This window comes from Zea mays, chromosome 2, assembly GCF_902167145.1.
Source record: "Zea mays cultivar B73 chromosome 2, Zm-B73-REFERENCE-NAM-5.0, whole genome shotgun sequence".
Classification (NCBI taxonomy): domain Eukaryota; kingdom Viridiplantae; phylum Streptophyta; class Magnoliopsida; order Poales; family Poaceae; genus Zea; species Zea mays.
This window is the reverse complement of record NC_050097.1, coordinates 232971759-233032706: the sequence shown is the minus strand read 5'-3', so window position 1 is coordinate 233032706 and position 60948 is coordinate 232971759. Positions and strand designations below refer to the sequence as shown.

At 50.7% G+C, this 60948-nt stretch overlaps 1 non-coding gene and 2 pseudogenes across 1 annotated transcript; 2 read left to right on the top strand and 1 right to left on the bottom strand.

Annotated features, from left to right (window-relative positions):
* Positions 1-8956: 8956 nt before the first annotated feature.
* On the top strand, positions 8957-12753 carry LOC109944435 (bZIP transcription factor 12-like; annotated as a pseudogene).
* Positions 12754-14782: 2029 nt separating this feature from the next.
* LOC103649401 (laccase-15-like) lies at positions 14783-26598 on the bottom strand (annotated as a pseudogene).
* Positions 25704-25779, top strand: TRNAK-UUU (transfer RNA lysine (anticodon UUU)). The gene has a single exon. It is a non-coding gene; the product is annotated as a tRNA-Lys (tRNA).
* Positions 26599-60948: the final 34350 nt, after the last annotated feature.

The following is a 60948-nucleotide window of genomic DNA, read 5'->3' as shown; positions in this document are numbered from 1 at the left end:
TATCCACCGTTGAGGCCGAGTATGTTGCCGCAGGACAGTGTTGCGCGCAACTACTTTGGATGAGGCAAACCCTCCGGGACTTTGGCTACAATCTAAGCAATGTCCCACTCCTATGTGACAATGAGATTGCAATCCGCATAGTGGATAATCCTGTTGAACACAGTCGCACTAAGCACATAGACATCCGGCATCACTTTTTGAGAGATCACCAGCAAAAGGGAGATATCGAAGTGTTTTATGTTAGCACCGAGAACTAGCTAGCCGATATCTTTACCAAGTCTTTAGATGAGAAGACCTTTTGCAGGCTGCGTAGTGAGCTAAATGTCTTAGATTCACGTAACTTGGATTGATCTATAGAATACATGTGTTTTATGCCTTTGATCATGTTACCTTATGCATTTATGAGATTTATATGGTGCTCAAGTTGTGCAAGGGATCCTCGGACCTCACAAGTCCATATGTGAATGATGCACATATTTAGGGGAGAAGTGCTACAACTTGACCCTTTGAGACTAACAATTGTGCTTGAGTTTACTTGATGTAGTCTCAAAGGTGAATTGAAAGGGAAAGGTGAACTTGGACCATGCAAAGACTTCCACTGCACTCCGGTATTAACTCCAAGTTCATATCTATGCTCTTATTGCCTTTTTGCTCTTAATTGACAATTTTGGTGAGGCAATGGGGTTATAGGGCCAATAATGATCCCGTTTTGGTGCTTAATGCCAAAGGGGGAGAAATTAAGGCCAAAGCAAATGGATCAGCTACCACTTGAAAGATTTTGAAAATAGTAGAGTTAGAACTTTTGATTTGTCAAAATATCTCTAATTGTCAAAATTTGGTCTCTTGTGGGGAGAATGTTTGATTATGGGAAAAAAGGGGAGTTTTTGGCTCTTAATCATTTTTACTCTTGGATTATCTCTCCTTGTGCCTAAACATGTGTGTTTGACTTAGAGATAAGAAAATGAATTTGATTTACAAAAACAAACCAAGTGGTGGCAAAGAACGATCCAAATATGTCAAATCTTGTCAAAGACTATTTTTGTTCTCAATTGCATTGATGTTGCACTTCTATTTGTTGCTTTCTGATGTGTTGGCATAAATCACCAAAAAGGGGGAGATTGAAAGGGAAATGTGCCCTTGGGCCATTTCTAGTATATTTTGGTGATTAAGTGTCCAACACATATTAAGTGGATTATTATATGCCAAATGATGAATGAAGTGCAAATCAACAAGAAGGTATGATTCTAGACTTAGTACATTGGTTTTTGTACTAATATATTTGTCTAAGTGCTAGAATCAGAGAAAAGAAAAGAAGAGAAGAACTTGGCTCGAAGCAGCCAAGACTCTTCTCAGTCTGGCACACCGGACTGTCCGGTGCGCCAGGGTGGACTCCGACGAACTGGCCACTATCGGGAAACTGTGGCGGCGTACGACTATAATTCACCGGACAGTCCGGTGGTGCACCGGACTGTCCGGTGAGCCTACGGCCGCCAGCGCAACGGTCGGCCGCCAAATCCGCGGGCGACGCGTGGCCCGCTCCAACGGTCGGCAGGGGGCACCGGACAGTGTCCGGTGCGCCAACCAGCCCGAAGATCCAACGGTCGGCTACGCCAGGAATGGAAGGAGATCCGCACCGGACATGCTACAGTGGTTGTCCGGTGCGCCACCCGACAGAAGACAAGAATTGCCTTCCTTGTTGGGTTCCAACGACTCCTAGCTGCCTTGGGGCTATAAAAGGGACCTCCTATGCGCATGGAGGAGTCACCCAAGCATTCCTTGATCATTCCTAAGCACCAAGACTCCATTCTCGCGCATTCGATTATTTGATATAGTGACTTGAGCCCCATTTGAGTAGAGAACTCCTCGAGTTGTGTTGTGAGCTCAAGTTGTGGCTTTGTGTGCGTGATTGTGCTCTTGTTTTGAGTCTTGTGTGTGTTGCTCTCCCCTCCCTTACTTCCGTGCTTCTTTGTGATCATCAATTGTAAGGGCGAGAGGCTCCAAGTTGTGGAGATTCCTCGCAAACGGGAGAAAGTATAAGAAAGGAAAACACCGTGGTATTCAAGTTGATCATTGGATCACTTGAAAGGGGTTGAGTGCAACCCTCATCCATTGGGACGCCACAACATGGAGTAGGCAAGTGTTATACTTGGCCGAACCACGGGATAAATCATCGTGTCTTTTGTGTTGTCTTTCCTTGTGATCATTGTGTTTCACAAAAGCTTGGTCCTTAGCCACTTAGTCCTATTGCACTAACTCTTAACCAAGTTTTTGTGGCTACAAGTATTTGATTCTTACATGATCACCTATTCACCCCCCCCTCTAGGTGCTCTCAGTTCACCGCCCAACAAGTTGTGGGGAATAATGTGCATGAACTCACCATAGGTGGGAGCTCATGTGAAGTGTAAGGCTTACCAAAGGAGATGGTTAAAGCTGAGCATTGCTTTTAGAGTTGGTCAAAATTTTATTAGAAGTTACTAAGTATAAGTAGATACCAACCCAATTAAAATAGGAAATCACAACTGATAATAACACACGCGATGCAATGCATATGACAGATTAAGTTTAGTTCCATAAATTAATCATGCGAGATTCTCGAGTCGCTCTTGACTGTTAGCACGACTGATATATTTTAGACTTACACTCTGCAGAGGTTGTGCATCTTTACCCACAAGGCGTGTTACCCATTTGCCACGGGGTTGATCGGACCTCATACACCTCTACCGAGGAAGCGAGGCAGGGTAGCACTACAAGGCCTTTCCAAAGTTTCACTAGTTCGAGAATACCCACTACGGTTTCAGGACGAAGGAAGCATAGGAATCCCTCGTCCGAACTGCCATCGCAACAGTTCGACCCGAAAACCTCCCTATACTCTGCAGCGATGCCTCTCCGCTTGCCCCTTTCGGGTAAGATAATCTCTCCCTAGATTTCCTAATTACTTGGCCAAGGGCGTCCCATTTCACCTTTGTGGTAGCACTGTTATCTCAAGTTAAGCTCCATGTTCCAATTAACACAATGATCTTGTCATAAACAATAATTAAACAACAATATAATTGGAACACGATCATAATTTAAATATAACATTAATCCCAAAACCAGGTAGAGCAATAGCAGTACTACCCAAAAGTTCATTTGTTTGCAAGGTGTGGGGTAAACAAAACTAGGGAAACCTATTGGGTCCCATCAAATTAACCTGAGCATGTCACAATGATTACCAAAGAACATTATTAGGTACAGAGAAAAGTGATCAAGGGCACAACTTGCCTTAGACTTGAGATTCCCAGGTACCAACTTGGTCTTCAAGTGACTCGTAACCTCGCTGCTACTCGTAGCAATATAAACAAACATAGTACAGACAAAGTTAACATCACAACAATCAACAAGCAGCATCCTAGCACAGACATGTAGCAGTTGCAGTTCTTCGTTGGATGCCTTCCACGTTCGCTCGCACTCGCTGTTGGATTGGATAAGAAGATATGACCCTATATCTATCTACTTTGGCTATATAAATAGGTCTCCTTATATCCTGTATAATCCACCCTATAATAGATCTGATTTTCTGTGATTTTTCCTCCACATTAAGGGAGTTTTTCCACGTTAAACTTTGTGTCTCATTTTTCCCATATGTGATCCTAATACATTCTTTGGTAGACACTTTCCAGTTCTAGCTCATGTCACATCTTCCTCTCCCGATCCCCTTCTCTTAATTGCAAATATGCAAGAGTTGAAGATCACACCAATTCCAAAATGTAAGTGAATTGTGGATCATTTCTCCTATAGAACAGATGAAGGCATACAATTTGTGCTTTTTATTTCACTTTCAGAATTAGAGATCATAGTAACGTTATACAACACATGTTTGCACTTACAATAGACTTATATTTGTATTGTTATTTTAGAGAGGATATGATTCTGAATTTGGCACCTCATGTTGGGATGAGATTTAGAGATGAAATTGAGGCGTGGAAATTTTGGGTAGAGTATGGAGGTCACAAAGGTTTTTCAGTGAGACAAATATATAAAAATAAAATAAAGGGTGATGACAGAATCACATCATGATGGTATGTTTGCCCCAACGAAGGTCATCGAGCACAAGACAAAAGAGATCGCCTGGTAAAATGTCCTAGAGCTAAACCTAGAACTGATTGTGAAGTTCGCATGTGTCTTAAAATGGATGGGGAGGGTTATATAGTGCATGAGTGAGTTTTAGAACATAATCATAGCCTTCACTCACCAGAGACCTCACACATAATGGTTTCACAAAGAAAAATTTCAGAAGTACAAGCTTTTGAAATGGAGACAACCGATGATTTAGGAAATGGACCAAGGCTCACACATGAGTTAGCTAGTCGTCAAGTTGGTGGACCATTTAATCTGAGCTATACTCGTCTTGACCATAAAAATTATTTGCACACAAAGCGTAAATGTGATATGGAATATGGAGAAGCAGGGAGTATGTTGAAGTATTTTCAAGATAAAATATGCGAGAACCAATGATAAGTTGTTCAAATTTATTATGCGTTATTTTCACTAGTGAAGTCTATTTGAATCTTTTTATTTTCTTCTCTTCATATATCCAAGAGGAAGGAAATGATGGTGCACAAACAGAAGGAACTGATGCTTTTTGGACAACAAGAAGGATTTAGAAGAATATCATGTTATTAGTTCCTTCACACAACTATTGGCGGTAATTAGTTTTGTATATTGCATTTATAAATCCACCACTGATACTAATATCAGGATTGCTAACTCCTTATTTTTCTCTTGCATAGTTCAAGTGTTTATCTTAATGCTGAAAATCATGTGTTTTAGAGTAGCTCATTATGGAACATAGGTGAATTGTGTTAACTGAATGCTTAATGTTAAATATTGTTGTTGTGTTAAATTGTTAACATCATGAACATGTGTGGGGGAAATGATCTTGGTCCCTAGGACCCACCGGTCAGTAAGCGCACTGAGGAAAGAACCGTCATCGCTAGGGCCCAATAGTAAGTCGAAAGAGGCAGGTGCATCAACCCTGTAAGGACTTGCCCCTGGTCGAACCCTGCGGCACCGAACCCGGGGTCGAGCGTGGCGGAGCCTGAGAAGGGAGGTCTGGCGTGCCGAAAGAGAACCACTCAAGTAGATCTCGCGCTCGACCCCGAACTGACTCGCCATAAATGAATGGCCGCATTAACCACGTCTGGCACCGAGCCACGACGTGGGCGCCGTTCCCACTCATGACCTATGGACCCCTCGAGCCACATAACACTTATGACCTACGAGCCCCTCGGGCTGCGGTGCATTAATGGCCCACGCGCCCCTCGGCCTGTGGCACACTTATGGCCTATTGGACTAGGCCCGAGTGTGTAGACCTCGCACAGGTCACTACACAATGGGACGCGTCAAGCTCCAGCTACGGAAGCCAGGGTCGGCGTAGCTAGAATGATGATGCTTGGGACCATCGTCGCGCCCACGTCATCCGCCACAATAAATATGAGACAGTCCCCGAACCCCATGAGTACGTGTGGCCTCACCCGGGTAAAACGTTGGTTTTACCCCTTGGTTACGGCTCCTTCCCAGGGAAGCTACCGCTGGCTGATCCCTCTCCTAGCTTATAAAAGGGAGAGGCTCGCCGCAGGGCAGAGGCAAAGGAGAAAACGCTCTTGGACACAACTAGAAGCTTTCAGACGGAGACGAACTCACAAGGACGAACAGGAGGAGGAGCGTCGACGAGGACTAGAAGGCCAGAGCCCCACCAAGCCAAGACTTAGCTAGGACTCCACCTTGCCTATGCTCCACTTCACTACAGGAAAACACTTAATTTCCGTCGGCCAAGAATCGACGGGAATAAGCATTAAACCGACAGGAATTAGTAATTCCCGTCGGTTTAATGCTTATTCCAGTCAGTTGTCAGCCGACATGCGTCAGGTGTCGGGGATAAGGTTATTCCCGTCGGCCGCTGACGGGAATAATTAATCCCTGTCGGCCACTAACTAGCCGATGGGAGTTATGGCTAATTCCCGTCGACCAGGACAACCGACGAAAGTTATTAATTAATCCCCGTCGACCCTACCAGCCGACGAGAATTAACTATTAACTCCCGTCGGCCAGGTCAGCCGACGGGGATTAACTGGGCCGACAGGAGTTAATAGTTAATCCCCGTCGGCTATGGTCAAACCGACGGGGATTAACTGGGCCGACGGGAGTTAACCTATAATTCTGCAACAACAACACTAAATTAGATATTTCTCCACAATTGCACACATAACATACACAAAACATACACATCACAAATATATGACAAAACATATATATCATCACATGAACATACACATCACAAACGCATTGATATGATTCACACATCACAAACGCATTCATATGATTCACACATCACAAACTTAAGATCTATTGTTTACACAAACATTTCAGATACGAGTTAAGATTAAGTGTTTACACAAACATAACATCCACGAGTTAAAAAACATAACGAGCACGAGTTCAAGTGTTTAGAGATAACCACCACTTGGGTGGTTAGAGTTATGACCGCTGCCGCCACCAGGAGGAGGGAACGCGAAGAGCGAGTCAACAAATCCAGTCCCTGCTGCGGGATCAGACCCACTACCACCGGCTTCGGGCATAACCTATGCAAGTTAGCAAATATCAACATTTTTAATACAAATATCAAAAAATATACAAGTGTATAAATTAACATCAACTTCATCGTATCAACATCATCTTCACCATCATCAACTTCTACTTCTGTTGCTCGTTCAACATCTTCACCGTGGAGATACCAGACCTTATAGCCTCGCACGAAACCATGTGAGCACAAGTGTAGTGTGACCTGCCTCTTGGTGTGGCTCGTCATATTTCTACATTTCATGGACACCTAATATTATCTATTTGTGACAAAGCAGCTGCATGGTCCAGAAACATTTGCGTCTTGGCAAATCATTCACTTGTGTGACACCCACCCTTCTTGAAACCTTCATACATCCAATCACGTCTATCACCCATTATTGCGGCTGTGTGTACGAGTAAAGAGTGTGTGTGAGACAATCACGTTTCTACACGTCACACATACATCTATAGGTAAGTAGTAAAACTATATATATACATAAATAATTATATATACACATAAATAACATCAAATCTATCAATATCGAAACCTTCATACATCGTAATATTATAAGTTAAATCTAATCAATAAATAACATTAAATTTAACAATTCAATAATATAAGTTAAATCTACTATAATAATAGAATTAATACTTACCTAACATGAAGCCACACATGTGATATTAAATTAACTCTAATCACACTCTAATCCCATGTGTTATTAAATTAATACTAATCACATGAAAGTTAACTCCCGTCGGCCATAAAAAACCGACAAAAATAAACATGTACACACATAATTAACATTCACAATCCCATGCATTAACATCTTTAACTCACGTGGGTATCGTAGTCGCTTCGGAGATGCGGTCGGGGGCGGAGGCGGCGCTTGGGCGCGGCGACGACACTCGAGGAGGCAGCGACGACGCTCCGGGAGACGTTTGGGGGCGGCGTCGGCCCTTGTGGCGGCGACGGCGTTTGTGGGCGCGATGGGAGGCCCGGCGGCGGTGTGGGCGGTGTGGAGCACGGCGGGGACGAGCGAGGGCGGGCACGACGACGATGGACGGGCGGGCGCGGCGGCGGGACGGGCGGAACGGGCGCGACGCGCGGCGGGGACGGGCGGCGGGGCGCGGCGCGTGGCAGGGACGGGCGGCTGGGCGCGCGGCGGCGAGGACAGGCGGCGGGGGGGGACGGGCGCGGCGGGGACAGCACGGCGGCGGGGACTGGCGGCAGCACGGCGGCGGCGGCGGTTTTGAGAGAGAGGGGAAGAAATAGAGAGATGAGCCCGCGCGGGGTGCTCCCCGCGGGTTCATAAACATTTAATCCCCGTCGGCCAGAGCGTAGGCCGATGGGAATAACCTAATCCCCATCGACTTTTGTCAGAGCCGACGAGAGTTACCTTATTCTCGTCGGCCTGTGTCTGGGCCGACGAGAGTTAAGTTAAGGCCCGTCGGCTGGCCTGTAGCCGACGGGAGTTAACTAACTCCCGTCGGCTTTTCGTCTGGCCAATGGGAGTTAATCCGGTCGACGGGAATCTTCAGGATTCCTGTAGTGCTTGCACTGGGAGCCCCTCCTCACTCTCTCGACTGCTTGTAACCCTACTATGAGTTTGATCATCAATGCTGCCTGTAGCGCAAGGCACTGATAACTGGAAGTAGAGACATTCTGCCCGAACCAGTATAAATCTTACGCCCTCTGCGCAAACTTTCTGGAGTCCAGAACACGTAAAATAAATTTACTTATCGGAGCTGAGGTATAAAACATCGACAACATGTATAACAACAACTTGAGCAAGAGTGTTTGTTTATTCTGCTAACTGTAATTTCGTTTGATTTTATTGTGCTTTTCTCCCGGCTAGGCATGAGTGTTCTGTTTATTTTGTTCAGAGTAGAATCAGCGTACTATGTGACTCTGAGTGACTGTTGTGCTTCTGCTTCGGTACCAGTCAACCATCGCGTGTGGCCATCAGAGTTATTAAAATTCCACCCCTTTTGGGTGCCCCTCCGCGTTCGGCGGGCTCGACGTACCTCAGTGGCGTGAAACGATGGATTTCTGGCTGCAAAAATTTGCATGTCGCTCACGCTCGTCCACTATGCGCTGCAAGAAGGCATGGGCGCGGTCGTGCCGAGTGATGATGCGGGTTCTCCCCTCTGCTCCGTTTTCCAATTAGTGAATCTGATAGGAGTCTTCTTCCTCCCCGACCACACCGCTCCTCTCCTTCCAAGCCCTCGTCACCACCAGCCTGCTCTCATTCCTGTGCCACCTGGATCTCGCCCTGCTTGCGCTCAACATGCTCCCCACACACTCTCGCTGCGGCGTGTGCCCGCCCAACCCGCGCATCGCTCTCTGTCGCCTCTGCCTCATCACAGGTGATGGCGTCGTCGTCCCCGCAGCAGCACACCGAGGTCGGCTCGTCCTCGAACCTCGCTCAATTTAGGAATAGCGGCATCATATCCATGAACATGGGCGACATCATCTGTAACATCTACGACCACGAGACCGTCAACGCTGCCGCCGCCAGCGTCAGCCCCGGCCCGGTGGATCCTTCCCAGGTAGACTTGGAGGTTGCGGTCCAGCGAATGTCGGGGGTGTGGAAGGAGATATCCACAGCTGGAGGGCTCTCCACGCCCATCCTCCCTCCCCATACCCGCTGCTAGCTCTGATGCTGACGGTGCCACAGAGATGACGCTAGAGGATTTCCTTGCCAGGGATTCCTGCGCTAGGGCGGTGGTGATGGAGGGGAACATGGCGTTGGGGTTCCCTGATGGTGATGGAGATGTGGCAGGGAGTGTGGTGGGGGAGTGGGGGACATGAGGAGCGGCAGGAAGCGAGCCCTTCTAGATCCCACGGACCGCGCCGTCATGCAATGGTAGAAGCTCATGATCAAGAACCGAGAGTTCGATGTCCAGGGATAGGAAACAGGTAAGGGGGTAAATGCTGAAATGTCTCGGTGATGCTCAGAATCTGGTTCATTCTTTAAGGATTTTGAGCTATCCTATGCGCAGACTTGGTTTTGATTACTTCAGCATTTGATTTTGATGCTTTTGTTTGCCCCGATATGTAGGCATGCATCGTAGAGACGGATTCGCAGGTTATGCAGGTCGAGGAGGAGCATATAGAACCATTAAGGGAGCAGGTATGGTTCTTGTTTCTTCACTCATGAAATTATGTTATAATGTGTTGGGTGGACTTTTTGATCCCCCGAACCTTGTATTACATCTTGTTATTATAAAAGGGGAGCTAACTACAGCATGCAGTGTGTGAAGCTTTAACCCATTGCAATTTCTGGCCCTGTAGAGCGGAACTCAGCAGCCACCGAGTTTTGGACAATGTGGCAAAAATGGTGAACCATTGGAGCATATGGTAACAACAAGCATCTTGCAAGGGGCATGTCTGCCTGACCTAGATCCAGGTCGTGGTGAAAGAATTAGACGACTTGCTGAAATTCTTCCAGCCCATCAGGACATAGAAAAAAACTTGCACACATGTGCTCATCCATGCATGCCAATTTAAAGGTGTCATATACAGTGCAGTGCATGGGTGTTTATGGCCATGGTTGTGGTTGTGGTTGCAAGGCATGAGCGAGCAAGAAGCCAACCATCCATTTAAACTGTTTGGTTGTACTGCTTCTACTATGTGTTGTTACTACTAATGAATACTCATGCAGATTTGAAGGGCTATCTTCCCATTGTTGTTGTAGTAGTAGTATTGTATTAGTTTGTTTATCTTTTGTTTTGATCTGGGTCTTAATTTGCCTTGATATGTGCAAGGCCTACAGTTGAATGCAATGCGAGCAACAGCTCAGTTATGTGTGTGTGATGTTGAAGGGATCTATCCTATGCTCAAGCATAAGAAGCATAATTTTGTTAGACATTGAATGGAGAACTGGCTACTCTATCCGTTCCAAATTATATATACTTCAAGTTGTACATGATAATCAGGTGGCAAAAGAATGTTAACTCAATTTTTTCTATGTTTTCTTTTTTCAGGTGGCAGCAAATTTTGATAGACAACCTTGTTGGATATGATACTATACCTACAAACAGCTTGGTGATTTCTCCTGGTCATGGTACACATTTGATCCTATTCTGCATATACCAACCTTTAATCATTTTACAGATGGTCACATACTTGGTTCATATCAACAAAGTAACAGCTAACGACACATCTACCTTGCTTGGAAGCATGTCAAACAACCATTTTTTGCACTTTGTATAACTGCTTGCACTATGATTCATTTATGAACTAAAGTTTTGGCTTTTGGTATGCTTTGTAGGTTATTTATACAACTTTGAGATGAAGGAGCTTTATGGTCTTAGTTATAGGCATGAAACACCAGAAGGTCCTACAAGATTTGGAGGTTGGTATAGTTAACTTTGTTTTCTCAATATGTTGGGTCAACTCTTGAGTGTTTTCTGCATGACATCACTGTAATTGCTAAATTACAATGAACTTTGTGATTGGAAAATACGAGCAGAAGGCATGTTAACCCCGCTGGACCCCAACCCTCTATTCACGCCAAACCTCAGCCATTTGGAACATCTTCTCTTCCTCCGGTTCATCTCTAATCTTCATCGCTTCAAGTGTTAGAGCATCCACCTCAACTTTGTCATAGACTTCTTCCACGAGCACACGTGCCTTCCTCCTTCTCACAATCTTACAAATAACGCTTGGCAGCAGACTTTATCTCAGATAGATCATTGAGCAGTTTGGAATTCATTATCTCTGCACTCTGTTACTGTTTCCTCTCCTGATTCAATTCTTCCTTTGAGCCAATAAAAATAGTGGCAACATCAACATTCTTATAACTACCCTCCCTTGAACACTATTGGCTGATAAGTATGGACTGGGCCAAGGAAAACGTCATTAGCTGCAGCTGCAATCCCTGCATTCAATCTAGCTCAGCGTAGCGTTAGTGAGACAACTGACCTAATTATCATTGCAAAAGAAGGGCACTAGAATTATAGATAACCAGTATCATAGAGACCTTGCATCTGAATTTTGAGTGCTATCTAAAAAGAGATCGAGAGAATGTGGATATGCTAAACTCAGAACAAGATCGCAGCAACCTGAATAGGGTACAAATCCAGAGAATGTGGATGTGCTGAACCCTGAGCAGGACCACCGTTTTTGCTGTTCCAGCTTTCCAAGACACAACATCCAAATACTAATCATTTAATTGAGTTCTCACTCGAACCACGTCCAAGGAATGGTTGGACTGTGTCATTGTCTGTAAAATATGCTATTTGTATGCTTTTAAGCCTTTTCTTGATGCCAGTCTTTCTTATAGTATCAAAGTTCTTCAGATTCTTAGTCTTGGTTTCTCAAGTTTGTTGCACTCTGCAATTTTTTGTGGCTACCAAGAGAATATTCTCAGCTAGCATGTTCTTATGCCTACTACTTCTTATACATTGTTTCATCAGTGTGTCATGTCTAAAGCATTTGCCCCTCTTATAGTGTACTTCTGGGACTATATGTATAGAACTATAGACCACAATATACATGGGGGTGGTTTATTTATAAGATGCTCCGTTTAATGGTGGTTGTTACAATCATCTACGTTATGTTTCTTGCTTTGGTTAAGTGATAGGATCGATATGGTTCAAAACATTTCAGTCTTTTTTCCTTTTACTAATTTGTATTGTGGCTATTTGGAGAAAAATGCAATTTTTTTGTTCAAATCAACCGCCACGTGTGTTCTAATGAACCCATGCTATAGAATCTCGGTCTTTTTCCCTATAACAAGGAGTCCTACATTTATAATATGGATATACGTCTATTGCCTAACAAAACGTGCTCAATATTTTGTATATCTTTTGATCAGTATATGTTTTCATAATGTTATTTGAATGTATCTCAGACTAGCTTGGATCATGGTGCTACGTTTTCAAGAGCTGCTAGCCAACGCCAATGCATCTCGTTTAAGATCGTGCATGTGACATTTCCTCTCCTCTCCTGATGTTAGGCCTTCACAACTTGTGTTATGTGCGGGCAAAAAAATCCACTCTTTTATATAGCAACCACCTGCTGTTAAGACCTTTTGACTCTAGATCCTAAGGTTGTAAACTGTGTTCTCTAAGTATCTGTGCAGCCAACATCTTTTATTGGCCCAAAAATATATTTGATTCCATGCCTCACTTATGGTTGTTTACTTTTATTTGGAGTTATTTCTGTACCTTAAGTCTAGCTGGAGGTGCTTTTATATACTTGTGCTAACTGAAGGTTAGTATTATACCTTAAGTCTAACTGGAATTGTTATTTCTATACTTGCACTAACTAAATGTTCCCACACGAATGCTATAGCGCCTGATAGGGCGCTCCTTTTCCTAGTGTGCAGTAAAGCCGATCCTGATCCGTTTAGGCTGTTTATAACAACAGACTTTAAATTTCATTCTCTAAACGAATATTATGTATCTTTTACAACACACTTTAAAAGATTATATCCTTTATATTTTCTTTATCTCCAGCAATATTTTCTAAATTCGGTCTTTTATATAAACAGTGTCATCGAACTTCGTATTCTATATTTTTTTATATCGGACGCCCAGGAAAAAGGTCTCGTCCCAGTACTAAAATACGGTCTATATTAACTTTAGAATACGACTTTTTTATATCGGACACACAGGAAAAGGTTTTGTTCACATGTCTCAAAAAATAAAATACTATACATATTATGTTCTTCGTTATTTAGCCAACATCACTCATTTTATACACAACCCATACCAGACCATGTATTTTACAAATGTTTCGAATCGGAAATATGTAAAATGAGTAAATGATCAACCATATTTGCCAACAATAAAAGTGGTATGTACTGTTCGGCTTGTCCAAGTGTCTATGTACTCTGTTCTGGTGCGGGAGGGAGCAAATAGCGAACGCCTTCAAAACCTTTAGGTTTAGAGTCTCTGGCCACGCACGCAATGTTTATCGGACCTTTGTCGTATGTTGCTGGAGAAGTAATAAGGTATTTGGTTTGAGGAATGAACTAGTTTATTATCTTCCCACTTCTTATTTTTTTTGTTTGGTTTGTGGAATGAAATGAGTTGATATATCACCTCATTCATCATAGTTAGTTGTAATACCCAGATTTATGAGTATATATATAAATATGTATATAATAAAGTATTGGAAATTATGGAGCTCTATGTGATTATTTGTTTCTTTTCTCTTTTTGCATATCTAAATAATAGGAGCAATTTAAACAACTAACAATTATATAAAAAATTAAATGTACATTCCATGCTGGATTTTTGTGCGGTTGCATTCATATTTAAATTGATGATACAAACTGTGATGCAAAAATTTGAAATATGAAAGGAATAGAAATAAGAAAAGGAAAGGAAAGGAAAAAAAATGAGAGAAACCATCGCGCTGGGCCGAAATCACTAATGTGGCGCAACACTACCGACCCGTGCGCCATGCGACGCCGACATGCGGGTCCCGCACGTTAGTGATGCGGGTGGCTGTTCGGTTTCGCTGATGGGTGGGCCACCCCGGTCGGCGTTTTATTCTCCGCGCATGGGGCTCTCTACCGAGCGCTGGCAAGCGGACCCGCCTTGTTAGGGCTTGTTCGGTTAGCTCTCAATCCATGTGGATTGAGTGGGATTGGATGAGTTTGAATTCCAAACAAGTCAAACTTCTTCTCAATTTTTTCCAATCTCATCCAATCCATGTGTATTGGGAATAACCGAACAAGCCCTTAGGGGGATCTTCTCCCACGCGACGAATCTCAACAGAATGCTATTGAGAACCTTGGGGAATCTGGAAACCTGTTTACTAAGTGCCTGTATGTTGGTCATTTGTTCTCAAATACTGTGAATTAAGAACAAGACAACACAATTGTTAAGTATTAAGGATCTTCGTCTTCCGAAGCATCATATCCTCACGGACATAATGATCATCAGACGAAAATCATGAAGGACATGCCTTTATCACTTTGTAGATAAGCATGAATGCAAAGAGACGAAAACAACAAGTATATCCCATTAATTCATTCGTATTTGCATCTCACAGAATCATGCATGAATATTAACAAGATTTATATTACAATGATACCTTCGGCTTGCTCAAAGGTGTTGATGCGAGTAAGATTACAAATCTGCGTGAACAGTACAGTACTATTGTTCATCTATTTATAGGCACGGGACACAATCCGGGTAAAATTACATTTATGTCCCTAATATTCACTTATGATCGTAATATAAGTCATTAAGGACTAAGTAGTCTTTTTCCCCTTCGGTCAGTATCATCATCATACTTCATCTTCATCACGAGCCGAAGCTATCAATCTAGCGATAGCTTCGACGTTTATTCTTATCGTCCTTAGATCATATCTTCATCTCGTATGCCTTTATCATGAGGAAAAGACTAGCATCCTGAAGACGAAGCTCCCTGTAATAGCTTATGCTGAAAACATCTGGTTAATTATGTTTTTGAGGACCTTCGGAAGAGGAAGACCCCCCATAGTAGCTCCTCGCAGTATTAATTAGTTTTTATGTAAGAAATTCAGACTACGACGTGAACGAAGGCCGTTAGCCGAAGATCCGAAAAAATATCTTCCCTTCACTAGAATAGCGAATCATTCCGAACCGTGGGACCCACATAGTTGTGGGGCTCTGAGTATATATATAGAAGGTTGTGTCGCGAATATTTTTTGTGCCATCTAGCTTCCGTGCTACAATTGTCATTTTAGTCTTCCTGTTCTATGAGTGCAATCGTTTGTGAGCTTCGACTTTCTGTCGTGACCATCACCGAAATGGCTGAGGATAAGAAAAGCATTGATCCTGCACTCGCTGGCTTCTACGAAGCCATGGAAAGGACCAACGTAGAGAAGATTACCAACGGAATGTTAGAAGGGCTATCTGGTGATTCAAGCGATAGTGAAATCTTCGATGTTGAGAGTGAGAATGAAAATGTCGAAGACCAGCCGTGGAGACCAAGACATGTTTTTGGGAAATCCACAATCAGACATGGTCAAATTAAAGCAATGAAAGACAAATACTTTCATGATGTGTTTATAGTGAGGGCTGGAGGAGCAAGAAGACACTATTCCCCTGCCACAAGGTGATGAAGTGGTAGTCTTTAGGTGCTTCATGAAAGCTGGGCTTCGCTTTCCGAGACTCACACTCACGGTCGCACGCATCTGGGCTGGCAAGTGGGTTAATTGTGTTACTGTGTACTATTTGTGGACCGACTCTTAACAATACAAGAGTAGGGCTCAGGCCCTAGTGGCCATAGGCCTGAATGTGCCCTCGGTGCAAAACTATGTTTTGCATATATTATTTATAAAGTGGAGTTTAGAATAGAATGTAAGATAGCCTAACGATCATAGAAAGGTGACTAGTACTTCCTCTGTTCTAAAAGAGTATTCATTTTAAGGTATTAATGATTTTATACAATATTTAATGTATGTATTTTTTAAGTTGTTATCCATTTGAATATGAGCATAAAAATAAAGAGCTGAAACGAACAATATATTGGAACTGAGGGACCTTCAATCAGTTATGAATTACAAAAGTTTTCGCCGATCACTATTTAGAATTAAAAAATCGATTAGGCTTTGTTTATTGCCAACTGCCGTCCGTCGTTGACCCTTCACCTCGGGCCAGTTATCAGTGATTGCAGACCAGGTAGGTACCGACAAAATAGCCGTAACTATTGCACTGTCATTGTCGACCAATTTTCATGTGACCACGTGATTGCGTTTTGGCACAATTTAAAATTTTAAAACCAGATCAGAGGTACACGGTCATGAATGACAGATGACAACTACGAATAGATTTTGATTAAAACAATTTATAATTTAGAACGGAGAAAGCAACGACGAATAACAATATATTACCGTCACTGTACTATGTTCAGTAAGAGACATCATAGTTTTCTGGCAGCGGGTACTGGTACAGGTCGTTTTCCATCATGCTATTCTCCCGACCACACCTGGGGAGATCTGCCGGCGGTGGAGGAAGAGTTGAGTTGGCCGTCGGCCCGTCCTCCCTCCTCCGTAACGAACACCGTCGCCATGCCCACCGCCACATGGAACTCGTAATGGCAATGCACGTACCACACTCCTGCATACCGACCAACAAAAAAAGAAAGAAAGGAAATTTAAATCTAATGTCGATTAAAACTTGCAGGCAGACAGCTAGCTAGGAACACGACGTGCATGCTAATTAACCTGGATTATCCGCGACGAATCGGACGACGGCCCAGCCGAGGCTGGGCACGAGCACCGTGTTCCGCACCGGCGGGTCGACCAGGTTGAAGCGCGCCGCGTCCCTGGCCGCGTCGAAGTTGCCGCGGCCCTGCGCGAGCACGAACATGTCGTGGCCGTGCAGGTGCATGGGGTTGTAGTCGCTCTGCATCACCGCAGTGTTCTGGAACACCACCTCCACAGCGTCGCCGTAGCGGAACCGCCGCCCCGTCGTGGCCTTCCGCGTCGGCTCCAGCGGCGCCTCCACGGGGCCGATGGGGATGAAGGCGCGGTCGGTGAAGTTGAACGGCCACGGCGGGCGCTCCGGCAGCGGCGTGTACAGCTCCCCCGCCGCCGTGTGGTTGTGGGTGTGGTCGTAGTGCGCCTCCAGGATAGTCTTTGCGGCCGCCGCGGGGAGCTGGAAGGATGCGTTGTTCATGGTGGCCACGATGATGGACTCGAGGCTCCCGCCGCGCTCGCAGGACTCGGCGCTGCCGTTGCGGCAGATGGAGCCCATGGAGAGCGTGACGGCGGGTTGGCGACCGACGGCTGGTTGGCCAGCGCGACCACGTAGTAGCTCCGCCCGGGCGCCGCGTCCGCGACCAGCAGCGCGTCCACCGTCTCGCCCGGCGCGATCGCGATCACGTCCGTGGCGTACGGCTTCACGTAGTTCGCGTCGGCGGCGACCACCGTGAACCTGTGCCCGGCGATCTTCAGGTAGTACTCTGAGATCAGCGCGGCGTTGATAAGGCGTAGCAGGTAGGTCTTGCCGGCCTCCACCTCCAAGACGTACCCCTCTTCGGTAACGCCACCTTCAGATTTCGAGTTGAAAAAAAAAATTAAGCCAAGCATGGTAGTTGTAAGATGCATGAACTGAGAGAATCAGATGAGATGATTACCGGAGGAGCAGTTGTTAAGATCTCCAAGCTTGCCGTTAAGTGTGGCTGAGCTGGGGTTGAAGCCAAAGAAACCGACCGCCAAACTCTTGTCAATCTGTCCAAGGTCCGTCTGCCACCACTCCCCTGCAATTATTACCAACGCCACAATAACAAATGCTAATTCAGACACATTACGTGTCTCGAGAAAATCGACGATTAATTTTAAGGACACGTACAACCCCAATCGATCCATAGGTCTAGGGTTGTATATGCCCTAAGAGGTGGTTTGGCAAATGACCCACCTTGGAGATATTCATGTATTTACTTAAAAAATGACGGTAAATCTGGTGATATACTTAAGAAAGCCACTAATGTAAATATGTATTTCTTATTGGTTTTAGATTTAAGAAGTTTGTTAGTAATAAAGATATGTGTACGACCTCACAATTGCTAGTGGTGGTTTTCTTAAGAAACCATCACTAAAAATAGAACAGACGGTTCATAACCGAATCCAACTGTAAAAATATATAGCTCCGGAGTCTTTTTCTACTGGTGTTAGGTACCCTAAATTATTCTAGCATAAAATCATCAACCACAAGTCATTTCAGCTCTACACTTTCAACATAATAATGTTTATCTTGATCTGAAACGATTTACAGAAGTCATATTCCGATCGTCCCCATAAATTAATTTCTAGACTGTTGGTGTTTTCAACTTTTTTTTAAAAAAAAATTTGTATTTTCACGAGAGTTTCGAAACACAATCCTTCTCTATAATCTTATTTCTAGAGTCGGGCGTTTCTAGACGGCGGCTGGCCGGACATATATGCAAATCGATTCCTCTAGGCGGCGTGTTTGCGACCATGTACCTACCTAGCCGGCCGGTTTGGTCCGTCTAAGGCCTTGTTCGTTTACATCGGATTGCACCCGGAATTGTTTCAGTTAATCGAAGTTTATATAAATTAGAGAAACAATCCGGTTAAGAATCGTTCCGATCCATCAATCCGACACAAATGAACAAGGCCTAAGATGGATCAGGTCGAGGCTAACCTGTTCTGGCTACTACAACTTATCTTATTTACTTATACCAAATAGGTCTAATCTAAATAAGCTGGTGTTTGCCGGTCAATAGGTAGACAGACTAAGAGATCAAAACTAACTAAAATCGTTCATTTTGCGCCACGAGCACCCTGTCCTTCAGAAAACGGACCTTTGAGCACGTTTCTAAGAGCCAGGGCTGATAAACCAATTTAGCACGAGTAGAACCGAACTTTCGAGCTGACCGGACAACGCAAACACGAGCAGGAGCGCAGCCCAGCTGCTGAGCCTTTTGCGTCCGTCCGCGTCCGTGTTTAAAGTTTAAACACAATACAAATCCAATGCAAATATGCAATAGTTCGCCATACATGTGCATTTATGCATGCATGCTCATATGTCAGATGATCGGATGAGTGCAGGGGACGATCCAAAAGGTAGGCACCTATGACGAGGGGCACCTCCTTGTGGGGTTTCGGAAACGGGTACGAGCTAGCCCCGTGCCTGGGCCGGATGATGAGGGCGCCATGGACGCTTCCCCGGAGGCAGGAGACATGGGCATGCCACCACAGCGTGCCTTCCTGCCCGGCGACGCTGAACCGGTAGGTGAAGCTGTGGTTTGGGCGGATGGGGCACTGGGTGACCATCGGCACCCCGTCGGCCCAGCAGTTCATCCTCTGCTTCACGCCATGCCTGCAGAAAATACGTGTATATATATATATATATATATATATATATATATATATATATATATATATATATATATATATATATATATATATATATATATATATATATATATATATATATGTTACGTACTCTTTCTCCAGTCATTCATGAATTCATGAGGAGGAAGACGACTACATACTACTGCAGTGCAGTGCAGTGCAGTAGATACATACGTACCAATGGATTGTCATGTTGTAAGGTGACTTGTTGATGACATGGACGGCCACCGAGTCTCCCTCGGTGACCTCTATCGCCGGCCCAGGGAGCTGCCCGTTCACCACGGTCACCGGCGTCTCCTCGCACAGGTGTGTCATGACCACCTGACTCACCTGTACGTGTTGCATTGTATCGTCGTCGTCGATGCATGCATGGATCGATAATTATTAACATGCATGCATTATCTTGTTCACAACAAACGTACTGTATGCATGCAGATATGTATGTATATCTATACTACCTATTAAGACTCTAAGGGGTAGGCTGCCCCTGACATGTTCTGCCTTCCAGCGATCTGGACCGTCCGATACGCCATACAGACCCTCTGTCGTCCGATGCGCACTCTCCCCCCTCCTCCCTCCCCCCCCGATGCGTACACCCGCTCGCGATCCTTGTTTTTCCTCTGATCCAAAAAAAAACCCTAGCCTCATCACCCTTCTGGTGCTCGCCTCCGCCCAAGGCCACGGCCGACGACGCCGTGCTACAGCGGTTCGCGCTGGCGCCCGCCGACCCGGCGTCTAACTCCACCATCTCCTTCAACGTCACCGCCACCGCCAAACATCTGCCCGCACGCGTCCGCGATACGCCCGCCGCGAACCCCGCCGAGACGTCCGCCAAAACCCGCCCGCCGCGAACTTCTCGCCGCTGCAATTCGCCCGCCCGCCGCGAATCCGCTCCCGCAACCCGCAACGCCCGCCATCTCCTCTGCCTTTCCTTCTACCTCTCCCGCATGCACTCCCTCCCCACGCCCCGTCTCGCACTCTAGCCACACCTCACCGCCGGCGGAGTAGGTGGAGTAGCAGCAGGGGGAGACCGGGTTGGAGGGCCCGCAGGAGGCGGAGCCCACCATGCCTACGTCCGTGAGGAACCAGCTGCAGCGGCCGGCCGAGTGCCCGCCAGCGCCGCGGGAGCCGGTGTGGGCGCCTCCGCTGCCGTCGATGCCCGCCAACAAGCGCAGCAGGCCGTCTCCGCCCTCCTCCGCGGCGCCGGCTCGCCGGGCCTTCTTCCCCATCGCGCGACCTCACCACCGTGTTCCGCGCCCTGCCGCCCAAGAAGCGGATCCGCGTGGTGTGACCCTGGCGCGCAGGACGGGACGGCGTGGATCTGGCGAGTCAGTAAGCACTGACGATCTGCTCCCCGCGCTCTCAACAACCCCCGCCCCCATCGCTCTCCTCCGAGGTGGTTGTTTCTTCGCCCAGTACCCATTCAGTTCGTCTGCCTCCTTCTCTTCGAGTTTGGGTGCCCATGGCCATGGAGACCAGCAGTGCGCCCACCGCCGCCACCGAGGCCGGCTGGTACGTGCTTGGACCGAACCAGGAGGTCGTCGGACCCTACGCGATTGCTGAGCTTCGAGGTGGCTGTTTCCTTCACTCTCCTAGCAATTCAACGCGTTTCAAGGCTGCTAGGTCAGGTCACCATTGATTCAACCAGTAATTGCTACATTTCTTTAAACTCAGTCTGCTGCGTCTGCATTGTTGTTTGCAGTGGATATTGTTATCCATCAGCCCCAGACCAATTGCAGTCCCCTTTGGTCATGTCATGTTTAATTTCCCAACAAATTTCGTACTGCATTTCATATATATGTATCAAATATGGACCCATGAAACTGAAGAAGGCGTTCCTTTTCAATTCGTGTTGCTTCTTCATTTCCTTTATCAATAAGGGCATGTCTAGATCCATTAGCATTAAAATTTAGCGGTTAAAATTTATATGAGTGGGTCTAAACAGACCTGCTAATTATTTGTTGAAGGACCTGAAGGGCTGTTATTAGTTTCATTAGCAGATTTGGAGTTGCTAATATGTGCTAATAATTCATATGCATCTTCAACTCACTATCAAACTACCTATTAGCAGGTGAGTGCAAACAACTTCCTGCTAAAAGTTAGCAAGGGATCGGTTGATACTTATCGATGTATTGTGTTTGTTCATTATTATTAAATGCATGTTTGGTTGGAATGTTTTTAAAATAGTGTTAAATTCTGAACGATATGAGTTATTTTATATTCTATATTCTTTTCGTTGGCGCTGTCTTCATCCTCAATCCGACCTCGACTGGCGAATCCACGGGGAGCCGTGGTACGACTCTCTCTCTTGTTTTTTTTCTTCTAAATTTGGCTGTGTGCTTCTACTTGATGTGGAGAAGCGTGTTCTAGACCTTTATTCTATCCTAACTGTGCTCAAGGTTGCCTGCTGCCGAGTATGTTTTTATGTTATCGAGTGGAGTATGTTTATAGCTGTCTTACTATTAATCGTTTGCCTGCTTGTTTTAATGTGGCATCAACGCAAAATCGAACTATTGTTGCATCCCAGCTCATTAGCCTATCTTAACTTGAGTCTGATTGTATACAGCTGCCCCCCTAGCAATCCTAGCTCTCGCTCCTCCCTCCACAGATGTCGCCCAAAACATTGCAGCATCGATGGCAGCGAGCTTGTTCTCCACTCTCCAGCACGTCGATCCAGCGAGAGCACCTTCGAACTCACCGGTAAAACTCTCGATTATTGCTTCCATGTGCTAAACAAATGTCCACGACGAGTTCAATATGAAGTGTAATGGAAACCCCTCTAATCCTAGATTGATAGTATCCTAAATTCCAAATTTATCCTGCAGTACTCCGATCTACATAGTCAAATCCAATGTGTGGCAAGTTGTATGAACCTGCTAGCGCCACAAACGTGTTGGAACTCATAGGCTTGGATTTGCAGCATCGACGCAGCGGGCTCGTACTCCACTCTCTAGCACGTCGATTTGGAAGGAGCACCTTCGACCTCACCGGTAAAACTCTCAATTATTGCTTCCATGTGCTAAACAAATGTCCACATCGAGTTCAATATGAAGTGTAATGGAAACCCCTCTGATCTTGGATTGATAGTATCCTAATTTATCCTGCACTACCCCGATCTACATAGTCAAATCCAATGTGTAATCGCTAACTGGCAAGTTGTATGAACCTATTTATCTGTTAATTGTTGAGTATTTCTGTATTACTTGGTGGTAAAATGCATGATTAGTAGTTGCACGTTGTAACAAGAAAGCCAACTTTGACTATTTGGATTCCAATATGGTACATATATTAAATGTCTGGAACTCTGGATTTATTTATGGATTAACCATGTAGTCTTTAAGCCCTTTCGGTGTAGACAGTTGTTAGGAATCCTCCCATTTTTATCCCTATATATAAGTAACAAAGTGGGAACACAAATAGAGAAGGCTTGCCCTTACCATCCATGGTGGCTGATTAAGCTCGCACCCCCAGTGAACAAGCAACCAATATGAATGTTTACCCAATTTTTGTGCCCTTCTATGCATTGAACAATTGAATTTAATGTCATCTTTAAACCGAACCAACTTTTTGTACAGGTGAAAATGGAAGAACGTATGAAGCTAGACTTGTTGCAATTTATAGACATGTAAGAGAGGATGGAGTTGAGGGACAACCTATTTCTGTTTCAACACAACAATTTGCAGCAAGTCAAATCACCTCTCGTACTATAATCTTGCAACTGTTTGTTTCTCTCTCTTTTCTAAGAATAACTATTGCATTTAGCATATTTTACTAACTTGTATACATTGTTAATTTTCAAGAGATTTTATGTACTGTTTCTTTACAGACAATGCTAATTGCCACATCCACAATCTTGCAGAACTTTGAATGGCAACCAGTTATCTAGATCTTTGCCTGATGAGATTGGTTACATGAGGAACTTAAACATATTACAAATAAATGAGAACAACATATCAGGCCCCACACCTAACTCTTTTGCCAACTTAACAAGCATTAAACATCTGTAAGTGTCAAGTATCTTTATTTTTTGCCCATCCCTGATGCTTCTGATTTGTAAAATCTATACTACCTATTAAGGCTCTAAGGGGTAGGCTGCCTCCCCTGGTTCTGCCTTCAGCCAATCTAGATCGTCCGTATCTGCTGCTCACGCCCGGTGCATCCGGGTCATCCAACTATTGCGAGCAACCCTAACTAGCTGTCGCTACTCCCTTCCCATCAACCGCCTCCCACTCCCCTCGTCTTCGCGAGCCGCAACCGGCCCCCTCCTCTCTCGCCCGACTCCCTCGCACAGAATAGGAAATGGCAGGAGGCAGAGGAGGGGAGAAGCCACCTTGCAGAAGAGCCTGCCGGACTCCACGGCGACGAGCGGCCTGACGCCAAATGGCGACATGGTCGAGGAGACGGTTGTGGGGGATGGCGAGGTGAGCACGAGCGCCGCTTCGGCCCACGCCAGCATCGCGGCGCGGGCGGGTGACGGCGGGACGCGGAGGGCTTGGGGCAGCGAAGAGCGAAGGCCTGGGGCCGGCGACGGCGAGCAGAGCAGGTGAAATTCCATCGGCTGTTTGGGTTCCTGAGATTTTCTACGCGACGGCGTGCGTACTGGTGAGCACTAGCAGAATGGGCTGATCATGGTCTCCTTTTCCTTTTATCGGGAACTCGTGCTTTCCTGGTTCCTGTTGTGCGCTGTTGCTGTGCTGTATACTGGCAGTCGCGACTGCGATGCCGATGCGGTACTTGTGAGCAGACAGCCGTTTTGGCGTAAGCATACGGAGCAGTGGCGCACTGCAGAAAAAGTTGCCACGACGACACGAGGTTGGGCTGGTGCAATCAAGCCACATAATTAGCATGATCAGTTGAGCTGAGAAGATAAAAAATTCCTGCGTATAGAGACATAAACATCTCGTGCTTGAGCTGAGAATATAACTTTACTGGTTCACTGGTAAATAGTGTTAACATGATGTGTGCTATTCAATCATTCTATCTAATGTCATGTATACCATTGCCCTTGTTTTTTTTCTTTTGCAGGTATGCTCCTCTTGATAGTTGTCTTTTCACAACTGCCATTACCACTTCAGATGAAAGATATAATTGGCCTGTTCCATGGCCTGAAAGACTTGATGTTAGCTATGCAAGTGTACCTGATGATTCTGCTTCTAACAAAGAGAAGTTTGAAGTTGATACAAAGTATTGGAAACAGCTCATTTCAGAAGTATATTTCAGTGACTTCCCATTTAATTGGTCAAGCATCGCAATGTAATGGACATGAATGCTAGGTTTGGAGGGTAAGTTAAGGCAAATTTCTAATGCTTCTTCTCGTATATAGTTAAAGTCAATTTGTATGACATGAATATTAATGCTTGTAGAGCACCTCGCCATATCTTTCAATTGTTTCTGATACATCTGGAGCACAAGGGGTTATAAACGGATGATTTAACATGGATTTTTTGTACTCCAGTCTCCTTTTTTTAATGGTTGGCAGCTCTGCCGAGCATATGTTGATAAAGCAGGGTGCTGCCTTTCAATCTGATTTTTTTTCTTAGTGAAATTAGGATAACTTATACTGAATCATAGCCTGAAGCCTTGAATATAATTATAGTTGTTTCAGCAATGCCCTAAGTGGTTACTCCATTTTTTGATCCTATTACTTTCTGGCTTACTGCAAAGTCAGTAAGGCAGAGACCCCAGAAACTCACTGTTACACTTGTACCAAAGACCTCACTGATCTTTGTTTATGCCAATCTGGTTAACAATCACTTCTGGCGTCCTGGCAAACCAGCTTCCACATCAGGGTGACATATAGATCGTACTTTCAGGGGAGTCTTCAACAACCAACGATTCTATTAATTCTTTGAGACCTGATCAAACTAACTCTTGGGCCACAGGTTTGTGATTTCACTGGTGATGCTTTTCAAAGGGAAGAACGGGAACGATGGCTGCCATTGGTGCCACTACCTGAACTGCGTGCCAACATCCAAGTGGAAGTGTAACACCTAGACACCTCAGTTTTCTGTTACACTCGGGGGCAAAAATGTAGTATCCAGATTTACAAGACCATTCTCTATGTTTGTTTGTCTGTAGATATGAACAAGTTTTTTGTCGTTTACTGGTTTTGAGTTTCCTTGCCTATGTAAACTGCTTCGTTGAGCGTTCTATGTTTACAATTGGAGGTTGATAGCTGTTTTAAATTGCTCAATGGAAAACCAGTAGTTTTGATGCGCAGTTAATTGTGGCGTTTAAAGAAATAAAAAGAAGATAATTTTTTATCAAACATGTAACGCCGTCCTAGCTCAGTGGTAGAGCGTGTGGCTTTTAACCACGTGGCCGTGGGTTCGTTCGATCCCCACGGACGGCGGCACCAGTTACTTTTTTGCAATTTTTTGCAGTTAGTTTATTCGCCTTTGGCTCATTCTTCATCTAATCCCTTCTTTTCTTCACTGTTCTCCCGCTTCATTAGATAATATTGTTTAAATTGAATAGTTGTTCAAATATGTTGCAAACTTTTACAATAATTTGTGCTTTATTAGCAACTCAACTTAAATTCGCTGGAAGATTGTATTTATATGTGCAACTATTAAAACGGTGTATGCTAATGTCCAATTCTGTTGTATTCTATTTTTTTATAAACTTGCAAGCTATTATTTGTATCATGGCCATTGTACACATGTATGCTTTTTTGTACGGTGCACTTGTATCTGTCTCTATTTCACTCTCTCACTGCTTTTTTATGCTTCTCTTTCGGATATACTATTGAACACATAGATAACCAGACATTTTGTCCAATATTTTGTATTGCATTGCAACGCACGGACACCTAACTAGATAGGCTTCCGAGCAAACTTTCTCCAGACCCACAAGGAAATATAAGATCCGATCAGATATGTATCATGCTCATCCCAGCGTACTCCCGTTGCAACGCACGGGCACGCACCTAGTATATATATACGGCTACCACAAATGTGTGCTCGACGTCGACGGCGGCGGCAGCCACTGGCAGCGCCATGGCCATGGCTGAGAGCAGGAGGAAGAAGAAGACGGCTGCGAGGATACGGCGCTTCATGCCTTTTTTTTTTCTTCCTTGTCTTGTTAGCCGCCCTCGATCGATCTTCTTCGTATGAACTGGTGGTACTGCCGCGTAGCTAGTACTGCTGTATATATATAGCGTGACTGCGTCTGCGGTCTGCCTGCCCTCGATCTTCTACATCACGGCAGGCACACCAAACTGACAATACATCTATCAAGGCACGTGGACAGCATGGTACGGTGGCGCGATCAATCAGTATATATCAAGGACGTACGTACGCAATCAATCAAGCTAGCAAACTACTCCGATCCCCCCTCTAATATTATTAATTCCAAACGTCTTTAGGTGACTGAATTGTCGACGAGACGCGGTCTCGCTCTCGGCCACTCGTTTTCCTGACAAAATATTTACAGAAAAGGACATTTCTATTTCTCTAGAGAAAGGTTTATTAGACCAACTCCAGCAGTCCATGGCTCCGAATCCGTATCCTACGGAGTGCAGGAGTGGATACGGAGGTGTGGAAAGAGTGTGGTTTCCAGCAATGCTCCGTAAAACTTAGGTCGTTTCTGTTGCCGCGTTTCCGCTGAAATGTTGCCCCTGGCCGAAGACACCGGTCGCCCAAATCAACTCCACCGTCTTCAACCTCGTCTCCGGCTCGGCGGCCCGGCGCATTGGATCTCCGTGTCAGCGCCTCGGCCACGGGTTTGCTCCGACGGATTGCAGCTTCGCCTCGTCTCCGGACCGCGACAGCGGTCGCCCAAATCAACTCCGCCGGGCTCAACCTCGTCTCCGGCTCCGTCTTCAACCTCGTCTCCGGCTCGGCGGCCTGGCGCATTGGATCTCCGTGTCAGCGTGTCGGCCACGGGTTTCCTCCGACGGATTGCAGCGTCGCCTCGTCTCCGGACCGCGACAGCGGTCTCCCAGATCAACTCCGCCGTCGTCAACCTCGTCTCCGGCTCGGCGGCCCGGCGGTTTGGATCTCCGTGTCGTCAGCGCCTCGGCAACGGGTTTCCTTCCGACGGATTGAAGCTTCGCCTCGTCTCCGGACCTCGACAGCGGCAACTCTCCGCCGGATTTTAGCTCCGCGTCGTCTCCGGCTCGGCCGCGCCTACACTCCCGCGCCCCAATCTCGTCGGTATGTTGTTGGCCGTGTACACGTTTATCTCCATTTTCCCCGTAGATGCGAGTTCATCGTTGTCCACTGGATGCGCAACATTGAGCGATTTTCTGTTTAGGGTTTAGTACTCAATTTGGAGTTGGCATGTTGACTGTTTGCAAGGGATTTGCCAGATTCATGTCGACTTCTTCGGATAGGCACCGACGACTTGTCCGACGAATGTACGACGACGAACACATTCTCCATATGCTACATTCGTCCATGGTTCAAGACGAAGATGAGGAGATACATGTACATAGAGGGTCAGTTGTCGGTCGTAGTGTCATAAACCGGGACAGGGAATCCGGTTATGTCAGACTGATGCAAGATTATTTCTCCGACAACCCGGTGTACAATGACGACATATTCAGACGACGGTTTCGGATGACGAAGGCTATGTTCCACAACATATGTCAGGCTCTCGAAGCGGCAAACCCATATTTCAGGCAATCGTGTAATGCTGCCAACGTGCCAGGATTTCACACCATACAGAAGGTAACTGCAGCAATTCGGATGCTAGCGTACGGAGGTCCAGCCGACAACCTCGACGAGTACTTACGCATGGGCGAAAGTACTATTCTTGAAACAGTTGGCCATTTCACTCGGACAATTGTGCAGTTGTTTGCTAATGAGTTCCTTCGGAAGCCAAACAAACATGACATAGCTGGTCTCCTACAAGTAGCACAGCAAAGAGGTTTCCCTGGGATGCTAGGTAGCATAGATTGCATGCACTGGGAGTGGGAACGTTGCCCCACTGCATGGCAAGGGAGTTATCGTGGCCATTTCAAAAAACCAACACTGATTCTCGAAGCAATAGCATCACATGATCTTTGGATATGGCACGCATTTTTTGGTTTGCCTGGATCTTGCAACGACATAAATGTTCTTCACAGATCACCAGTCTTCGATAGCATAGCCACAGGTGATGTTCCTCCTGTTACCTATGAAGTTAACGGCACACAATATGATATGCCTTATTACTTGTGTGATGGAATTTACCCTCCTTGGGCAACTTTAATTAGTGGAGTACCATCAGCTGTTAGCAACAAGCAACGACTCTTCACTATGAAACAAGCAGAGTATCGAAAAGACGTCGAGCGTTGCTTCGGAGTTCTTCAAGGTCAGTACGCAATAATTAAAGGTCCTGCACGATTATGGCATCCGGTCGATTTGAAGTTCATAGTAGACTGTGTTGTCATATTGCATAATATGTCTGTGCAAGTTGAAAGGCACCTTCCAAGTCTCGATGGGGTTGACTACGATGCAGCGACAAGAGTTCACATTCCAAATACCAGAGATGTTCCAGAAATTGCACAACTTATTGAAAAACACAAGGAGATTAGGTGCAAATCAGCCAATGAAAAATTGAAGAATGATCTAATTGAACATGTGTGGAACAAGCATGGGAACATGTGAGGCAAGGTATGAATTATGAACTCAGATGGTACCGAAAGTTTGTTTGTATTGTAGTCCACTACTAATTTTTGTTGCTAACTTTGCAGATATGTTGTTCGCCAGGTGACTAAACTCAACGTTCTGCATTAGTACCAGAATTATGTACTGTGACCAAAACAACCTTCTGTAACACAGCTTTGTAGTGCACTTTATTTGAATTATGTACCAGCTGTGAACCTTCTGTAACACAGCTTTGAAGTGCACTATATATGACCAGCTGTGAGCCTTTTGTAACACAGCTTTCAAGTGAACTATATATGACCAGCTGTGAGGAAATCAGGCTTTTGTAACAGACTAATCTAGTGCTTTCAAAATGTATATATATGTATATTGTTCGCACTGCTTGTGAAATGTGTCTGTGATAAATAGAAGCCACAGCTGTCTTGGCAGGTACATGTCCAACAGACAAAGCTGGTAATATTGTAGGTTTCTGGTAAACAAGACAGACAGCTGTGTTGCCAGGTTTATGGTCATATTACTTCGACAACGAAGTAGGCTGTCACACACAAGTGAACCAAACATATAAAATTACTTCGACAAAAAAGCAGGCTGTCACACACAACTTAATCAAACTCCATAAGTCTTATTACTTCGACAACGCCGCTGAATGTTACGCACAACTCAAGCAAACTACATAAGTCTTATTACTTCGACAACACCGCTGAATGTCACACACAACTGAAGCAAACAAAGAAGTCTAAGCCGAATTAAACTCGCTAAAACGCAAATAAATAAGTCTTATTACATCCAGCAGCTCTTTAGCAACACGACCATCTGCAGATCATTCCTCAGGTGGTGGCAACCTAGACAAAATGGCCTTCTGCATGGACAAGTAGTAATTTCTTGCATATGGAGCGACCTTCTCCAAATCCATATTCATAATCCGATCATCGCGCTCCTGCTGCTGAAGCTTGAACATGTCCTCAGATAGCTTCATCTTCCTTTCTCTATATTGTTTTAGGTCTTCCCTCTCGGCATTTGCAGATGTAGCAGCTTGTTCTTCAAACTTAGCTCTGTCCAGTTGGAATTTTTCGATCATCTCGATGCATGCTGTCGAATTCATGGAAGCGTTACTGCTGCGAGCTTTTTTGGTGCGGTCCCTCCCGGGTGGACGGCGAAAGGGATCACTCGGTGTACTCACATTGTCCGTCTCATTGGGAACCAGTTTGGGAGGAATGACTTCAGTATTGGATAGCCAAGTTGTCCACTTGACCTCGTTCCGAAGCATGTACCAGCAATGAATGTATCTAAATGGTTTCTTGTGGATGCCTTCAAACATTTGCAGTGCATCTTTGACCTACAGTTTACGAAACAAGTGGGTTACAAATTTGAAGGACACAGTACGAATAGAGGGCAATTAGGAAACGCTTCGAACCTGGTCGTCTTCACTTTTACCACTTTGCTTCAGCCTAATAACTTTGTCATAAGCACCACAAAACTTGGAGGTTTCCCGTTGGATGTCACCCCACCTGTGTTCCAATGAATGTTGTGTTCTTGAGGTAGGTGCTTTCGTGTGTTCATTGTAGTACTCACTTATGCGACGCCAATACGACTTTCCTGATTGATTAGTTCCAATAGCCGGATCTTTGGAGACGTTTAGGTAGGCCGACACAAGGACCTCATCCTCAGCCTGACTGTAGTTTGCAAGTCTTCTTGTTACTGTCTTCTTAACAATTTTGTTTCGTTGAGTTGGAGTAGTATTGTTTTCAGATGCCTGCAAGTTCACATCAATGTTGCAAGCGTTGTGGAAGGTTGCATCATCATCAAATTGAGTTAAATCAATTCCTTCGGTGTAAACAAAAGGTTCGTGGCCATGAGAAGGTTCTCCCTCAGTGAACTGGTCCATTTTACGACTGCGTTAAAACAAACAGCAAACATATACCAATTTAGTACTGAAGTGATAGTAATAAGAGGCAATGCAGCAGCACTGGAATACTAGTGGAGGGAGTTCAGACATCGTTCGACAAATCCAAACATAAACACACACAATTGTACCTACATTTTCGACAACAACATACAACCATCGACATTACTACATAGTAGATTGTTCATGACCTAACGACTGGTAGTTCTATATATAGTTATTTGTGAAACTCCAGAATTTGCATCAACAGCCCCAGGACTGGTCGCTATCGTACTCGATTCCGAAATGTTTTTCCAAAATTTCCCTTTGAGATATGTCCTCAGGGCTCGGAAGGGACTGCACCTCAACTGTTGCATCGATATCATGTTCTAACTGACATTGCTCATGTTCAGCAAGTGCTTGTCTCTTGGATGTTGCATATTTTTTAATGGACAATGCACACTTCTCTAGCTTGTCGCAAACATCTCCAATCTGAAACAAAGTAGTCTTAAGTGTGTAGACCGACTCAGGTAAAGTAGTTTCGACAACCCCATCAGTTACAAGACTGCGAATGATGTCGACATGTGCCTCCATCACTTGAACTGCAGTCTGAACCATGTCGAGGGGGTCTTTGTCCATTGTCTGAAACTGAAAATGACCAATTCAGAATGTGGTCAGTTTTTGTTGGTATGAGTGGACTTTTTTGGTCAACCTCAAATACAGCAATGTGAAAAGAGGTTCAACTACCACTATGGACTGTACAAACATGAACACAGATGCAACGACATCCATGGTAGACAGTACTGGATCAAAAGTATGCACACATCAAACTACCAGCCGATCTGTTTTGCTTTACCAAATTATTTGGACACACCTAGGGTTTGCAAGGGGTAGATCTACCTACACCAACGAATCACTGAAGGTGCACCTCTCTGTGCAATATTCGAACCCTATTCAATAAAATCAACATGACTGCGAACTACAATCTGTGGAATGAAATACAAGTTCACGGATCCGGTAGCGGCTTCATACCTTGTGCTTGAAATGGGTTTCGCCGACGACGAGCACGCGCTGCCGGGAGATGTCGACCGCCACCGACGCTTTTGACCACGCTCCAGCGCCGCAGATGGGGGCGCCGTTCTTCGACCTAGGAGACAAACCTCCAAAACTTGGTCAGTGCGAGGCCGGCAGCTTGGAGGAAGAAAGTAGATCTGGTGTACCGAGGAAGGAAGGAAAGCAAACCTGGTTCGGATGGAGTGACGGTTGGGTTGCGCGGATGAGAGAGAATACGCGAGAAAAGGGAGCGCCAACCCCTGCCCCGTTTTTTGCGGAGCTGTTTGCGGTACCTGCTGGAGCCGTGAACAGTGCGTGGGCGCGTATATTTGATGGATACACGGCCTTATATGGAGACTGCTGGAGTTGGTCTTAGTTACTAGCGGATGCCCATCCCGTTTCTATTTTCATTTCTTTGTTAATCTTCATAACACAAACATATATAGACGATCGTTTTACGGTGTATATACACCCTTCGTCTCTATGGATAAATATTGGGCTATAGTTAGATTTTAAGATCGATAGAGTTACTATAGACACTAGCACATGTAGCTCGTGCTAACGCTACGATATCGAAAAAGGAAGCGGTCGACGACCGTGGCTGCGCGTGTGAGGGAAAGGGAGCAGTAGGGCCGCGGGGGAGGGGGCAGATGAGGTATGATCCAAATAATATTGATCATTGGATTATATGAGTAAGAGAGAGGGGGTTGTCTAACGATCTGAACTGTTGGTTCTGATGGTGTGTTAAGTTTGTGTGCAATTTGTTTGGTGCATTTAGTGGAGGTTACGAGTGTGGAGTGATTTGATTGAGTGAGTGTCACACCCGGATTTAAGGGACAAATCCGGGTGCATCTCATATATGCGCCAAGGAAGAACAACACACATAATAACAAAGTGCATAGAGATAAATGTCATAAATATCATAAAGGTACTTATTACATAGCGGAAGTCTTACAAAAATAAATGATAAAATAAAACGAACTAAATATTATTCCCTGGCGCCACAAAGCTGACTGAGAGACGCCACCTAGATCAAGTCGAATGCCTCAGTGTTAGGCGACTCCTCTTCGACCACCTGTTCTTCTCCTGTGGGGGAGTGTGAGACAGCAAGAGTGAGCTCACATACGTTCATAGCTCAACAAGTCGTGCGGAATAATATGCATGAACTCACCAAAGGTGGGAGTTCATGTGAAGTGTAAGACTGATCAACAAAATAAGGGTTGAAGCTGAGCATTGCTTTTATAAGTTAGTCAAAATTTTATTAGCAATTACTAAGTGTAAGTAAATACCAAACCTTAATAATAATAAAGAAAAGAAATAATAAAATAATCCCAAATGCGATGCAAATGTCAAATTGAGTTTTAATTTCATAGATTAATCATGTGAGGGTCTGAGTTGCTCATGACCGTGAGCACGACTAGTATACCAGTTTTACACTCTGCAGAGGTTGTACATCTTTACCCACAAGTCATGTTACCCATCTGCCAAGAGACGGCCAATCCCATACACCTCTACCGAGGAGGCGAGGCAGGGTAACACTACGAGGCCTTTACAAAGTTCCACTAGCTTCAGAAATCCCGCTACAGTTTATAGGAAGCTCCAGTGCAGGAATCCCTCGCCTGACCACCATCGCAGCAAAATCAACCCAAGGACCTCCCTACACTGACCACTTCCCTACTGCCCTTGCTCCTTTTGGGTAAGGAAGTCATCCACTAGCTTTCCTAGTTAATCAGCCAAGGGCGTCCCATTAAACTCTTGTGGTAGCAATGTTTTCCCGGGTGGTCGCTCCATGTTCCCATTGACATAATGATCTTAACATGAACAGTAATAATAAACAGATAATAAAAAGTGTAATCATGAATAATGTATCACCATACCCAAATCCACATAAAGTAATGTCGGGGACCATAATTAGGGGTACCCCCAAGACTCCTAATCTCAGCTGGTAACCCCCATCAGCACAAAGCTGCAAAGGCCTGATGGGCGCGATTAAGGTCAAGGCTCAGTCCACTCAAGGGACACGACCTCGCCTCGCCCGAGCCCAGCCTCGGGCAAAGGCAGCCAACCCCGGAGGATTCACGTCTCGCCCGAGGGCCCCCTCAAGCAACGGACACACCTTCGGCTCGCCCGAGGCCCAGTCTTCGCAGAGAAGCAACCTTGGCCAGATCGCCACGCCAACCGACCGTATCGCAGGAGCATTTAATGCAAGGATCGCCTGACACCTTATCCTGACGCGCGCTCCAGTCGACAGAGCCGAAGTGACCGCAGTCACTTCGCCGCTCCACTGACCGACCTGACAGGAATACAGCGCCGCCTGCCCTGCTCCGACTGTCGTGCCACTCGCCAGAGTGAGGTCGACAGCGGCTAAGTCCAGCCCCGGGCGACATAGGAAGCTCCGCCTCGCCCGACCCTAGGGCTCGGCCCCCGTCTCGGCCTCGGCTCCAGAAGACAACGAACTCCGCCTCGCCCGACCCTAGGGCTCGGACTCGGCCTCGGCTCCAGAAGACGACGAACTCCGCCTCGCCCGACCCCAGGGCTCGGACTCGGCCTCGGTTCCGGAAGACAACAAACTCCGCCTCGCCCGACCCAGGGCTCGGACTCGGCCTCGGCTCTGGAAGACGACGGACTCCGCCTCGCCCGACCCCAGGGCTCGGACTCGGCCTCGGCTCTGGAAGACGACGGACTCCGCCTCGCCCGACCCCAGGGCTCGGACTCGGCCTCGGCTCTGGAAGACGACGGACTCCGCCTCGCCCGACCTCAGGGCTCGGACTCGACCTCGACCTCGGAGGAATCGCCACCTCGCCCCGACTCGGGTTCGGACCAGCCACGTCGCCAGGAGGGCCATCATTACCCTACCCCTAGCTAGCTCAGGCTACGGGGAACAAGACCGGCGTCCCATCTGGCTCGCCCCGGTGAACAAGTAATGATGACACCTCGCACGCTCCATGACGGCGGCAGCTCCCAGCCTCTTATGTCAGCAAGGAGACGTCAGCAAGGACCCGACAGCTGTACTTCCGCAGGGCTCCAGCACTCCTCCAACGACCACGACATCACATGAACAGGATGCCAAAACCTCTCCGACTGCCACGACGGTATGTACTTAGGGCTCTAGCTCCTCTCTGCTAGACACGTTAGCACACTGCTACACCCCCCATTGTACACCTGGGCCCTCTCCTTACGTCTATAAAAGGAAGGTCCAGGGCTCCCGTACGGAGGGGTTGGCCACGCGAGAGAACGGGCCGGCGCGTAAGGCTCTCGCTCTCTCTCTCTCTCTCTCGCTCGCTCCCGCGCGAACGCTTGTAACCCCCTACTGCAAGCGCATCCAGCCGCCCTGGGCGCAGGACAGCACGAAGGCCGCGGTTTCCCCTCGCTGTTCTCCCCCCTTTGTGTCCCGTCTCGCGCCGACCCTTCTGGGCTGGGGCACGCAGCGACAATTTACTCGTCGGTCCAGGGACCCCCAGGGTCGAAACGCCGACAGTTGGCGCGCCAGGTAGGGGCCTGCTGCGTGTTGACGAATAGCTTCCCGTCAAGCTCCAGATGGGTAGTCCCCAGCAACCTTTCCAACCTGAGATGACGCTTCGTTTCGGGAGTCTCGAGTTCATGTCTCTCGACGGCAGCTACGACATGGTACTCCTTCTTCCGCCGCGCGACGACGACAATGGCGGCCGTCAGCCCGCCCGCCGGCGGCGGAATCAACGACGTCTTCCCCACGTGGCGGAAGAGCAACATTCAGTTCTATCCCGTCGCCTCCCCCGCCGACGGAGGAGGAGGCGGGGCAGGCATGGCCAAGCAGGGGGCAACACCTCGTCGGCTGTCGAGCGAGACGACGGCGCTGGCGCCCCAGCGGGGGACACGCCGGGCATTGACCTCGCGTCGGAGACGAAGACGAGCGACGTTTCCCCGCAACACGCCAACATCGAGCTGACGGATGACGCCAACACGCTCGCGAAGGGCTTGCTGGGCATCGCCCTCGTACCTGAGACAACGGTGCAGTCCGCCCCTGACGCGACTTCGTCACCACCCGTCGATCAAGAGGTACTGTCCGTTTTCCATCCCGTGCCTTTCAGATTCAGCTTTGATCCACCAAGCGACCCCGCTTCGGTGGAGGCTTTCGCAAAGGCACGTCCAAACCCTCCGGGGTACCATTTGCGGTCACCCTGGGACAGACTAACGGTCGTCTCGACCTACGGGCCCTCGGGTTCAGAGGAAGATGACGAGCCCGACTCTGGTTGGGATTTCTCCGGGCTTGGTAACCCCAGTGCCATGCGGGACTTCATGACCGCATGTGACTACTGCCTCTCCGATTGTTCCGATGGTAGCCACAGCCTCGGCGACGAGGACTGTGGCCCAAGTCGCGAATGTTTCCACGTCGATCTAGGGGGTCTCGGCGAAGGTAACCATCTTGGTATGCCGGAAAACGGCGATCCCCCTAGGCCTGCGCCTCGCGTTGACATCCTTCGGGAGCTAGCTGTGGTCCCAGTCCCTACGGGGGGTCAGGACACACAGCTCGAGCAAATCTATGAGATGCGGGCCAGGCTCGACGAGGAGGCAGGAACACTTGCGCAGCCTCGGCTGAACCTCGGACAGGAGTGGGCAGGCTGAGCTCTGGCCGGAGAAGCGCGTCATCTGGCCCAGGACGTCCAAAACCGCATCACCGATGATACCAGGCCAAGGCTGCCCCTGGTTTCCAGTGGGGTCGGCCAGAACCTGGCTGCAGCTGCGATACTTCTCCGAGCGATGCCGGAACCCTCCACCACCGAGGGGCGGCGTATCCAGGGAGAGCTCAAGAACCTCCTGGAAGATGCCGCGGTCCGACGGGATGAAAGCTCTGCCTCCCGAAGGCAGGGGTACCCCCTGGAGCATCGCGCCGCGACTTCCGGATTCGTGCGAGAAGCCTCGGTCCACACCGGGCGCACGCGCAACACGGCGCCTGTGGCCCCGGGTCGCCTCGGCAACGAGCACCACCACCGCAACCGTCGAGCCCACCTCAATGAAAGGGTGCGCCGAGGCTACCACCCCAGGCGTGGGGGACGCTACGATAGCGGGGAGGATCGGAGCCCCTCGCCCGAACCACCCAGTCCGCAGGCTTTCAGCCGGGCCATACGACGGGCGCCATTGCCGACCCGGTTCCGAACCCCGACTACCATCACAAAGTACTCGGGGGGAGACGAGGCCGGAACTATGGCTCGCGGACTACTGACTGGCCTGCCAGCTGGGTGGAACGGACGATGCCAACCTCATCATCCGCAACCTCCCCCTGTTCCTCTCCGACACCGCTCGAGCCTGGCTGGAGCATCTGCCTCTAGGGCAGATCTCCAACTAGGACGACCTGGTCCAAGCCTTCGTCGGCAACTTCTAGGGCACGTACGTGCGCCCTGGGAACTCCTGGGATCTCCGAAGCTGCCGCCAGCAGCCGGGAGAGTCTCTTCGGGACTACATCCGACGATTCTCGAAGCAGCGCACCGAGCTAGCCAACATCACCGATTCCGACGTCATCGGTGCGTTCCTCGCCGGCACCACCTGCCGCGACCTGGTGAGCAAGCTGGGTCACAAGACCCCCACCAGGGCGAGCGAGCTGATGGACATCGCCACCAAGTTCGCCTCTGGCCAGGAGGCGGTTGAGGCCATCTTCCGGAAGGACAAGCAGCCCCAGGGCTGCCAGCCAGAAGAGGTCCCCGAGGCATCCGCTCGGCGCGACACCAAGAAGAAGAACAAAAAGAAGTCGCAAGCGAAACGCGATGCCACCGACGCGGACCTTGTCGCCGCCGCTGAGTACAAGAACCCTCGGAAACCTCCTGGAGGTGCCAATCTCTTCGACAAGATGCTCAAGGAGCCGTGCCCCTATCATCAGGGGCCCATCAAGCACACTCTTGAGGAGTGCGTCATGCTTCGGCGCCACTTTCACAAGGCTGGGCCACCGGCGGAAGGTGGCAGGGCCCACAACAACGACAAGAAGGAGGACCACAAGGCAGAGGAGTTTCCCGAGGTCCACGACTGCTTCATGATCTATGGTGGGCAAGTGGCGAATGCCTCGGCTCGGCGCCGCAAGCAAGAGCGTCGGGAGGTTTGCTTGGTAAAGGTGGCGGCGCCAGTCTACCTAGACTGGTCCGACAAGCCCATCACCTTCGACCAAGGCGACCACCCCGACCACGTGCCAAGCCCGGGGAAATATCCGCTCGTTGTCGACCCCGTCATCGACAACGTCAGGCTCACCAAGGTCCTCATGGACGGAGACAGCAGCCTCAACATCATCTACGCCGAGACCCTCGGGCTCCTACAGATCGATCTATCCTCGATCCGGGTAGGCGCGGTGCCTTTTCATGGGATCATCCCTGGGAAACGCGTCCAACCCCTCGGACAACTCGATCTGCCCGTCTGCTTCGGGACTCCCTCCAACTTCCGAAGGGAAACCCTCGTGTTCGAGGTGGTCGGGTTCCGAGGAACCTACCACGCAGTGCTGGGGAGACCATGTTACACCAAGTTCATGGTCGTCCCCAACTACACCTACCTCAAGCTCAAGATGCCGGGCCCCAACGGGGTCATCACCGTTGGCCCCACGTACCGACACGCGTATGAATGCGACGTGGAGTGCGTGGAGTACGCCGAGGCCCTCGCCGAATCTGAGGCCCTCATCGCCGACATGGAAAGTCTCCCCAAGGAGGTTCCAGATGCGAAGCGCCACGCCGACAACTTCGAACCAGCAGAGGCGGTCAAATCCGTCCCTCTTGACCCCAGCAACGACACCTCCAAGCAGATCCGGATCGGCTCCGAGCTCGACCCCAAATAGGAAGCAGTGCTTGTCGACTTTCTCCGCGCAAACGCCGACGTTTTCGCGTGGAGTCCCTCGGACATGCTGGGCATACCGAGGGAAGTCGCCGAGCACTCACTGGATATCCGAGCTAGAGCCCGACCCGTGAAGCAGCCTCTGCGCCGATTCGATGAAGAAAAGTGTCGGCGTTTCGAGACCGAGGGGTCCCCGAGCCGACGAGTGAGTGTGCCGCGTGCCCCAGCCCAGATGGGTCGAGCGCGTGGGCGAGCGCGAAGGGGGGAGAAGCGAGGTGGCCGGAGACGGGCGTGAGAGAGGTGGAGATCCCGCGGCCTTCGTGTTCGTCCCGCGCCCAGGTTGGGTGCGCTTGCAGTAGGGGGGTTACAAGCGTCCACACGGGTGAGGGAAGCGAGCGGCCCTAAGAGAGCGCCTGTCCCATCCTCGTCCCGCGCGGCCAACCTCCTCTAAGAAGGCCCTGGTCCTTCCTTTTATAGGCGTAAGGAGAGGATCCAGGTGTACAATGGGGGTGTAGCAGAGTGCTACGTGTCTAGCGGAGGGAGAGCTAGCGCCCTAAGTACATGCCAATGTGGCAGCCGGAGAGATCTTGGCACCCTGCTGGCGTGATGTCGTGGCTGTCGGAGGAGCAACGGAGCCTGGCGGAGGGACAGCTGTTGGAGCGGTCGAGTCCTTGCTGACGTCCACCTGCTTCCGTAAGAGAGCTGAGAGCCGCCGTCGTCACAGAGCTTGTGGGGCGCCATCATTGCCCATCTGGCGGAGCTAGCCAGATGGGACACCGGTCTTGTTCTCCATGACCCGAGTCGGCTCGGGGTAGGATGATGATGGCGCTTCCTGTTGACGTGGCGGGCCTGTGCCCTAGGTCGGGCGACGTGGGGGCTCCTCCGAAGCCGAGGTCGAGTCTGTCTTCCGTGGCCGAGGCCGAGCCCGAGCCCCCGGGTCGGGCGAGGCGGAGATCGTTCGGCAGAGGCCCGGGCGGAGTCCGAGCCCTGGGGTCGGGCGAAGCGGAGTTCGTCGTCTTCCGGGTCTTAGCCCGAGTCCGAGCCCTGGGGTCGGGCGGAGCGGAGTTCGCCGTCTTCCGGGTCTTAGCCCGAGTCCGAGCCCTGGGGTCGGGCGGAGCGGAGTTCGCCGTCTTCCGGGGCTGAGCCCGAGTCCGAGCCCTGGGGTCAGGCGGAGCGGAGTTCGCCGTCTTCCGGGTCTTAGCCCGAGTCCGAGCCCTGGGGTCGGGCGGAGCGGGGTTCGCCGTCTTCCGGGTCTGAGCCCGAGTCCGAGCCCTGGGGTCGGGCGGAGCGGAGTTCGCCGTCTTCCGGGTCTTAGCCCGAGTCCGAGCCCTGGGTCGGGCGGTGCGGAGCTTCCTATGGCGCCTTTGGCAAGGCCTGACTGCCTGTCAGACTCACTCTGTTGAGTGGCACTGCAGTCGGAGTGGCGCAGGCGGCGCTGTCCTTCTGTCAGACCGATCAGTGGTGCGGCGGAGTGACGGCGGTCACTTCGGCTCTGCCGGGGGGCGCGCGTCAGGATAAAGGTGTCAGACCACCTTTGCGTTAAATGCTCCTGCAACTCGGTCAGTCGGTGCGGCGATTTGGTCAGGGTTGCTTCTCAGCGAAGCCAAGGCCTCGGGCGAGCCGGAGATGCGTCCGCCGTTAAAAGGGGGGCCTCGGGCAAGACGGAAGTCCCTTGAGGTCGGCTGCCCTTGGCCGAGGCTAGGCTCGGGCGAAGCGTGATCGAGTCACTCGTATGGACTGATCCCTGACTTAATCGCACCCATCAGGCCTCTGCAGCTTTATGCTGATGGGGGTTACCAGCTGAGAATTAGGCGTCTTGAGGGTAGCCCTAATTATGGTCCCCGACAGTAGCCCCCGAGCCTCGAAGGGAGTGTTAGCACTCGCTTGGAGGCTTTCGTCGCACTTTTTTGCAAGGGGACCAGCCTTTCTCGGTTGCATTTTGTTCCGGTGGGTGCGCGCGAGCGCACCCGCCGGGTGTAGCCCCCGAGGCCTCGGAGGAGTGGTTTCACTCCTTCGAGGTCTTAATGCCTTGCGTAATGCTTCGGCTGGTCTGGTTGTTCCCTCATGCGAACTGGCCGTAGCCCGGGTGCACGGTCGGGGCCCAAGCTCTCGGGCTGGTATGTTGACGCTGTCAACGGTCTGGCCGGAGCCGGGTTTGCGAGAGCAGCCCCCGAGCCTCCGCACAGGGCGAGAGGACGATCAGGGACAGACTCGGCTTTTTTACATACGCCCCTGCGTCGCCTTTCCGCAAGGAGGAGGGGGGGAGAGCGCCATGTTACCCTCGATGGGCACCGAACATGGTGTCTCCGGTGAGCTGCAAGCGGGTGATCCGAGTGGACGTCCATGTCCCGTTCGTTGGGGGTCGGCTAGGGACCCAGAGGCACGCCCAAAAGTACCTGCGGGTGATCTGCCGGACCCGGTCCCCTGGCGACGGGGTCCGAGGGCTCGATGCCTCCCTCCGATGGGATTCCGTTACAAGATCGTTCCCGCTGGTCTCGGAAATGTCCTAGGGTACCTCGGGAGCGTAGCCCGAGCCTCGGTTATGTATCGAACGTACCCCTGGTCATCCCTCGCTCGGTGTCTGAGGCGACTGTGAACCCTTCGGGGGCCAGCCTTCGAACCCCTGATCAGTAATGGGCGCGGAGCCCGAGTAGCCTGAGGCGGCCATGGAGCCCTTCGGGGGGCCGGCCTTCGAACCCCTGACCAGTAGTGGGTGTCGGGCCCACGCGATCTGAGGCGACTGTTGAACCCTTCGGAGGGCCAGCCTTCGAACCTCTGATCAGTAGGGGGGGCTCGGAGCCCGGTTCCTTCGCAGAGAAGGATCCTTTTCGGGGTATCCCCCTTTCCCGGTCCCTGTTGCATGAGATAGAGAAAGAGGAAAAAAGGAAAAGGATACGAAATCGAACGACGTGGCATACCTTTTTTGGCGCGGTAATTACGGCGAAGGCGAAGCGTCGCCCGCCGCTCCTGCCAGAAGCGCCGCCTGTCCCGCCGCGGAGTTAATGCGACGGGGCGAGTGGTTGGCGGGGCGGCCGTTGCGCGTGCGCGAGCCGTTCGAGGAACGGATCACGGGCGCACCGTCTTCACGCCGTGGGAGGAGGCTCTCTTGCTGTCCCTGGATGGGACGTGAGCCTGGCTGACGACGTGACCGCTGCTCCCGCCCGCCTGCCACCGTCATTACTGCCGGCCCACTTTCGGCCGCATTGACCGTCGCGCCAGGCTGGCGCTGCTGGGTCGTGCGCTGGGTCGCCTCGAGTCGCGGCATAGGTTCCGCAACCGAAGAGGTGCGACGGTGGTGCAAGTGGCGGTGCGGTTGCTTGCATGCAGCAACTGGCGCGCTGGTTGCGTGACGCGTGGGCCTGGGCCTCCAAGCTGGCATGTCAGAAGTCGGAGAAGCGCGTCCACCTGGCACGGTTGCATGCCGCCTGCATGGCTGCCCGCCCCTTCCACCCGTTGGTCTGGGCAAAAGTGGGGGGGTCGCTTGTAACCGCTGGGCGGTCGCGTGCACCGCGCGCGGCGGTTTGGCTTCTTCTGCTCTGAGCCGGTTTGCATGACATGCGGGATCCAGCCCCCGAGCCGCAGGGGAGGGCCTTGGAGCGTGTTGGAGAAGACTTAGCCCGTGGCGTTTGGGGGCGCACGTAGGGAGAGTTGCCTTTAAAAGGAGGGCGACCCCTTCCGGAGGGCAACCATGTCTTCTTCCTCCCTTATGCGTCGTGTCTTTCCATCTTCCAAGCCCCCGGATGGGGGGTATCCGCCGTCTTTCCGCCTCCTCGCTGGAGGGACGCAACTCCGTGGGAGTTGGTACCTTTCAGCCATCGTTTGGCTTCAAGGATTTTCATCATGCAGCCCGGTCGCTTCCCCCCGCTGGCGGTCACCCAAGATGGTGACCTCCAGCTTGATGGTGGGGGAAAGCGAGCCGGGCTGCGGCCCCTGCCCCTCCCTCAGCCTCAAGGATTTTCATCACCAGGGCTGGGGAGGGGAGTGCGCCGAGTTGAGGTTGGCCCCCGCGTGGGCGGCGGCCCGCTCCTTCACTCAGTGATCAGAGGGAAGGGCGGTCGTCGTCCGTGGCGCTGGCAACTGTACCGTGCCTGGTTCTCGGACGCGAGTGGCTTCGAAGCCGCTCGCGGCGCCGGCGTCCGCCACGGCAGCTTGAAGAGGTTCTTCTGCCGGCGAGACAGCCAAGGCTGGCCATGGACCGACCTTCAACTCTGCAGACTTCTACCTGCCCTTGCCTCACAAGTTTTGGCGTGGGCGGGGGCCTCCTGGCAGCGGCACCCGCCCTGAGGTCAGTGCTGCCGCTGTTCGACCCCCCGGAGCAGAAGTCATCGTCGTCGCCGCTGCTGGAGCAGGTGACGGCGCGCCGTTCGTCGGTCTTCTGTTGCTCCGCAGGCCTTCCCCATGGAGTGGGGTTGTTCGTACCTGCGGAGGGGGAACCGGAGTTCCGTTTGTAATGGCACTTCGAATGCCAGTGTTTTTGTTCATTGTGGCTGTCGAGACCTGAACATGTATGTAATTTCGGCACGGAGCCGTGTTTTTTCCTTATTTTCGAGCGCTAAGTCTCGCCTGTTGATTATCTGAAACGCTTCACCAAGCATGAGTCGCCCCGTGTCAAGGTGACGAGTGAGGTATCCGTATCCCGGAGGCGTAGGAGTCCCTTGGCTCGATCGTCCTTGTTGTCTGAGGCTCCTCTAGCTCAGTTAAAGGGACCCCTTGGCCGCTCTTCGATGAGCCGAGGCCAGGGGTAGCGATATTAGTACGAACAGAGGCGGAGTTGGCTCGAAAATGGGAACCTGGTTGGCCGGAGCCTAGCCAGGTTGCCCGTCAGCGGGGCTGACGCCGGAGTTGATCAGCCGAGGCCTCGGGTCGGGCTGGCGCCCTTGGAAGACGGTTGGCCGAGGCCCCAGGGGTAACCGGCTGAGCCGCCTGCTCGGGCTGGATTCCCGGAGAAGTCCCTGGATCGTGTCACCGTCCGAGGCTGGGTCGGACCTCGCTGAAGGCGTCGTCGATGCCGAGGGTGCTACAGCCCCCTTCCAGCGTGAAGATCCGAGCCTGCAGGATCAGATGGTCTTGTAGCGTGTGCCTTCTGCGGCCGCCGAGGCCAGAAAACACACCCTCGCTGCGTTGTAAAGCCGCGTCTCTTTTCCTCTTATTCCGAGCATCTGGACTTTCCGTCGGTAACAGGGATGTTTGTGTGGGCGAGAGTTGCTTCTCGCGGAAGGTGATGAGTGAGGTATCCGTATCCCAGAGGCGTGGGAGTCCCTCGGCTCGGTCGGCCTTGCCGCTTACGCGTACTTTCGCCCGTCCACGAGGCCCTGTCACCGATTCAGTCGAGAAGGCTTGAAGGACCGCCTCGGCAGAAGAGCTTCCGAACGTGAAGACTTGTTCGGTCCGCGGAATCACTTTATCCGAACGCGAGTTACTTATCGCAGAAGGTGATGAGTGAGGTATCCGTATCCCGGAGGCGTAGGAGTCCCTCGGCTCGGTCAGCCTTGGCTGCTTACGTGTACTCCGTCGTTTCCAGGATCCGCTTTTCGAAGTAGTCAAAAAGCACGAAAGAAATTCTGCTAAAAAGAGATCCTTTTTCAAGGAAAATTTCGACGCGGAGGGGGTCTCCCCCCTTTTAGCCCCCGAGGGAGGGTCGGGCTTTGCCGAGGCGAGGCCGACCCTTCCTTGATGACTAAACTTTGCGTGGGTGCGAGGCATATGAACAATTCGAAAACATCTTAAGGGTAGAAGCGACATAGCTGTTTGATGTTCCAAGCGTTGCCGTAGCTCTCGCCTTGATTGTTGGCCAGCTTGTATGTTCCGGGCTTCAGGACTTTGGCGATGACGAATGGCCCCTCCCAGGGGGGCGTGAGCTTGTGCCTCCCTCGGGCGTCTTGCCGCAGCCGAAGCACCAGATCGCCCACCTGGAGGTCTCGGGACCGGACCCCTCGGGCGTGGTAGCATCGCAGGGACTGCTGGTACCGCGCCGAGTGTAGTAAGGCCTTGTCCCGAGCCTCTTCCAGCTGGTCCAGCGATTCTTCTCGGCTAGCTTGGTTGCTTTGATCGTTGTAGGCCCTCGTCCTCGGGGAGCCGTATTCCAGGTCAGTGGGTAAGATGGCCTCGGCCCCGTAGACCAGGAAGAACGGCGTGAAACCCGTGGCTCGGCTCGGCGTCGTCCTCAGGCTCCAGACCACCGAGGGGAGTTCCTTCATCCATCGCTTGCCGAACTTGTTGAGGCCGTTGTAAATCCGAGGCTTGAGCCCTTGTAGAATCATGCCGTTGGCACGCTCTACTTGCCCATTCGACATGGGATGAGCCACGGCAGCCCAGTCCACCCGGATGTGGTGATCCTCGCAAAAATCCAAGAATTTTCTGCCGGTGAACTGGGTACCGTTGTCGGTGATGATGGAGTTTGGGACCCCGAAGCGATGGATGATGTTGGTGAAGAACGCCACCGCCTGCTCGGACCTGATGCTGTTCAGGGGTCGGACCTCGATCCACTTGGAGAATTTGTCGATGGCGACCAGCAAGTGCGTGTAGCCCCCGGGCGCCTTCTGCAAGGGACCGACGAGGTCCAGACCCCATACAGCGAAGGGCCAGGTGATGGGTATCGTCTGCAGAGCCTGAGCGGGCAGGTGGGTCTGCTTCGCATAGAATTGGCACCCTTCGCAGGTGCGGACAATTCTAGTGGCGTCAGCCACCGCCGTTGGCCAGTAGAAGCCTTGCCGGAAGGCATTCCCGACAAGGGCTCGAGGCGCTGCATGATGGCCGCAAGCCCCCGAGTGTATTTCTTGCAGGAGTTCCTGACCTTCGGCGATGGAGATGCATCGCTGGAGGATGCCCGAGGGGCTCCGGTGGTAGAGCTCCTCCTCATCGCCCAGCAAGACGAACGACTTGGCGCGTCGAGCTACCCGCCGAGCCTCGGCTTGGTCGAGGGGTAGCTCTCCCTGGCGGAGATATCGCAGGTACGGGGCCTGCCAATTTCGATCAGGCGTGGCCCTGCTCTGCTCCTCCTCGACGTGCAGTGCCTCGGCCCCTGGGGCCGAGGGTACCTCGGGCCGAACCGAGGGCGCCTCGGGCTGAGCCGAGGGTGCCTCGGGCCGAGCCGAGGGTGCCTCGGGCTCGGGCGAGTCGTCGACCTGGACGGAGGGTTGGTGCAGATCCCGGGAGAAGACGTCCGGGGGGACCGTCGTTCGCCCCGAGGCTATTTTAGCCAGCTCGTCTGCAGTCTCATTGTAGCGCCGAGCGATGTGGTTGAGCTCGAGCCCGAAGAACTTGTCTTCCAGGCACCGAACCTCATCGCAGTAGGCCTCCATCTTCGGGTCGCGGCAGTGGGAGTTCTTCATGACTTGGTCGATGACGAGCTGCGAGTCACCGCGGGCGTCAAGGCATCTGACCCCTAGCTCGATGGCGATCCGCAACCCGTTGACCAGAGCTTCGTACTCGGCCACATTGTTGGACGCCGGGAAATGGAGGCGTAGCACGTAGCGTAGGTGCTTCCCGAGGGGTGAGATGAAGAGCAGGCCCGCGCCGGCTCCCGTCTTCATCAGCGACCCGTCGAAAAACATGGTCCAGAGCTCCGGTTGGATCGGAGCCGTCGGCAGCTGGGTGTCGACCCATTCAGCTACGAAGTCCGCCAACACCTGGGACTTGATGGCTTTCCGAGGGGCGAACGAGATCGTTTCGTCCATGATTTCCACTGCCCACCTTGCGATCCTGCCTGAGGCCTCTCGGCACTGGATGATCTCCCCCAGGGGGAAGGATGACACCACAGTTACCGGATGAGACTCGAAGTAGTGTCGTAACTTCCGCCTTGTCAGGATCACAGCATACAGCAGCTTCTGAACTTGCGGGTAGCGGATCTTGGTCTCGGACAATACTTCGCTGACGAAGTAGACTGGCCTCTGAACGGGCAATGCATGCCCTTCTTCTTGCCTCTCGACTACAATCGCGGCGCTAACCACCTGAGTGGTAGCGGCGACGTAGACCAAGAGGGCTTCTCCATCAGCTGGGGGCACCAAGACAGGCGCCTTTGTAAGGAGCGCCTTCAGGTTCCCGAGGGCTTCCTCGGCCTCAGGGGTCCAAGCGAAACTCTCGGCCTTCCTTAAGAGGCGGTACAGAGGCAGACCTCTTTCGCCGAGGCGTGAGATGAAGCGGCTCAGGGCCGCGAGGCATCCCATGACCCTCTGTACGCCTTTTAAGTCCTTGATGGGTCCCATGCTGGTGATAGCTGCGATCTTCTCCGGGTTGGCTTCGATGCCTCGCTCGGAGACGATGAACCCCAGGAGCATGCCCCGGGGCACCCCGAAGACACACTTCTCAGGATTGAGCTTGACTCCTTTCGCCTTGAGACATCGGAATGTCACTCCAAGGTCGGAGAGGAGGTCGGAAGCCTTCCTTGTCTTGACTACGATGTCATCGACGTAGGCCTCGACTGTGCGACCGATGTGTTCGCCGAACACATGGTTCATGCACCGCTGGTACGTCGCGCCCGCATTCCTCAGACCGAACGGCATGGTGACATAGCAGTACATGCCGAACGGCGTGATGAAAGAAGTCGCGAGTTGGTCGGACTCTTTCATCCGGATCTGGAGATACCCTGAGTAGGCATCGAGGAAGGACAGGGTTTCGCACCCAGCAGTGGAATCCACGATTTGATCGATGCGAGGTAGAGGGTAGGGAACCTTCGGACATGCTTTGTTGAGACCAGTGTAGTCTACACACATCCGCCATTTCCCCCCTTTTTTCCTCACAAGCACAGGGTTGGCAAGCCATTCGGGATGGAATACCTCTTTGATGAACCCCGCTGCCATTAGCTTGTGGATCTCCTCGCCTATCGCTCTACGCTTCTCCTCGTCGAATCGGCGCAGAGGCTGCCTAACGGGTCGGGCTCTGGCCCGAATATCCAGCGAGTGCTCGGCGACATCCCTCAGTATGCCGGGCATGTCCGAGGGACTCCACGCAAAGACGTCGGCGTTTGCGCGGAGAAAGTCGACGAGCACTGCTTCCTATTTGGGGTCGAGCCCGGAACCAATCCGGATCTGCTTGGAGGTGTCGCCACTGGGGTCGAGTGGGACGGCCTTAACCGTCTCCGCTGGCTCGAAGTTGCCGGCATGACGCTTCACGTCTGGCACCTCTTTGGAGAGGTTCTTCAGGTCGGCGATGAGGGCCTCGGACTCGGCGAGGGCCTCGGCGTACTCCACGCACTCCACGTCGCATTCGAACGCGTGTTTGTACGTGGGGCCGACGGTGATGACCCCGTTGGGGCCCGGCATCTTGAGCTTCAGGTAGGTGTAGTTGGGGACGGCCATGAACTTCGCGTAGCATGGCCTTCCCAGTACCGCGTGGTAGGTTCCTCGGAACCCGACCACCTCGAACGTCAAGGTCTCCCTTCGGAAGTTGGAGGGCATTCCGAAGCAGACGGGGAGGTCGAGTCGTCCGAGGGGCTGGACGCGCTTCCCAGGGATGATCCCGTGGAAGGGCGCAGCGCCTGCTCGGACGGAGGACAGATCGACGCGCAGGAGCTTGAGGGTCTCGGCGTAGATGATGTTGAGGCAGCTGCCCCCATCCATCAGGACCTTGGTGAGCCTGACGTTGCCGACGATGGGGTCGACGACGAGCGGGTATTTCCCCGGGCTCGGCACATGGTCGGGGTGGTCAGCCTGGTCGAAGGTGATGGGCTTGTCGGACCAGTCTAGGTAGACTGGCGCCGCCACCTTCACCGAGCAGACCTCCCGGCGCTCTTGCTTGCGATGCCGAGCCGAGGTATTCGCCGCATGCCCACCGTAGATCATGAAGCAGTCGCGGACCTCGGGGAACTCTCCTGCTTGGTGATCTTCTTTCTTGTCGTCGTCGTGGGCCCTGCCACCCTCCACGGGTGGCCCGGTCCTGTGGAAGTGACGCCGAAGCATGACGCACTCCTCGAGAGTGTGCTTAACGGGTCCCTGATGGTAGGGGCACGGCTCCTTGAGCATCTTGTCGAAGAGGTTAGCACCTCCGGGGGGCTTCCGAGGGTTCTTGTACTCGGCGGCGGCGACAAGGTCCGCGTCAGCGGCGTCGCGTTTCGATTGCGACTTCTTCTTGCCCTTCTTCTTGGCGCCGCGCGGAGTAGACGCCTCGGGAGCCTCTTCCGATGGGCGGCCCTGGGGCTGCTTGTCCTTTCGGAAGATAGCCTCAACCGCCTCCTGGCCAGAGGCGAACTTGGTGGCGATGTCCATCAGCTCGCTCGCCCTGGTGGGGGTCTTGCGACCCAACTTACTCACCAGGTCGCGGCAGGTGGTGCCGGCAAGGAACGCGCCGATGACATCCGAGTCGGTGATGTTGGGCAGCTCGGTGCGCTGCTTCGAGAATCGCCGGATGTAGTCCCGGAGCGACTCTCCCGGCTGTTGCCGGCAGCTCCGAAGGTCCCAGGAATTTCCAGGGCGCACATACGTGCCCTGGAAATTGTCGGCGAAGGCTTGGACCAAGTCGTCCCAGTTGGAGATCTGCCCCGGAGGCAGGTGCTCCAACCAGGCGCGAGCAGTGTCGGAGAGGAACATGGGAAGGTTGCGGATGATGAGGTTGTCGTCGTTCGTTCCACCCAATTGGCAGGCCAGGCGGTAGTCCGCGAGCCACAGTTCCGGCCTTGTTTCCCCCGAGTACTTTGTGATAGTAGTCGGGGGTCGGAACCGGGTCGGGAACGGCGCCCGTCGGATGGCCCGACTGAAGGCCTGCGGACCGGGTGGTTCGGGCGAGGGACTCCGATCCTCCCCGCTGTCGTAGCGCCCCCCACGCCTGGGGTGGTAGCTTCGGCGCACCCTTTCGTCGAGGTGGGCCCGACGGTCGCGTCGATGGTGCTCGTTGCCGAGGTGGCCCGGGGCCGCAGGCGCGGTGTTGCGCGTGCGCCCGGTGTAGATCGAGGCTTCCCGCGTAAATCGGGAAGTCGCGGCGTGAGGCTCCGAGGGGTATCCCTGCCTTCGGGAGGCAGTGCTCTCGGCCCGTCGGGCCGCAGCGCCTTCCAGGAGATTCTTGAGCTCTCCCTGGATTCGCCGACCCTCGGTGGTTGATGGCTCCGGCATCGTGCGGAGGAGCATCGCTGCGGCTGCCAGGTTCTGACCAAACCCGCTGGATGCGGGCGGCTGCCTGAGCCTGACATCGTTGGCGACGCGGTGCTGGAGACCTTGGGGCAGGTGACGTATTTCTCCGGCCGGGGGTTGGCCCGCCCATACCTGCCCGACGTCCCGGCGGATCGTCTCAAGCGCCCCTGTTCCCTCGTCGAGCCTGGCCTGCGCCCCGCGGACTTGCTCGAGCTGTGGGTCGTGACCCCCCGCCGGAACGGGGACCACAGCTAGCTCCCGCGGGATGTCGGCGCGAGGCACCGGCCTAGGAAAATCACCGTCCTCCGTCATGCCAAGATGGTTGCCTTCGGAGGGATCCCCTAGCTCGACGTGGAAACATTCGCGGCTTGGGCCGCAGTCCTCGTCGTCAAGGCTGCGGCTTCCGTCGGAACAGTCGGAGAGGCAGTAGTCACATGCGGTCATGAAGTCCCGCATGGCACTGGGGTTGCCAAATCCAGAGAAATCCCAACAGATGCTGGGATCGTCATCTTCCTCGGACCCAGAGGGCCCGTAGGTCGAGACGTCCGTCAATCGGTCCTAAGGCGACCGCATACGAAACCCCAGTGGGGTTGCACTCGCCTCAATGAGAGCGCCCGCCAAAGCGAGGTCGCTTGGCGGGTTGAGGCCGAGTCGAAATGACGTAAGATGGGAGTTAGTCAGTACCATTTGATCGACGAGGAGCGACGTAGTCACATCGGGGACTGGTTGCACCGTCGTCTCAGGTACGAGGGCGACGTCCTGCAAGCTCTCCGCGAGTGCGCCGGCGTCGTCTTCTTGCTCGGGATCAGCGTGTCGCGGGGGGACGACGCCTGCCTTCGTCTCGAACGCGAGGTCGACGCCCGGCGTGCCCTCCGTTGGGGCGCTCGGAACGTCGATTCGCTCGACGGCCGACGAAGCGCGGCCTCCCGCTTGGCCTTGGTCGCCCTGCCTCCTCCTCCGTTGGCGGGGGAGAGGACGGGGCAAGCTCGAACGTTGTTCTTCCACCACGCGGGGAAGATGTCGTCGGTTCTGCCGCCAGTGGGCGGGTTGTCGGCCGCCATTGTCGTTGTCGCGCGGCGGTGGAAGGAGTATCATGTCGTAGCCGCCGTTGAACGACATGAACTCGAGACTCCCGAAACGGAGCATCGTCCCGGGCCGGAGAGGTTGCTGGAGACTACCCATCTGGAGCTTGACGGGAAGCTGTTCGTCAGCACGCAGCAGGCCCCTACCTGGCGCGCCAACTGTCAGCGTTTCGAGACCGGGGGGTCCCCGAGCCGACGAGTGAGTGTGCCGCGTGCCCCAGCCCAGATGGGTCGAGCGCGTGGGCGAGCGCGAAGGGGGGAGAAGCGAGGTGGCCGGAGACGGGCGTGAGAGAGGTGGAGATCCCGCGGCCTTCATGTTCGTCCCGCGCCCAGGTCGGGTGCGCTTGCAGTAGGGGGGTTACAAGCGTCCACGCGGGTGAGGGAAGCGAGCGGCCCTAAGAGAGCGCCTGTCCCGTCCTCGTCCCGCGCGGCCAACCTCCTCTAAGAAGGCCCTGGTCCTTCCTTTTATAGGCGTAAGGAGAGGATCCAGGTGTACAATGGGGGTGTAGCAGAGTGCTACGTGTCTAGCGGAGGGAGAGCTAGCGCCCTAAGTACATGCCAATGTGGCAGCCGGAGAGATCTTGGCACCCTGCTGGCGTGATGTCGTGGCTGTCGGAGGAGCAACGGAGCCTGGCGGAGGGACAGCTGTTGGAGCGGTCGAGTCCTTGCTGACGTCCACCTGCTTCCGTAAGAGAGCTGAGAGCCGCCGTCGTCACAGAGCTTGTGGGGCGCCATCATTGCCCATCTGGCGGAGCTAGCCAGATGGGACACCGGTCTTGTTCTCCATGACCCGAGTCGGCTCGGGGTAGGATGATGATGGCGCTTCCTGTTGACGTGGCGGGCCTGTGCCCTAGGTCGGGCGACATGGGGGCTCCTCCGAAGCCAAGGTCGAGTCTGTCTTCCGTGGCCGAGGCCGAGCCCGAGCCCCCGGGTCGGGCGAGGCGGAGATCGTTTGGCAGAGGCCCGGGCGGAGTCCGAGCCCTGGGGTTGGGCGAAGCGGAGTTCGTCGTCTTCCGGGTCTTAGCCCGAGTCCGAGCCCTGGGGTCGGGCGGAGCGGAGTTCGCCGTCTTCCGGGGCTGAGCCCGAGTCCGAGCCCTAGGGTCGGGCGGAGCGGAGTTCGCCGTCTTCCGGGTCTTAGCCCGAGTCCGAGCCCTGGGGTCGGGCGGAGCGGGGTTCGCCGTCTTCCGGGTCTGAGCCCGAGTCCGAGCCCTGGGGTCGGGCGGAGCGGAGTTCGCCGTCTTCCGGGTCTTAGCCCGAGTCCGAGCCCTGGGTCGGGCGGTGTAGAGCTTCCTATGGCGCCTTTGGCAAGGCCTGACTGCCTGTCAGACTCACTCTGTTGAGTGGCACTGCAGTCGGAGTGGCGCAGGCGGCGCTGTCCTTCTGTCAGACCGGTCAGTGGTGCGGCGGAGTGACGGCGGTCACTTCGGCTCTGCCGGGGGGCGCGCGTCAGGATAAAGGTGTCAGGCCACTGAGAGCACCTAGAGGGGGGGGGGTGAATAGGTGATCCTGTAAAACTTAAACTTATAGCCACAAAAACTTGTTAAGTGTTAGCACAATAATTGCCAAGTGGCTATAAAGGAGTCTCAACAACACAATACCACAAGAAATCAATCAAAGAGATGACACGGTGGTTATCCCGTGGTTCGGCCAAGTACCAACGCTTGCCTACTCCACGTTGTGGCATCCCAACGGACGAAGGTTGCAATCAACCCCTCTCAAGCGGTCCAAAGACCCACTTGAATACCACGGTGTTTTGCTTGCTTTTTCTCAATCCCGTTTGCGAGGAATCTCCACAACTTGGAGCCTCTCGCCCTTACAATTGAAGTTCACAAAGAAACACAGAGCAAGGGGGGAATGAGCAACGCACACAAGACTTCAAAAGATCAGAGCAACAACACGCACACAAGTAGCAACAAGAGCTCGCAACACAACTCAAAGAGTTCACAACTCCACAAGAGCTCTATATGCTATCACAATGAAACGAATGCGCGAGATCGATTTCTTGGTGCTTAGGAATGTTGTAGGAATGCTTGGTATTCTCCTCCATGCGCCTAGGGGTCCCTTTTATAGCCCCAAGGAAGCTAGGAGCCGTTGAGAATAAATCTGGACGGCCATCCTTGCCTTCTGTCGTCGGGCGCACCGGACAGTCCGGTGCACACCGGACACTGTCCGGTGCCCGATTTCCTTCCTTAATTGGCGAAGCCGACCGTTGGCAGACGCGGAGCCGTTGGCGCACCGGACATGTCCGGTGCACACCGGACATGTCCGGTGCACACCGGACAGTCCGGTGCCCCCTTCTAGCCGTTGGCTCGGCCACGTGTCCCGCGCAGATCGCGCGGCCGACCGTTGGCCCGGCCGACCGTTGGCTCACCGGACAGTCCGATGCACACCGGACAGTCCGGTGAATTTTAGCCGTACGCCGTCGGCAAATTCCCGAGAGCGGCTTCTTCGCCCGAGGCAGCCTGGCGCACCGGACACTGTCCGGTGCACCACCGGACAGTCCGGTGCCCCAGACCGAAACAGCCTCTTGGCTGTATACAACCAACTCTTCTCTTTTCTTCTTCTTTCTGTTTCAGATACTTAGACAAGTATATTAGTACACAAAACCAATGTACTAAGGCTTAGTAACATACCTTTACTCTTGATTTTCACTTTGTTCATCCATGGGCATAGATTCACATTTAAGCACTTATGTTGGCACTCAATCACCAAAATACTTTAGAAATGGCCCAAGGGCACATTTCCCTTTCAATTTCCCCCTTTTTGGTGATTTATGCCAACACAACATAAAGCAACTAGAACAAGTGCAAAATCACTTCAAATAAAAATGAATTTGAGTTTTATTCAATTTTGGCATATATGGATCATTCTTTGCCACCACTTGGTTTGTTTTTGCAAATCAAACTCAAATCTCTATCTCTAAGTCAAACACACATGTTGAAGCATAAAGAGAGTCATTCCAAAAGAGATTGATCAAAGATTTCAAAAACTCCCCTTTTTCCCATAATCACTACTTCTCCCCACAAGAAGCCACCTTTTGACAAAAGAGACAACAAAAGAGTTTTGACAAACCAAAAGCTCTACTCTACTATTTTCAAAATTTCTCAAGTGGTAGCTGATCCATTCACTTTGGCCTTTATTTTCTCCCCCTTTGGCATCAAGCACCAAAACAGGATCAATCTTGGCCCTTTAACCCCATTGCCTCACCAAAATCTTCAATTAAGAGCAAATAGGCAATAAGAGTCTAAAGATGAACTTGGAATAAGTTACCCTCTCATCGGAGTGCAGTGGAAGTCTTTCATGGTCCAAGTCCACCTTTTTCCCTTTCAATCCATCTTCGAGACTAAATCATCAAACTCAAACACATGGTTAGTCTTCAAAGGGTCAAGTTGTAACATATCTCCCCCTAAACATGTGCACCACTTTGCAACGGACTTGTGAGGTCCAGGGAGTGTTTGTACAACTTGAGCACCACAATAAGCAACAAAATGCAGAATGAACATGATCAAAGGCATAAACACATGTATGCTACAATTCAATCCAAGTTCCGCGAATCTAAGATATTGAGCTCACTTCGCAGCCTGCAAAAGGTCTTCTCATCTAGAGGCTTGGTAAAGATATCGCTAGCTGGTTCTCGGTGCTAACATGAAACACTTCGATATCCCCCTTTTGCTGGTGGTCTCTCAAAAAGTGATGCCGGATGTCAATGTGCTTTGTGCGGCTGTGCTCAACAGGATTTTCCGCCATGCGGATAGCACTCTCATTATCACATAGGAGTGGGACTTTGCTCAGATTGTAGCCAAAGTCCCTGAGGGTTTGCCTCATCCAAAGTAGTTGCGCGCAACACTGTCCTGCGGCAACATACTCGGCCTCAGCGGTGGATAGGGCAACGGAAGTTTGTTTCTTAGAGTTCCATGACACCAGGGACCTTCCTAAGAATTGGCACGTCCCCGATGTACTCTTCCTATCGACCTTACATCCAGCATAGTCGGAATCTGAGTATCCAACCAAGTCAAAGGTAGACCCCTTTGGATACCAGAGCCCGAAGCAAGGCGTAGCAACCAAATATCTAAGAATTCGCTTCACCGCCACTAAGTGACACTCCTTAGGATCGGATTGAAATCTAGCACACATGCATACGCTAAGCATAATATCCGGTCTACTAGCACATAAGTAAAGTAAAGACCCTATCATTGACTGGTATGCTTTTTGATCAACGGACTTACCTCCTTTGTTGAGGTCGGTGTGTCCGTCGGTTCCCATCGGAGTCTTTGCGGGCTTGGCGTCCTTCATCCCAAACCGCTTTAGCAGATCTTGCGTGTACTTCGTTTGGGAGATGAAGGTGCCGTCCTTGAGTTGCTTCACTTGGAACCCAAGGAAGTAGTTCAACTCGCCCATCATTGACATCTCGAATTTCTGCGTCATCACCCTGCTAAACTCTTCACAAGACTTTTGGTTAGTAGAACCAAATATTATGTCATCGACATAAATTTGGCACACAAACAAATCACCATCACATGTCTTTGTAAAAAGAGTTGGATCGGCTTTCCCAACCTTGAAAGCATTAACAATTAGAAAGTCTCTAAGGCATTCATACCATGCTCTTGGGGCTTGCTTAAGTCCATAGAGCGCCTTAGAGAGCTTACACACGTGGTCGAGGTACCGTTCATCCTCGAAGCCAGGGGGTTGCTCCACGTATACCTCCTCCTTGATTGGCCCGTTGAGGAAGGCGCTCTTCACATCCATTTGGTACAACCTGAAAGAATGGTGAGCGGCATATGCTAGCAAGATACGAATTGATTCTAGCCTAGCCACAGGAGCAAATGTCTCCTCAAAGTCCAAACCTGTGACTTGGGCATAACCTTTTGCCACAAGTCGAGCTTTGTTCCTCGTCACCACCCCGTGCTCATCCTGTTTGTTGTGAAACACCCACTTGGTTCCCACAACATTTTGCTTAGGACGAGGCACCAGTGTCCAAACTTCATTGCGCTTGAAGTTGTTGAGCTCCTCTTGCATGGCCAATACCCAATCCGGATCTAGCAAGGCCTCCTCTATCCTGAAAGGCTCAATAGAAGAGACAAAGGAGTAATGCTCACAAAAATTAACTAATCGAGATCGAGTAGTTACTCCCTTGCTAATGTCACCCAGAATTTGGTCGACGGGATGATCCCTTTGAATCATCGCTCGAACTTGGGTCGGAGGTGCCGGTTGCGCTTCTTCCTCCATCACGTGATCATCTTGTGCTCCCCCTTGATCACACGCCTCCTGTTGATGAACCTGTTCATCGTCTTGAGTTGGGGGATGCACCATAGTTGAGGAAGAAGGTTGATCTCGTTCATCTTGTTCCTGTGGCCGAACTTCTCCAATCGCCATGGTTCGTATAGCTGTCGTCGGAACATCTTCTTCATCTACATCATCACAATCAACAACTTGCTCTCTTGGAGAGCCATTAGTCTCATCAAATACAACGTCGCTAGAGACTTCAACCAAACCCGATGATTTGTTGAAGACTCTATACGCCTTTGTATTTGAGTCATAACCTAACAAAAACCCTTCTACAGCTTTGGGAGCAAACTTAGAATTTCTACCCTTCTTCACTAGAATGTAGCACTTGCTCCCAAATACACGAAAGTAGGATACATTGGGTTTGTTACCGGTTAGTAGCTCATACGACGTCTTCTTGAGGAGGCGATGAAGGTAGACCCTGTTGATGGCGTGGCAAGCCGTGTTCACGGCTTCCGTCCAAAAGCACTCGGGGGTCTTGAACTCTCCTAGCATCGTCCTCGCCATATCGATGAGCGTCCTGTTCTTCCTCTCTACCACACCATTTTGCTGTGGTGTGTAGGGAGCGGAGAACTCGTGCTTGATCCCTTCCTCCTCAAGGAACTCCTCCACTTGAAGGTTCTTGAACTCGGACCCGTTGTCGCTCCTTATCTTCTTCACCTTGAGCTCAAACTCATTTTGAGCTCTCCTGAGGAAGCGCTTGAGGGTCCCTTGGGTTTCAGACTTATCCTGCAAAAAGAACACCCAAGTGAAGCGGGAAAAGTCATCAACAATAACTAGACCATACTTACTTCCTCCTATGCTCAGATAGGTGACGGGTCCGAAGAGGTCCATATGCAGCAGCTCCAGAGGTCTTAAAGTGGTCATCACATTCTTGTTGTGATGTGCTCCTCCCACTTGTTTACCTGCTTGACAAGCTGTACAAGGTCTATCTTTTTCGAATTGAACGTTAGTCAAACCTATCACGTGTTCTCCCTTTAGAAGCTTGTGAAGATTCTTCATCCCCACATGTGCTAAGCGGCGATGCCACAGCCAGCCCATGCTAGTCTTAGCTATTAAGCATGCATCTAGACCGGCTTCTTCTTTTGCAAAATCAACTAAATAAAGTTTGCCGTCTAATACACCCTTAAAAGCTAGTGAACCATCACTTCTTCTAAAGACAGACACATCTACATTTGTAAAAAGACAATTATATCCCATATTGCATAATTGACTTACAGATAGTAAATTATATCCCAAAGACTCAACTAAAAACACATTAGAAATTGAGTGCTCATTAGAAATTGCAATTTTACCTAACCCTTTTACCTTGCCTTGATTCCCATCACCAAATATGATTGAATCTTGGGAATCCTTATTCTTGACGTAGGAGGTGAACATCTTCTTCTCCCCCGTCATATGGTTTGTGCATCCGCTATCAATAATCCAGCTTGAACCCCCGGATGCATAAACCTGCAAGGCAAATTTAGGCTTGGGACTTAGGTACCCAACTCATGTTGGGTCCTACAAGGTTAGTGCAAATATCCTTAGGGACCCAAATGCAAGTTTTGTCTCCCTTGCATTTTGCCCCTAACTTCCTAGCAACTATTTTCTTATCCTTTCTACAAATAGCAAAGGAAGCATTTAAAGCACAATAAATTGTAGAAGGTTCATTCACTACTTTCCTAGGAGCATGAATAATGTTCTTTCTAGGCACATGATGAATAGCATTTCTCCTAGACATATTTCTACCATGCATATAGGAAGAACTAGAAACAAACATGGCATGGGAGTCAAAATCATCATAAGCATTATAACTCCTATAAGCATTTCTAGTTTGTCTCCTATCATGATACATAAATGCATGGTTTCTTTTAGTACTACTTGCCATAGGGGCCTTCCCTTTCTCCTTGGCAGAGATGGGAGCCTTATGGCTTGTTAAGTTCTTGGCTTCTCTCTTGAAGCCAAGTCCATCCTTAATTGAGGGGTGTCTACCAATCGTGTAGGCATCCCTTGCAAATTTTAGCTTATCAAAATCATTCTTGCTAGTCTTAAGTTGGGCATTAAGACTAGCCAATTTCTCAGTTAATTTAGAAATTGAAGCTAAATGATCACTACAAGCATCAACATCGAAATCTTTACACCTAGTGCAAATCTCAACATGTTCTACACAAGAATTAGATTTACTAGCTACTTCTAGTTTAGCATTTAAGTCATCATTAACACTCTTTAAAGTAGCAATGGTTTCATGACAAGAAGATAGTTCACTAGAAAGCACTTCATTTCTTTTAACTTCTAAAGCATAAGATTTTTGTGCCTCTACAAATTTGTCATGCTCTTCATACAAAAGGTCCTCTTGTTTTTCTAAGAGTCTATCTTTTTCATTCAAGGCATCAATCAATTCATTAATTTTATCTACTTTAGTTCTATCCAATCCCTTGAACAAACTAGAGTAATCTATTTCATCATCACTAGACTCATCATCACTGGAAGAATCATAAGTGACATTGTTTTGATTACATACCTTCTTCTTCCTTGCCATAAGGCATGTGTGACGCTCGTTGGGGAAGAGGGATGACTTGTTGAAGGCAGTGGCGGCGAGTCCTTCATTGTCGGAGTCGGAGGAGGAGAAATCCGAATCCCACTCCTTTCCGATATGTGCCTCGCCCTTGGCCTTCTTGTAATGCTTCTTCTTTTCCCTCTTGCTCCCGTGTTCCTGGTCACTATCATCATCGGGACAGTTAGCAATAAAATGACCAAGCTTACCGCATTTGAAGCATGATCGCTTTCCCTTGGTCTTAGTCTTGCTTGGCTGTCCCTTGCGACCCTTTAGTGTCGTCTTGAATCTTTTGATGATGAGGGCCATTTCTTCATCATTAAGACCGGCCGCCTCAATTTGCGCCACCTTGCTGGGTAGCGCCTCCTTGCTCCTTGTTGCCTTGAGAGCAATGGGTTGAGGCTCATGGATTGGGCCATTCAACGCGTCGTCCACGTACCTTGCCTCCTTGATCATCATTCGCCCGCTTACAAATTTTCCAAGAATTTCTTCGGGCGACATCTTGATGTACCTAGGATTTTCACGAATATTGTTCACCAAGTGAGGATCAAGAACGGTAAATGACCTTAGCATTAGGAGGACGACGTCGTGATCCGTCCATCGCGTGCTTCCGTAGCTCCTTATTTTGTTGATAAGGATCTTGAGCCGGTTGTATGTTTGTGTCGGCTCCTCGCCCCTTATCATCGCGAATCGTCCGAGCTCGCCCTCCACCAACTCCATCTTGGTGAGTAAGGTGACATCATTCCCCTCATGAGAGATCTTGAGGGTGTCCCAAATCTGCTTGGCATTGTCCAAGCCGCTCACCTTGTGATACTCGTCCCTGCACAAAGAGGCTAGCAACACAGTAGTAGCTTGTGCATTTTTATGGATCTGTTCATTAATAAACGAAGGGCTATCCGAGCTATCAAATTTCATTCCACTTTCCACAATCTCCCAAATGCTTGGATGGAGAGAAAATAGGTGAGTACGCATTTTGTGACTCCAAAATCCGTAGTCTTCTCCATCAAAGTGAGGAGGCTTGCCAAGTGGAATGGGGAGCAAATGAGCATTTGAGCTATGCGGAATGCGCGAATAATCAAAAGAAAAGTTTGAGTTAACCGTCTTTTGTTTGTCATAGTCGTTGTCGTCGTTGTCCTTTTGGGAAGAGGAAGATTCGTCGCTGTCGTCGTAGTAGACGATTTCCTTGATGTGCCTTGTCTTTTTCTTCTTCCCTTCCTTCCGTCTATGGCCCGAGCCGGAGTCGGTAGGCTTGTCATCTTTGGGCTCGTTGACGAAGGACTCCTTTTCCTTATCGTTGATCACGATTCCCTTCCCCTTAGGATCCATCTCTTCGGGCGGTTAGTCCCTTTCTTGAAGAGAACGGCTCCGATACCAATTGAAAGCACCTAGAGGGGGGGTGAATAGGTGATCCTGTAAAACTTAAACTTATAGCCACAAAAACTTGTTAAGTGTTAGCACAATAATTGCCAAGTGGCTATAAAGGAGTCTCAACAACACAATACCACAAGAAATCAATCACAGAGATGACACGGTGGTTATCCCGTGGTTCGGCCAAGTACCAACGCTTGCCTACTCCACGTTGTGGCGTCCCAACGGACGAGGGTTGCAATCAACCCCTCTCAAGCGGTCCAAAGACCCACTTGAATACCACGGTGTTTTGCTTGCTTTTTCTCAATCCCGTTTGCGAGGAATCTCCACAACTTGGAGCCTCTCGCCCTTACAATTGAAGTTCACAAAGAAACACAGAGCAAGGGGGGAATGAGCAACGCAGACAAGACTTCAAAAGATCAGAGCAACAACACGCACACAAGTAGCAACAAGAGCTCGCAACACAACTCAAAGAGTTCACAACTCCACAAGAGCTCTATATGCTATCACAATGAAACGAATGCGCGAGATCGATGTCTTGGTGCTTAGGAATGTTGTAGGAATGCTTGGTATTCTCCTCCATGCGCCTAGGGGTCCCTTTTATAGCCCCAAGGAAGCTAGGAGCCGTTGAGAATAAATCTGGACGGCCATCCTTGCCTTCTGTCGTCGGGCGCACCGGACAGTCCGGTGCACACCGGACACTGTCCGGTGCCCGATTTCCTTCCTTAATTGGCGAAGCCGACCATTGGCAGACGCGGAGCCGTTGGCGCACCGGACATGTCCGGTGCACACCGGACAGTCCGGTGCCCCCTTCTAGCCGTTGGCTCGGCCACGTGTCCCGCGCAGATCGCGCGGCCGACCGTTGGCCCGGCCGACCGTTG